Genomic DNA, 52,503 nt, shown 5'->3' with positions numbered 1-52,503 from the left:
GCTACCCACTCCAGTATTCTTGCCTAGAGAATCCCTTGGACAGAGGAGCCTGGCAAACTATGGCCCATGGGAACCCGAAGAGTCAGACAGGACTGAGTGACTAACACTTCACACATGACCTCCCAGCTCTGACATTCTAAGGAATGTCATCTTCAAGGAATGGGAGAGGATGGGTTTCGGGGAGAAGTCACTGACTTTACTGCACCAAATATGGTTTTTTAACATTAAGAGACAGAAACATAACAGAGTTTGTTCATTCAATTAAAATTTAATATATTTTGAATACCTACTACATGCCACACCATGGCATGTGCTGAGGATACAGAAATAAACTTTTAAAACATTGTCCTTTACCCTGGCATATATGTAAAGGGAAAGACAAATATGGCACCAAACTATCACAATGAGGGCAGCTGATCACTCACATGGAATCCACCCTTTGTCAGAAATTGTTCTGAACACTTGAAACTTTTAACTCATTTTAATCTTCCCAACAAACTATGAGGTATTATTTACAAGTGAGTAAACTGAGGCAAAAAGAAGGGTATGTGCTGAAGAGGTATTGTGAGTGTTAATAATGCATGAAGAGAGCTTATTTTTTTAAAGATTTATTTGATGTGGATCATTTTTAAAGACTTTATTGAATCAGTTGCAATATTGCTTCTGTTTTATGTGTTGGTTTTTTGGCTGTGAGTCATGCGGAATCTTAGCTGCCTGACCCAGGATGGAACCCCCACACCCCCAGCATTGGAAGGTGAAGTCTTAACCACTGGAGCTCCAGGGAAGTCCCAAATGGTGCTTATTTACGGGGCCTGAGATGTCAAGATGAGGATAGGCCATCATCCTGAACTGTTTTTTTTTTTTTTTTTAATTTTATTTTTCATTTATTTTTATTAGTTGGAGGCTAATTACTTTACAATATTGTAGTGGTTTTTGCCATACATTGACATGAATCAGCCATGGATTTACATGTGTTCCCCATCCTGAGCCCCCCTCCCACCTCCCTCCCCACCCCATCCCTCTGGGTCATCCCAGCACACCAGCCCTGAGCACTTGTCTCATGCATCCAACCTGGACTGGTGATCTGTTTCACACTTGATAATATACATGTTTTGATGCTATTCTCTCAGATCATCCCACCCTCGCCTTCTCCCTTTAGAGTCCAAAAGTCTGTTCTATACATCTGTGTCTCTTTTTGTGTCTTGCATATAGGGTTATCATTACCATATTTCTAAATTCCATATATATGTGTTAGTATACTGTATTGGCGTTTATCTTTCTGGCTTACTTCACTCTGTATAATGGACTCCAGTTTTATCGATCTCATTAGAACTGATACAAATGTATTCTTTTTAATGGCTGAGTAAAATTCCATTGTGTATATGTACCATAGCTTTCTTATCCATTCGTCTGCTGGTGGGCATCTAGGTTGCTTCCATGTCCTGGCTATTATAAACAGTGCTGCGATGAACATTGGGGTACAAGTGTCTCTTTCAGTTCTGGTTTCCTCGGTGTGTATGCCCAGGAGTGGGATTGCTAGGTCATATGGGCAGTTCTATTTCCAGTTTTTTAAGGAATCTCCACACTGTTCTCCATAGTGGCTGTACTAGTTTGCATTCTCACCAACAGTGCAAGAGGGTTCCCTTTTCTCCACCCCCTCTCCAGCATTTGTTGCTTGTAGACTTTTGGATAGCAGCCATTCTGACTGGCATGTAATGGTACCTCATTGTGGTTTTGATTTGCATTTCTCTGATAATGAGTGATGTTGAGCATCTTTTCATGTGTTTGTTAGCCATCTGCACGTCTTCTTTGGAGAAATGTCTATTTGGTTCTTTGGCCCATTTCTTGATTGGGTCATTTATTTTTCTGGAATTTGAGCTGCAGGAGTTGCTTGCATATTTTTGAGGTTAATCCTTTGTCTGTTGCTTTGTTTGCTATTATTTTCTCCCATTCTGAAGGCCGCCTTTTCACCTTGCTTATAGTTTCCTTTGTTATGCAAAAGCTTTTATGTTTAATTAGGTCCCATTTGTTTATTTTTGTTTTTATTTCCAATATTCTGGGAGGTGGGTCATAGAGGATCTTGCTGTGATTTATTCAGAGAGTGTTTTGCCTATGTTCTCTAGGAGTTTTATAGTTTCTCTTCTTACATTTAGATCTTTAATCCATTTTGAGTTTATTTTTGTGTATGGTGTTAGAAAGTGTTCTAGTTTCATTCTTTTACAAGTGGTTGACCAGTTTCCCCAGCACCACTTGCTAAAGAAGTTTTCTTTTTTCCATTGTATATTCTTGCCTCCTTTGTCAAAGATAAGGTGTCCATAGGTACATGGATTTATCTCTAGGCTTTCTATTTTATTCCATTGATCTATATTTCTGTCTTTGTGCCAGTCATTACCATACTGTCTTGATGACTGTGGCTTTGCAGTAGAGCCTGAAGTCAGGCAGGTTGATTCCTCCAGTTCCATTCTTCTTTCTCAACATTGCTTTGGCTATTTGAGGTTTTTTGTATTTCCATACAAATTGTGAAATTATTTGTTCTAGTTCTGTGAAGAATACCATTGGTAGCTTGATAGGGATTGCATTGAATCTATAGATTGCTTTGGGTAGTATACTCACTTTCACAAAATTGATTCTTCCAATCCATGAACACGGTATATTTCTCCATCTATTTGTGTCCTCTTTGATTTCATTCATCAGGTGTTTTATAGTTTTTGATGTATAGGTCTTTTGTTTCTTTAGGTAGATATACTCCTAAGTATTTTATTCTTTTTGTTGCAATAGTGAATGGTATTGTTTCCTTAATTTCTCTTTCTGTTTTCTCATTGTTAGTGTATAGGAATGCAAGGGATTTCTGTGTGTTAATTTTATATCCTGCAACTTTACTATATTAATTGATTAGCTCTAGTAATTCATCCTGAACTGTTAACAGCTGGTTTTGTCCCCTGAAAGTGAAAGTGATGCTCAGTCATGTCCGACTCTTTGTGACCCCATGGACTGTAGCACGCCAGGTTCCTCTGTCCATGGGATTTCCCAGGCAAGTATACTGGAGTGGGTTGCCATTTCCTTCTCCAGGGGATCTTCCTGACCCAGGGTTCAAACCCACATCTCCTGCATTGCAGGCAGATTCTTTACCATCTGAGTTACCAGGGCAGCCACTGTGGTTATTCCTTACTTGACCCTTCTGCCACTTGGGATCAGCCACACACGTCCAGCTGGAGGAAGGGATTTTCTGCAGTGAGCAGAGAAGGCTTTAGGGTTTTGAAACTCAAAATATGCAGCTGTAAAGTCACATGGAACATGGAATAAACTGGGTGAATTACAGCCAGTTTCCTGTCCACTGAGAAGGGGAGTGAGAAGAGGAAAGAGGCAAGGATGGATGCTCTGGGAAGTCGAGCACTAGCCCCTGTACCCACCTGAGCCAGACATGTGGTGGGCCCTGGGGATCAGGCCTCTCCCTAGGCCCTGACGTGGAGAGAGCAAGGGTGCCCTGCACTTGAAGGCAGTTGGAAGGAGATGGGCTCTTAGCTCCTCAAAAGCTGACCACTTGGCCAGCATGGTGCACAGAGCAGAGTGAATGTCTGTCTTCCTAGGAGAAGAATGGAAGGAATAAGAGGGTCACTGGACACAGAGCCTTCTAGAGTGGGAGCCAGAGAAAATGCTGCCCCAGGACCAAGTGAGGAATGGATGTCTTATGGCTGCTGAAGAGAGGTGGTGGGGTATAGAGGCCAGGATGGGGGCGCCTCCAGGGCAGGGGGCTCTTTTGCTTTGCTCACTGCTCCATCCCGAGGTAACAACAATCCACCAACGTTCATTAAATGAAGGACCCTAGACAGCTGCCTCTAGAATCAGGTTGTTGGGTATCATACCTCAGCTCTGTCTTTTACTCCCCTGTGTCATCCTTGCGTAAATCTCTTCCCTTCTCCGTGTCTCACCTGTAAAATGGGGATAAAAACAGTGCAGATCTATACTGATCTGAGACAAAGAGAGAGAATGCCTCTGAAGCACTGGTTGTCTGGTGCAGCACATGGGCTCAGGAGGATTTGCTCTGAGTAATAGAGGCCCCTGCCTCCATCCTTGCCCTGCACCTTATACCCCACCCCCAACCCCAACACCACCCTGAGCTTAGACACAACCTTGAAGAAAAGATGAGGACTCTGGTATTGGCTAATATCAAGTTCCAACCATCACGATACAATAGAGACTCCTAATACTCCTAAGGACATGAAGTTAAATGTTTTAATTGGAAACAGTTATTTTTCTTGCACAATGAATTTTGTAGCCTGATAATCATATTCAAGATAAATGTACCCTGTGAAGAATCATGTGTCCCTCCAAGAGCCTGGCTAGCATTTAAATTAAACTGCTTTCTTCCTTGCAGATATGTTGACTCATTGAACAACCTTTCTTGTCTTTCTAGAAAAAGCCCAGTCCTTCAGGTGAGTTATTGTTTGCAAGTGCTGCTAACAGAAACTAACTTTAAGGCAAAGAGGTCAAGTCTAGGAAAGAGAACTCTGTCCTGCCCCGCAAGAGCACTGGACTTTCCTGAAGAAATTCAGTATCAAGGGTTTTATTTCTTGTTAAGATATGTTTCCCTGAAGGTGAGTGATAAATATTATCATTAATTTTTTATTAAAAACACCTATCTGTATTTACCTGACTTCCCACTTTTCTAAAGGCCAATAAGTGGCTGTCTGTCCTATTTTCCCAGACTGTATGCATTTTTAACACTGAAAGCCTCATATCCTGGAAACCTTCTCAGTTCCAGGCAAACAAAAGTTCTCTAAATGTCCCAGATAATCCATAAACGCCAATGACAAACCAGGTAGACTTGTCAGCCCAAGGAAGCGTCTGCAGATTTTTTTGTTGTTTTTGTTAATGAGCAAGGAAATTTACTCATTTCAACTCAGAAGAGCTCACCTCAGGAAGGAAAATCAAAACTGATCCCCTGGGGGCACTTTCCACTCTGCTAACTATCTGTAAGCCTGGCCTTGGAGACCCTGAAAAGGGGGATACAGCCTGCCTGCCTCGATGATGAGGAAATGGGGTGCAGACAGAAGACTGTGTCAAATGGGGGCCACCAGACAAAGCTGCAAACCTTGGCATTCTTCCTGTCAAGTCCCTCGCTTTTGGTCAGACTCTTGACCCCTCGATGAACCCCAGCCACAGTGCAGGGCAGTTTCCATGTCTCCAAGTCACTGCCCAATCTGTCTGCCAATGCAGAGCCCTGGGGTTTGTCCACAAGCAAGAGGAACCCAGGCCCGGCGGTTCCCCTCAGGACACACAGGGTGGCTGCCCCAAGCCTCTGTGTGCGTCTCTTTCCCTCAGACCAAGTGTCTTTTGCTGTTTCCCTGGCATCCTCAGACCTGACAGAATTGGTCCACTGCTTGCAGAGCAAGTTGCTGGTCATAGAGAACACGGCATAGCCTGTTTCTGCACACCACAGGGGAGAGGGAGGACCCGTCCAGGCTGTGGGTGTTTGGCTCCTAGGTTGGATTCCTGAGGCCACAGGGCTCCTTCCATGAGTCAGGGTCTCTCGTGCAATTGCAGTCGAGATGTTGGTGGGGCTGCATCATCTGAAGGCTTGACTGGGGCTGGAGGGTCTGCTTTCAAGACAGCTCATCACACGGCTGTTGGCTGGAGGCTTCAGTTCCTCACCATAGCACCTCTTCATGGGGCTGCCTGGGGGTCTTCATGAGATGAGAGCTTTCCCCAAAGTCAGTGACCCAAGAGACAGAAAGCAAGAGGGAAGCCATGGAATGTGCCCCACCCCCCACTGCCTTTTAAAAAATATTCATTTACTTATTTGGCTTTGATGGGTCTCAGTTGCGGCATGCAGGTTTAGTTGCCCCATGGCTTGTGGAATCTTAGTTCACTGCCCAGCCATCAAAACCTACATCTCCTGCATTGCAAGGCAGATTCTGAACTGCTGGACCACCAGGGAATCCCCACAGTGCCTTTTAAGACCCAATCACGGGCTTCCCTGGTAGCTCAGTGGTAAAGAATCCACCTGCCTATGCAAGAGACATGGGTTCAATCCCTGATCCAGGAAGATCCTACATGCCGTGGAGCAACTAAACGTGTGCCCCACAATTATTGATTCTGTGTTCTAGAGCCTGAGAACTGCAACTATTGAAGCTCATGTGCTCCAGGCTCTGCAACAAGAGAAGCCACTGAAATGAGAAGCCTGCACATCGCAACTAGAGAGTAGCCCCTGCTCACAGAAACTGGGGGAAAGCCCACATAACAACGGAGACCCAGAGCAATAAAAAAAAATTAAAAAAAGACAGAATCATGCACCATCATTTCCTCCACGTTCATTTGCTAGAAGAAAGCCACCAAGTCCAGCCTCACTCAAGGGGAGGGGGAAATAGGGAGGAAAGAATATCAAAGGATTTGTGCACATAGTTAAAAATCACTGTTTCCCTAAACATTAAAGGACCATGGATGAATTCCCACAAAAGTTGGTTTTGGTAGCAACACAGAAGGAAAAGCACAGATTTCAAGTCAAATTTGGGGTTGATCCAAGACTTTGCTTCTTTTCAGTTTGTGGGATCTGGGGTAAAATGATAACCTTAGTTTCTTCATCTATAAAATGAAGATAATAGTAATTCTTTCATTGACTTACTATAATAATTAAATGAGATGACCGACCGAGGGACAGATCCAAATTGTACAGGGTACTATGCTCTTATAAATTGACATGGCCCTCTTTGAAAAAAGAGAATGCAAAGTTACAATTAGATGTTAGGTGTAAAATGAACATTTGTTTAGAATTAGAAATGATTTAAAAAAAAAAAACATTTTCAAAGGTGATAAATACTACAACCATCACAAAACCTAGAAAAATGACAATTAAAAAATTCAATGACCTCAGAATGCCTCTTTAAAATATCATCTTTCCTACATTTTGACTGCACATTTTTTGACCACTTCTCAACATGACAAAGATAATATCTTTGTAATATCTTCCATAGTCAGGAGAGACAGATAAATCAGTCTTTGATTCAGCCTTACAATTCATTATTTGTAATGTTAGGCACTTCTTCAGGGTTGTTGTCAAATGTGGAAAACTTTCATCATGTGTCTCTTACAGAGGTGCTCAGGGCACTTCAAAGCGTATTGTGTAATGAATTGATGGCACCTGTTACCCAGGACCATTAGAGGGGTCTGCACAAGGGAGGGACTTAAAGCATCAGCCTCCCTGTATATCTTCCCCTGGAAGCAGGTATGCGTGTAGCAGGGAGGCTGGCACGTACTAGGTGCTCAGGAAATGGGAAAAGCGTGGAGACAACCGTCATCCTCTTTCTTCATTGCCCCAGGCAAAGTCAGAGACTTCTGATCTTGATTTCATCTTCTTCCTTCTCCAGGAGCTCCTCCAGGGCCCTCAGAAGGCAGGGACAAAAATACAGCCCTTGTTATGATGGAGTGGAAAGAACACTGGTCTCAGAATGAAAAGACCTGGGTCTGAGTCCTGACTTTATCACTTACCAGCTGAGAAATTACCCAACCTCTCTGTGTCTCAGTTTCCTCATCTCTGGGATGAACGCTGCTATGCCAGCGGCGTGGATTGTTGCAGAAATTAATGGTAGGCTATAAGAAAAAGGACTTTGTAAATTGTAAGCAATTTTACTAAGGTAAAGTGTTTATTTTGATGTCTGGAAGTTACTGAGGAGCCAGTCTGGACACTATCCAATGTATCAGAATCTTGAATTCTTTGTTCTCTGTGGTCTCAAGGAGTTGGAAATTCAAAATGGACTTTCATCCAATTTGGCACAAAGACCAGGATAGCAAAATAGTCCACTCTTTCCATATAAAGGTACTGAGTCCCAGCTAGTGCCGTGATTTGTGCTAGAGATGAGAGTTCAAAGACAGACAAGACGTACTCCTGGGGCCCTTTGTGGATGGGTAGATGGAATCCCAGACAGACATCTGCAGGTTACAGCCTCAGCCTCGCTGAGTCTCAGAGCCTCCTTCTGCCAAGGGGTGTGGCTAAATGCGCAAACGGCGTGGTAGCTGATGGGTGGACGCTTGCAGATCGCGGAGAATCCTTGCGCAGGTGTCCGGCAGAACCATTAGCGGGCAGAACCATTAGCGAGCTGTAGGGAGGCCCTGCCGAGACTGACTGTTCTTTGGGGAATTTTCAGGAAGCTTTGAAGTGCCGCCAGGGCAAGGGAGGCTGCCCCATCCTGGAGGTGCATTCACTTGTAATTTACTCCTCCACGTGGGCTCTGGAGCTCCAGTCTCATAAATAATCACCCACGCAGCCCTGCCCTGTGTAAGGGAAGATGGACGGAGGGGCAGAGGAGGAGGAATCCCTAAATTAAGAAGGTCCCTGGGAGTCACTGGCCTACAGACACGACCAATCCCCCCCCGAGTCTCTCTCCTTGAAGCAGAAATATTTCCAACTAAGATCACAGACTCCCTTGTCATAAAATCAATGAAACCACAAGGGAAAATGACCTCTCGCTTGACTGCACCAGAGATATCTCAAACGAAGTCATTTCCCCTCCTGCAGAAGCAAGTGTGCTGGGGCTCCGAACCGGCGTCCAGGCTCTGCTATAGAGCATTTGCGGTGAAAAGGAAATCAGGTGGGTTGGGAGCTTACTTACTTGTTTTACTTGCTGTGTTTTAGGATGGTTTCTGAGCAACCCCTCCAGGGGAGACTTTTTCCTGGGGTCAGACCTGGGTCCAAGCTGCAGCTCTTCTAATTACTGGCTGTGTGTCTCTGGGCAAAGTGGAATCTCATCCCTGTTTCTTCATCTAGTAAAAAAAGAAAAAAGAAAGAGGATGATACTGTAAGGTCTGCGTGCCCTACAGGGGAGGTGACAAGGCCAAGAGGTAAGTCTAGGCAAATGCTTTTAAACCATAAAGCTCTTGATAAATAACAGGTCTTATTATTAAAAGGTAAAAGCTGGACTTCTCTGGTGGTCCAGTGGTTAGGAATCTTCCTTGTAAGGCAGGGGACACAGGTTCAATTCCTGGTCGGGGAACTAAGCCCCCACGCCGCAACTAGAGTCTGTGAGCGACAATGAAAGATCCCGCATGATGCAACGAACATCCTGCATGCTGCAACTAAGACCCAACACAGCCAAAAAAAAAAAAAAAGACAGGGCACCAAATCCTTACAGCGTCCCTGGTAGAACTTCTTACGCTGCAAGGAACAGAGAACCTATCTCAAACTGGCTCAAACCACTTGGAGCTATTTCAACTTCTGCAACTGAAAAGGGCTGAGATAGGATTGATTCAGGTGATGATTACATTCAAGGAGTGTCACAAGAGCCAGCTCTTCCTCATCCCTGCAGGGACCACAAGCCTCACGTCTTAACAGGATGCCATCCAGAGGAGGGGAGGTCCTTTGTCCACTAACTTCCATTGAAGAGAGGTGGAGAAGAAGTGAGAGGCTCTTCTCTTTCCAAACTCTGCACACGGATCAAATTTCATTGGCTCTCTTTACACTGTTGTTGTTGTTCAGTCACTAAGTCGTGTCTGACTCTTTGTGACCCCATGGACTGCAGCATGCCAGGTTTCCCTGTCCTTCACTATCTTCCAGAGTTTGCTCAAAGTCATGTCCACTGAGTCGGTGATGCCATCCAACCATATCCTCTGTCGCCCCCTTCTCCTCCACCTCAGTCTTTCCCAGCATCAGGTTTTTTCTCTTTACATAGCCAGAGGATAAGACATACCGGTTGGCTGCAGAGGATCAAGACCCATCCCTGGTTGTGGGTGGCAGGATCATGATGCCAACCAAACCACATTTGAAGGAGTTATTTTATCAGAAGTAAAGTGAGTGGATGCTGAGTTGCAAAAATAGCATCAGTCTAGTACAGTCCACACCCTTTAACTACTCAATAGCCACACTTACCTATATCCCCATAAACATATCTTCAAAAATACCCACTCTCTACATAAACACAAGCAACCTCTTTTCCTCAAAGGATGAGCCACAGTTTCACCTGGTCTGGTTCTCTGGAACAGAACCTCGAGATTGAAGCTCTTTTGGTCCTATGAGGTCTAGTGAGGCAAAGTGGTTATATTTAACCACTGTTATGCACTCCGTAAACTATAATGGAGAGAGAACAGAGTAATCACAGTAAAAAGTCCCATTTGGAAAAGAAAAGAACAAGAAGCAACTCTCAATGGTCTCAATATAACCTGTGTCATATTGCACATGGACCACATGGACGTCCTGCCCTGGCAGCAAGGATGTCTCTGCCCCAGCTCTGCCCCGTGGAAGGCTCCCCCTTGCCCTTGCCCTCTGTGGCTCCTGCTTGTCACTTTGGAAAAGTTTCTTCTGTGAATTGTTCTTCACGGACCATATGATGTGTGCATCATGAAGGATGTCCCTTTGGGGGACTGCACTGTTTTAGCAGCTCTCTTCCTGTGATGTGAATTTGGGGGCCTGGAAATCCTTCTCACAGACCATTGTGGGACAAGTTTGAGGTTTCTTTGGCAAAATGATGCCCTTAAAAAGTTAATGGTCTGAAAACTATAAGACTCTGATGAAAGAAATTGAAGATGACATAAACAGATGTATGGATGTGAGAGTTGGACCATAAAGAAAGTTGAGTGCTGAAGAATTGATGCCTTTGAACTGTGGTGTTGGAGAAGACTCTTGAGAGTCCCTTGGACTGCAAGGAGATCAAACCAGTCCATCCTAAAGGAAATCAGTCCTGAATATTCCTTGGAAGGACTGATGCTAAAGCTGAAACTCTGGTGCTTTGGCCACCTGATGCAAAGAACTGACTCATTGGAAAAGACCCTGATACTAGGAAAGATTGAAGGCAGGAGGAGAGGGGGATGACAGAAGATGAGATGGTTGGATGGCATCACCTACTCGATGGACATGAGTTTGAGCAATCTCCAGGAGTTGCTGATGGACAGGGAAGCCTGGTGTGCTGCAGTCCATGAGGTCGCAAAGAGTCGGACACGACTGGGTGAACTGAACTAACCCAAGGCAATCTATAGATTCAGTACAATATCTGTCAAGTTACCAGTGGCATATTATGTTTTATTCTAAAATATTTATCAGTATTTCTTTTACATTTAGATTTGTTAAGTCATATGAATAAATTTTTCTGTATTATATGAGGTAGGAATTTGAGATTCATTTTTTTCCATATGCATAGCCCATTGAAAATGAATTAGATTGCAAATTTGGCCTAATCCAAACTCTAACTCCTTTCTGAACAATTCTCACAGAATCCTAGTTAAAATGAACCATTAATGAGTCATTTAAAATGAATTGGAGGGATCTTTTTTTTTTTTTTTGCACATCTCATATTTGCTAGTTTAGCTAAGTTAGTAAGGGAAGACCCTTCAGAACTGACAGATTTGAGCTCGGATCTGATAAATGAAAGGATGCCAGCCATGAGCAGAGTTGGGGAAGAAAATTCCAGGAAGAAGAAGCAAGTCGGTAGGTAAAACTTGATACATGCAAGGAATGACAGGAAGGCCAGTGGGGCTGAAGTGTGATGCTGCAGAGAACTGCAGGGGCTCACTCTCTCAAATGTGAGGTCAAAGGAAAGAGCAGCAGACTGCGGTCACCCTGAGACAATGGAGTGATGCCTGAGGTTCTGAGGGAAGCTCTCTCTGTCTAGAGTGAGGGCGCAGGGACTTCCCTGGGGGTCCAGTGGCTAAGACTCCTCACTCCCGATGCAGGGTCCTGGGTTCCATTCCTGATGAGGGATCTAGATCCTACATGCCGCAACTAAGGGTTCGCAAGCTGCAGCTAAAGATCCCACGTGCTGCAACGAAGACCCAGCGCAGCCAAATAAAAAAGAAAGAAAGGAAAAACGATTGAGGGCACAATGAAAATATTTCAGGCTCACGAGAACTCAGAACTCTTACCTGTAGAGTGAGTGTTCTTGGGATCTTTATACCGCAGTCTCCTCCAACAAGGCAAAGACAAGAAGAGGACACAGGGCCGACCCGGGAAGACCATGTGGACCACACCACTGATGGCAGTGTGATTTCCCTGGAGAACACTCTGCAGGTCCCAGCTGCTTTGGAAGAGGTTGTATTTTCAGCTTCTGCCTGTCCCCCTTCCCGCCCGTGTGCCACAGTGTTGCTCAAGCAAACTTGATCGAGTTTTAACATCTATCCGTTTAAACATCCTCCAATCGTTCCCCATAAGTTTCAGAATAAAATCCAACATTCAGTGTGATAGGAAAGCCCCTTATTATTGACCCCTGCCCATCACTCATACTCTGGATGGCTGCGCATACCTTCTGCTCCAGGCATCGATCATCCACAGACTTCTTACAGCTCTCTGCCACTTTGGAGCCTTCATACCTGCTCCTCTGTCCCTGCAAGGAAACCCTTCTTCCCCTCCTTTCCCTGATAGATTCTTCCTTGTTTTTCAAACCTTTGTATCTTGGGGGGAACTTCCTTGACCACCTTGTGTTCCCCTCCTCCCACCACGGGTTCAAGCCCCCTTGGTTTTACCCCCAGGATTTCTGTGTTACTCAACCTCTAGTACCAATCTGCGTATTGAATTTTTTGTTTATTTACTCTTCTCCTCACTAGATGATAATCTCTTTGAGAGTAGGAGATTATTATAATCATTGCAGAAGTTTCTCTAATGGCTTCTCTGTAGTCAGCCTGCTTAGGTTAAAATTTCTGCTGCAAGACATCAAGAACAGACTTATGGACAGGGGTGGGGAGGAGGAAGGAGAGGGTGGGATGAATGGAGAGAGCAGCATGGAAACATATCCCTTCTCCAGGGGATCTGCCCAACCCAGGGATCGAGCCCAGGTCTCCCACATTGCAGGCAGATTCTTTACCAGCTGAGCCATAAGGGAAGCCCAAGAATACTGGAGTGGGTAGCCTATCCCTTCTCCAGCAGATCTTCTGACCCAGGAATTGAACCAGGGTCTCCTGCATTACAGGCAGATTCTTTACCAACTGAGCTATGAGGGAAGCCCCAACATATACGCTACTGTTTGTCAAATAGAGAGCCAATGGGAATTTTCAGTATGACTCCAGGAACTCAAATGAGGCTCTGTAACAACCTAGAGGGGCGAGAAGGGGTGGGAGGTGGGAGGGAGGTTCAAGAGAGAGGGGACAGATGTATGCCTACGGCTGATTCATGTTGATGTATAGCAAAAACCAACACAATACTGTAAATCGATCATCCTTCCATTAAAAATAAAGTAAAAAGATTCCTACGGCATCACTTGCTGTGTTGTCTTGGGAACTCTGAGTCTCAGTTTCCTCACTTGCCAATAGAGTGGTATCTTTATCTGTAGCACCTGGCAAACAGGAGGTGCTCAGTAGGGTGTGTGGAATGAATCCAGACAGATGGGCAGCATTCCAGGGTGGGCACCTCTCAGCAGGGAAGGAAGGGTGACTCATTCCAGTCAATCTTGATTCCTCCCCTCCCTCCCAAGGAGGAGGGCTCAGCTTCCTCTCAAGGACCGTTATGCCTTGTGAGGACTGTGAGGAAAATCTGAAAAATGCAGGCTCTGTTCTTGTTCACCCTTATCCATGAGTTGACCTAAGGAATTCAGGATATTTCAGAGAGCAGAAATTTCCCAAACGTGTCACTGACCATTCTTAAGAGGCTGTCTAGATATGGTGTTATTTTGGGATTCGAATTTCCCGAGATGTGGACGTCTTAACAAGAGGCTGCTGGGAGGAAGTGAAGGAATCATGTACCCATTCTGCAGATGGTAAAACCTCACATCGTCTTCAAACTCCTCAGAGCCCATGAGCTCACATAAGTTGTCAGGAATCTACCGAGAAGAGGTCCCTGGCCCCCAGGTGTCCCCTCTCCTCCAGCTAAATGATTCTTCTCTTTTTGTTCTTATGGTGGAGGCAGCGTCCCCATGGGGCCTTTCTACTTTGAATGAGCTTCTAGAAGCAAGAAAGAGAGTTGACCCTTCTCAGTGTAGTCACAAGATATGAAGCAGAGTCAAGAATGGAGTGCATGGACTTCCCTGCTGATCCAGTGGCTAAGACTCTGGGCTCCCAATGCAGGGGGCCTGGGTTCGATCCCTGGTTTAGGGAGCTAGACCCCACATGCTACAACTAAGAGTTCACATGCTGCAACTAAAGCTTCCACATGCCATGACTAAGGCAGCAAAAAGAAAAAAAAAGGATTGTGAATTGGTCCATGAACATTCACATGAAGATTATTCACAACAGTCCCAAAGTAGAAATCACCAGGATACCCATCAATGAATGAATGGACAGATAAATAAAAGCAGAAAAAGCAATGAAGTACTGACCCATGCTACAACATGGAGGAAGCTTGAGGGCCTCACGCTAAGTGAAAGAAACCAGACACAAAAGACTACATGTTACATGATTCCCTTCATGTGAAATGTCCAGAGTAGGTTAATTTGTAGAGACAGAAAGTAGGTTAATGATTGCTTAGGCCTGGGGGAAGGGGTGGACGTTGGGAGCAATAACAAGTGGCTGCTAATAGGTGGGGGGTTCTTTGGGAGGTGATGAAAATGTTCTAATATTGATTATAGTGATGGTCGCACAACTCTGTGAATAGACTGAAAACCATTGAATGGTACACTTTAAATATGTGAACTGTACCTTAATAAGTGAAAGTGTTAGTCACTCAGTCTTGTCTGACTCTTTGCAACTCCATGGACTGTAGCCCACCAGACTCCTCTATCCATTGAATTCTTTAGGCAAGAACACTGGAGTGGGTTGCCATTCCCTTCTCCAAGCAATCTTCCCAACCCAGAGACTGAACCCAGGTCTCCTGCACTGCAGGCAGATTCTTTACCGTCTGAGCCACCAGGAAAGTCTGTATCTCAGTAAAGCTGTTAAAAAGATGTAGATCTAGGGAAAAGAAACGAACGGCTTCTGTCACCTATGTGCTCTTCCATGTATCTACTCCTGCAAGCAGTCATCTTGTAGGGAAAGAAACAAGATCCTAACAGTGGGTTTGAGACAGATTTCTGGCCATCAGTTCTTCCTCTCCCCACTCAGCAGAGAATAGTCAAGTATCAGAGTGGGCTGCAGCTGGGTAGCCTTAACATTCACTTTTGCATTCTGAATTTCTCCATTTTCTTCCTTCTTTCCTCTTCTCTTCAGGGACCCCATTGTCATGCCAGGGGACCAGGTGGACCACAGCTTGGATTACGGAACTGGGACAGCCAGTCTGTCTGGAAAGGGCATTGAGTACAACACTGATTCAGGGAACTTCAAGGGCATATGGATTCAAGATGGTCCTTCAGCTTTTCTCTATGCAAGATGCTGTAAAGATGGTCCCCGCCTAGAGAAAGCCTGTGTTCAAGCAGGGAGATTGGCCAGTTCGTGTCAAAAAAGAGCTCAGAATGCAGGTAAAATTTCTGCTTCTTCTCGATGAAATATTAAACTTGAGGCTGCCCATGGGGGGTCAGTTATGGCCAGGAGGTACAGGACTAATCTTTTCATGTTTGTCACCAAATTTTGTTCAACATGGAAAACTTGCTTTTCTTACAAACAAATACTGGTTTCTGCCAAATTGAACACTGAGATTGTGCACCTCAAAGCTATGTTGGTCCAACTTACTTTAAAAGCTAGGAGACATAGGGGAAAGAGGCATTCAAGCCAAGGAAAGCCACAGAGTATTCCAGAAGTTTGCTTTGATTCCATACGAGGTATGACAGGGCAGGAACAGCTGAATGCATGCAGTGATGTGGGGCAAGCCAGGGAGTTGGGTTAACCATTAAGGCTTTGGACCCTGAAGACTGTGTCACACTATGGATGTTGAGATTGTGTTGTAATAATTGCTGACTTGCTTCATGTTGCTTTCATACCCCTTCAAGTATGCCAGCCAAAATTCTAGTATTTGACATAGCTGAGAGGGCCAGTGATTATTTACTTATTTCCTAAAGTCCCTTCTGATTAAGATTGCTGGGTAAAATACAGGCAGGGCTTCCCTGGTGGCTCAGACAATAAAGGATAAGCCTGCAGTGCAGGACACCTGGGTTCAATCCCTGGGTCGAGAAGATCCTCTGGAGAAAGGAATGACAACCCACTTCAATCTTCTGGCCTGAAAAACCTATGTGTGGGGTGTTTTTTGCCTTTTAAACCTGATTGTTCTTATTTTTTAACTTTTCATTTTGCACTGGAATATAGCCGAATAACAGGGCTTCCCCGGTGGCTCAAATGATAAAGAATCCACCTGGAATGCAGGAGACCTGGGTTCAGAGAAAGGAATGGCTACCCTCTTCAATATTCTTGCCTAAAAATCCCAGCCTGTGGAGTCACAAAGAGTTGACAGCTGAGCAACTAACACTTACTTAAATTAAAGGCAATCCAGTTAAATTTGAATTTCAGAGAAACAAGTAGTTTTTTAGTGTGTGTCCCATGCAATATTCGTTGATCTGAAATTCAAGTTTAACTGGGAGTCTTCTATCTGCTAAATCTGGCAACCTTACCTCTGATTCTCTTCTAGTCACCACAAAAATGATAAATGTAGCCCCACTTCAGGGCTAATATTTTGTGATGTGCACCATCTAGTGGTTACACGAACAAAGAGAAAACCAGGAGCGGTCTCTTGAGAAACAACTTGAAAACTAAGAACCAGAAAGCTGAAAAGAAACAAGTAGGCTTTAATTTTCAAAATTCTTAAAGAAGTTTTTCTTTACTTACTTCTTTGGGTGTGGTGTCTGTGATCAGGTCAACCCCTTAAAATGTCCAGCAAATGTCTGAAATCCTTTAAATTGGCCAGTGTTTAAAGAGCAACGCTTGCTGGGCTGAGGCCCTGGGCTCCTCTGTTAACACCTAAAAGCAAATACACAGCCTTGTCCTGGTCGGTTGTGGCTCCCAGCGTTCCTGGTGATGCTTTACAATAAGCATGTGGCATCCAGCCATATCCATCAAGTACAGTAAATGTCAGGCTGGTGCAATTTTATTAAACCTAACCAGGCCTGCATGAAGGCTCAAGGAAGAAACTTTTTCCTGTTTACTGTTTTACCAAGAGGGTATAGGGTAAGTGCCAAAGGGAATTAGTCCCATCTGATGGGCCTCTAGCAGCACATTGCTATCACTTGGGGTGTTTTTTTGCCTTTTAAACCTAATTTTTAAATTTTTTTTAGCTTTTTATTTTGTATTGGGATATAGCTGATTAAGAGGGCTTCCCTGGTGGCTCAGATAATAAAGAATGCAGGAGACCTGGGTTCGATACCCTGGGTTGGGAAGATCCACTGGAGAAAGGAATGGTTACCCACTCTAGTATTCACACCTCAAGAACTCCATGGACAGAGGAGCCCAGCAGGTTACAGCCCATGGGGTCACAAAGAGTTGGACATGACTGAACATGCGTGCAAGCATAGTCAATTAATAGTGTCAACTTCAGAAATAGTCACAACCTAGAAGCTAAGAGCTACATTTTATTTGGTGGGAATTTTTAGGACTTCAAGCCTGGGAGACAGCATCTCAGGTGACCCTGAGACAACTGTTCTAAGGAGGAGGCAGTGGGGAGGAGTCAGATTATATAGAAGTTTGCAGTGGGAGGGGAGGAGAGTGCTGGATAGGTGGGGAGGTGGAGGGGGTGTGGGAGGGCAGCTAGTCTGAACAGCAAAAGATTATTGTTAAGGAAAACCAGATATCTCAAGTTAAGGAATTTAGTGCTTTTCTGTGTATGGGAAGATGGCCAGAGTCTGGGCTTACTGAAATTGTGCCTTTCATATGCATCTCAGCTATCTGGGGCCAGTATCCAGCATGTTCACATCCCCTCAGCTCCTTAGTGCTCACCATAGGGAGTGGCTGCAGCTCCAAGTTGATAGCAGGCGTTGTTCTTTTTGGTTGCCCTCTGGGCTCAGAAATTCACTTTTGGAAAGCTGGAATTGCTGATGCCTGTGACATCCTTATTTATTGACTTGGCAGGAAATCCTCCATTTCTCAACAGTGTTGTGATAGTTTCAGATGGACAACTCAGCCAAAATATACATGTATCCATTCTCACCTGGTGGCCCTAGTCGATCCCTAGGGCTCGACAAGGGTCCAATCCCTGGATTGAGAAGAGCCCCTGGAGGAGGAAGTGGCAACCCACTCCAGTATTCTTGCCTGGAGAATCCCATGGACAGAAAAGCCTGGTTGGCTACAGTCCACGGGGTCACAAAGAGTCGGACATGACTGAGCGACTTAGCATTCTCGCCTGGGGTGTTTTTAAAAGTCCCAATGCCTGCGCCTTCCCCCTTCAGCCTCTGTCTTTCCCTTCTCTTCCCTTGCTCCTCCTTTTCTTCTCTTTTTCTCCTGTTTAAATCATGTGAGTTTATACATCCACGTGGGATTACTCTAAAGGCAAAGCTGACAACAGTAAGAGATGGTCAGATTTCTGAAAACTGAAATCAGATTTCACCCTAGAACTTGAGATATTTTACGGACAAAACCTCAGCATATTCACTGAGGCCCTCCCTGTGTTTCTTTGCTTTACAGACCAGGCTGAAAGGTAAAGGAGCTTCCCTGCCACCAATTCAGTGTCTGTGGTTCTGTGATTTCATCACAAATACTCCTTACGAAATGATATAGAAACTCCACTGGCAGTTTAGCCTGGGAGAAAATTCCAGATCTCAATTTGTTCTTTGAATAGGTTTTAGAATAAACTGGAGGGGGAGAAAGAATTTGGGGGATGGAAATTTAATTTCATAATGCCCTCCAAATGGACAAGGTGTCTCTATCATTATAACAATTTTAATGGTGAAAACTAACACCTGCAGTTTTTGATGGTCCCTTATTGATCAGGATGCTTTGCACACAAACTATCCTCTTTAACTCTCAGAGCAACCCTAGGTGGCTGGGGACTATATCCCCGTATTGCATGCGTGCATGCTAAGTCACTTCAGTCATGTCTGACTCTTTGTGACCCTATGGACTGTAGCCTGCCAGGCTCCTCTGTTCATGGGATTCTATAGGCAAGAATACTGGAGTGGGTTGCTGTGCCCTTCTCCAGAGGATCTTCCTGACCCAGGGATTGAACTTGCATCTCTTACGTCTCCTGCATTGATAGATGCGTTCCCCGGTAACTCAGCTGGTAAAAAAAAAAAAATCCACCTGCAATGCAGGAGACCCTGGTTCGATTCCTGGGTTGGGAAGATCTGCTGGAGAAGGGATAGGCTACCCACTCGTGTTCTTGGGCTTCCTGTATGGCTCAGCTGGTGAAGAATCTGCCTGCAATGTGGGAGACCTGGGTTAGATCCCTGGGTTGGGAAGATTCCCTGGAGAAGGGAATGGCTACCCACTCCAGTATTCTGGCCTGGAGAATTCCATGGACTGTATAATCCATGGGGTCGCAAAGAGTCGGACATGACTGAGCGACTTTCACTTTACCACTAGCGCCACCTGGGAAGCCCATATTATGCACAAGCAAACTGAGGCTCAGGATTGGTGTAAATATTTCCTGCAAGGACACAGCTCGTGAGCGGCACAGCTGTTTTTCACACCCAGTGTTCTCTGACTGCAAATCCTGGGTTCTTCCTGCTCTGATATTCTGCCAAGACTACAATGCATAGTTCTGCAGATTCCTCTGCATTTTGGCTCAGCCTTGTGATGGAGAGCTCTCTGCCAAGTCACTCACATGTCAATGACACTCCATTGCCAGCCACAGCCGCCCAGCATGTTAAGGCCCTTGAAACCAGATTTTCAAAAATATTCACTTCCTTCTGGCTGGCTCAAGGAAGTCAAAAGGCAGTTTTCAGTTTTTATGACACTTACCTTTGGGTAGCTGAGTCACCTTGGGGAGTCTTTTTGGGGGCTTTGGTGAGAATATTAAATAAAGGCTGTCTCTAAGGATCTGTGGAGCCCTCCTTGGAAAAAGCAACAGAAAACAACCATTTGTGAAAGGAATAGTGGAGATATACCAACCCAGAAACCGTGTTGCAGAATCAATTCATTCCTCCTATTTGACGGCCCCTCATGCTGAAGTGTCACCTCTGGGAAGCCCTCTGGGATCTGCCTCTGTCCCAGGCCCATGTCCTGCTCACCCCACTGCTATTGACACTGGCCTCTGCTCTCCTTCTCAGCACACAGCAATCAGAAGGGGGAGTGTGTACATATACATCTGTTTCTTTGCTGGGCTGGTCTAGACTGGTGCAGGCTTCCAGAGTGAATCCGTGGGTGTCCAGAGGAAGGGGTCCCAAGCAGTAGGTATCAGTGGTGGGCTGGAAGGAGGCACTTTTGCCAAACTTTGCTTGGTGGTTCAGGGTCACATGGATTAGTCACTGGGGAGGGTTTTGAAAATCTTTACAGTGTCCTGGTACGGGCAACCTTGTCTATGTCACAGCCTGTGGTTTTTCAGAGCACACTAGATTTTCCCAAGCACCTTTAGCCTCTCCTCTGTGATCTGTCACAGGACTTAACACACTTAATCTTTCATTCAGCAAGTATTTCTTGAAAGTTTGTTAGGGCCCAGGCACCGTGCTGGGTTCTGGGATCAGTGATAAACAGATCTGGACGTCCCCCGTGGTCCAGTGGTTAAGACTCAGCACTCTCAGTGCAGGGAGCACAGATTTGATCCCTGGTCATAGAACTAAGATCCAGCATGCCACAGGGCACAGCCAAATAATAATAATAATATAACCATCAGGGCTCCTGTCCCATGCAGCTTACTGACACGGGGCAGGCTTACAATCACACGGACTGACATGTCTCCCACAGGACACCGAGAGGTCCTTGAAGAAACAGACTAAGTTGTATCTACTTTTTAGCATTTTCATTTTATGTTTCAGTTTATTATGTAGTTCACACATCATAAAGTGTACCCTTTTACAGTGGACAGGTCAGTGGTTTTAGTATATTCACAAGGTTGTACAACCATCACCACTATCTCATAGCAGATCGTTTTCATCAGCCCCGCAATAAACCCCGTGCCCATTAGCAATCACTGGTCACCCTCCCTGCCCCCAATCTCTGGAAACCATTAATCTGCTTCCTGTCCTCTGGGTTTGCCTTTTCTAGACATTTCATGTAAATGAGATCCTGCAATAATGTGGTCTTCTGTGACTGACTTCTTTCTCTTGGTACAATATTTCCAAGGTTCATCCATGTTGCATCAGGGCTCCATTCCTTTTTATGGCCAATATTATCCCACTCTGAATATTCCACCTTCTGTTTGTGCAGCCGTTGGTGGCTCAGTTCAGTTCAGTCACTCAGTCGTGTCTGACTCTGCAACTCCAGGGACTGCAGCGTGCCAGGCTTCCCTGTCCGTCACCAATTCCCGGAGCTTGTTCAAACTCATGTCCATCGAGTTAGTGATGCCATCCAACCATCTCATCCTCAGTTGTCCCCCTCTCCTTCTGTCTTCAGTCTCCCCCAGCATCAGGGTCTTTTCCAATGAGTCAGTTCTTTGCATCAGGCGGCCAAAGTATCGGAGTTTCAGCTTTAGCATCAGTCCTTCCAATGAATATTCAGGGTTGATTTCCTTTAAGAATGACTGGTTTGATCTCGTTTTAGTCCAAGGGACTCTCAAGAGTCTTCTCCAACACCACGGTTCATGGGTGGCTAGACTATTACTTAAAAAAAAATCCATTTACATTTAATGTAATTGTTCAGAAGGTAGGATTTATGTGTGCCGATTTGCTGTTTAATTTCTATCTGTCATACCTTTTTTTGTGTCACGCTGCATGTGGGCTCTTAGTTCCCTGACCAGGGGTTGAACCCACACTCCCTGGATTGAAAATATAAAGATTAAAAAAAAAAGTAATCCATTTATTTATTTTTGGCTGTGCTGAGTCGTCACTGAGTCGTCACTGCTGTGAGTGGGAGGCTGCTCTCAAGCTGCAGTGCAGGGCTCCTCATTCTGCGGCTTCTCTTGTTGGGGAGCACGGGCTGGAAGACGCTCGGGCTTCAGTAGCTGCGGCACGTGGGCTCTGTAGTCATGATTCCCGGGCTCTAGAGCACGGACTCAACAGTTCTGGCACACGAACTTAGTTGTTCCGCCCCATGTGGGGTCTTCCCAGATCAGGAATTGAACCCATGTCTCCTGCACTGGCAGGCAGATTCTTCACCACTGAGCCACCTGGCAAGCCGCTGAAGTACAGACTCTTAACCCCTGGACTGCCGGGGAGTCCGGTGACAGTTACTTGTGAAGTCTGTGCCTTCCTGCTCCCTCTCACCCTGTCCTCTTGCCTGTCTCTCTCCTCTCTCCTTCCCTCCTTCCCTCCCTGTTCCTGTTTTCTTCTCTCAGATGCTTGTTATTCCACACACTATGAGCCCTGTGATTAAACATCTCATAAAGGTTCCAATCGGAGGGACCATTTAAAAATTTTTAAGTAAATGCTTTAAGATAGTTTTAGGTGTGTAGAAAGGCTTCGGAGATAGAGAATTCCCACACACCCATCCCCCAGTTTTCCCCACTGTTAGCATCTTACCTACTGTGGGACATTTGTTCCAACTAAGGAGTCAGCATTGTTACCTTCAGTTCAGTTCAGTTCAGTCGCTCAGTCGTGTCCGACTCTTTGTCCGACCCCATGAATCGCTGCACGCCAGGCCTCCCTGTCCATCACAAACTCCTGGAGTTTACTCAAACTCATGCCCATCGAGCCGGTGATGCCACCTAGCCTTACTATTGACTAAACTGTGCACTGTATTCAGATTTCGCTATCTTTTCCCGAATGGCCATTTCCTGTCTTAGGATCCCACCCAGGACACCTCACTGCATTTAATTATTGTTGTCTCATTAGACTCCGCTGTCTGTGACGGTATCTCAGGCTTCCCTGTTTCTGATGACCTGGATGGCTTTGAGGACTGGGACCATTCTTGGTGGAATGGCCCTACACTGGGGTTTATCAGATGTTTTTCTCATGGTTAGGTGGGGGATTATGGGTTGGGGGCAGGGGGATGACCACTGAGGTGACATAAATTGCTGAAAAGCCCTGGAACCAAGAAAGGAGACCAGATTTTTCAGAATTATTCAGAAAAATCAGGGAAACTTGACTTTGAACACCTTCATGTGGTAAAAGTGCTGTGTGGAAGGATTCCCTGATCTTTTTTCCAAAGAGAGTGATAGGCTGCCTGTCCTCAGGGTGACGAAGAAGTGGGTTTTTTATCTGACATGTAAACGCAGCATGACACATGCTCTCTCTCTCTCCGGGTGGATCTACAGTGTGACCTTAGGTGAGTTGAGCCCTCTTTCTTGGTGTCTGTAGGATTGGGAAGTTCAGACCCACGAAAACTCCAGGGCCTCTTCCCACTGCGACACTTTATACTCTGAGAGATGGCCCATCGGTCCCTGCAACATCCAAGCAATTTCCAAAATGTGGCTTCCCATTCTTTCATGTCAGTCCCAGGCGGTTGTATTCAGTTGTTCTTGTTCCCAAAGGATACTGCTGCTGCTAAGTCACTTCAGTCGTGTCCAACTCTGTGCGACCCCATAGACGGCAGCCCACCAGGCTCCCCTGTCCCTGGCCATCCCTGGGATTCTCATAAGCCCACCCCAATGCTATTTTTTTAATTTTATTTGCTGATTCCTGTATCCGTTCATTTCTGCCTGGCCACATGGGGCCTTCACTGCTGTGTTCGCTTCTCTCCGGCTGTGGCGAGCGGCAGCTCCTTTCTAGTTGCAGCGCCTGGCCTCTCCTCGCGGTGGCTTCTCTTGCTGTGGACCCCAGGCTCTAGGCACATGGGCTCAGTAAGTGTGGCTCGTGGGCTTAGCTGCTCTGTGGCATGTGGGATCCTCCCGGCCCAGGGATTGAACCCATGTCCCCTGAGCTGCAAGGCAGACCCTCAACCACTGAACGGCCAGCGAAGCCCCCAGTTCCATTTTTAAAATGTTTCTTGCAGACCAACACACTGAGAGAAACCAACCCAGCCCTTGGCCCCCAAGCCACACTGAGGGGCCCGGCGAGCGTCCTGGAGCAGCAGTGCCCGCAGGGGCCCCCAGGCCGGTCTCCCTGCTCCCCTGCTGACACAGCATGAGGCCCAGAGGAGGGTCACAGGCACGTCCACACGCCGCACGATGCTGGACGCTCTTCACCCCAAGGGGCTGTTTTGGTTCAGCAGCTCCCGGGGCTCGAATAAGTTAATCACTGATGACAGGAAATTAATTTGTAACTGCACGGCAGACAAGATAGTTCAGGCTCCGGTGGGGCGGCACTGGACTGTGACGTGGGCATGTCTCAGAAGCTTGGCATGGAGGCTGAGAACTTCGGATCCACACCGCTTCCGAGAGGCCACCCCCCATCCCTCCAAAGGGAGGGGTGATGTGCCGAAGACTCTCCCTTCCTCTCTGCGGCGTGTGCGCTGGCCTTAGAAAACCTGTCCACGCAACGGCCAGGCTCGGTAGCAAAGTTCAGCTTATTTTTTTAAGTTATTTATTTTTACAGGTATTTGATCTGTCAGTTAAATACGTCTTTATGACATTTTTTAAAAAATTTATTTATTTGGCTGTGCTGGGTGGCAGCATTGTGGTCTTCATTGTGGCCTGGGACTCTTTAGTTGATCTTCAGCTATGGTGTGTGAACCCTTTAGTTGTGGCATGTGGGATCTAGTTCCCAGAACAGGGATTGAACCTAGGGCCCCTGCATTGGGAGCAGAGAGTCTTAGCCACTGGACTACCAGGGAATCCCGAAAAGTCCAATTTGAAAAACCCAGATAATGGGGAGTGTCTGCTTACCAACCCAGCCAAGGCCTGTGGACCAAACCTTGTGGGAAGGGAGGAGCGGAGGGGATGAGTAAGGAGAGAGGAGGCAATGGAAGAATGTGGAAGGATGGATGGGACCTCTGGATGGGAGGTGGGGGGGTAATGAGAGATGTTTCCTACAGCCTGAAGCTCTAGCTTGTGGATCGCGGTCACCCCAGGAAAGCCAGGTCATTGAGGGTCTGCTCTCCCATCCCAAGAGCATCCCCTCTGTCATTCCCAACCTTAGCTCCCACCCCACCCCCCATTCTGGGCCCAGGAAAGACACGTGAGGCATGGCACGCGGGTGCCCTGGGGCCTGACACTTGTGCTCCAAACATCACTTCTATATCAAGTAAAATGACCCTTTCCTGACACCCTGGACATCCAGGGCCACAGATGTTGGCTGTGGGTGCTACTATTCGCCAGTTTGAGCCATCTCTTCTTTCTAGCCAGGACAGTTTGGAATTCTTAAGTCAAGCCTATTTATCAAGGAAGGCCCTGGCAATAGTGCTCTGATGGCCTTGGGCTCAGAAGGCTATTATTTAATGCCACAGTCTCACTAGAGAAAGAAGATAAGAAAAAGGTGAGTGAAACCCAAAGTAGGAATGGGGCCTGCATTAAAAAGGGCCTGCATTAAAAATCTCTGTGGGTTGCTGAAATGTGGGTTCCTTACCCAGAAGCTCAGTTGAATAGTGGGTGACTTGTGCTTGATTTCTCTTTTTTGGCCACCACATGGCGGGATTGTAGTTCCTTGACCAGGGCTCAAATCCAGGTCAGAGCTGTGACAGCACCCAGTCCTAACCACTGGACCTCCAGGAAATCCGCTGTGCTTGATTTTCTACCAGGAACTCGGTTCCTGTCATTTTGGTTCAATCCCATTGCCCTTGCCCACGAGTGCGCCCCATGCAGTCTCCTGTCTCTCTTCTGGTTCATGCTGTTCCTTCTACCCGTGAGGTCCTCCTCTCCTTTTCCATGTCACTCACTTTGATCAAGACCTGACTGAGGCATCGTTTCCACCAGAAAGCCTTCCTGAGCCTTCAGGATGGCCCTGAGTTCCTTCTCTGCGGTATCCAGGCTTCCTTATACCCATTACAACAACATCTGTGGGTTCTCAGCCATGATGGGTGGCTTGGAATCCCATGGGGCACCTTGCTAAACATACAAATACTAGATGCCCCGGTAAACTTGGAAAACTGTATTTTTTCTTTCTTTTTTTTAATTTTTAAAATGAATTTGGCTGTGTTGGGTCTTAGTTGCAGCCCTCGGGCTCTTTGTTGCCACGCTCGGGGTTCTCTCTAGTTGTGGTGTGTGGCTTAGATGCCCTGTGGCATGTGGGACCTTAGATCCCTGACCAGGGATCGAACCTGCGTCCCCTGCATGGGAAGGCTGATTCTTAATCACTGGACCCCAGGGAAACGCCAGGAAGCTGTATTTTTCTTAGTCTTCGTGTGTGTTTTGGATGCCAGGCCAGGGTTGGGTGTGTCTTCTCTGGTCTCTGTTCCCTGGGCCTGGGCACAGGGCTGAGGTCATGCAGACTGCATGTCCTTGTGCCCAGACAGCCTCTGTGGTTGTTGTTCAGTTGCTAAGTCATGTCTGACTCTCTGTGTCCCCATGGATTGTAGCCTGCCAGGCTCCTCTGTCCTCTACTATCTCCCAGAGGTTGCTGAAATTCATGTCTGTTGAGTTGATGATACTATCTAACCATCTCATCCTCTGCCCGCCCCCCCTCTTCTCCCTGGCAGAAAGGGCTGCAGAAATGCAAGAACCATGCCCTTTCATTCACACTCCATTCATAGTTCCTGCCCCAGATGCTGTGCTGGGGATCCGAGAGCAAAACCCAACATAGTCTGCCTCTCACAACTGATAATCTGGTCGGAGAGACAGATGAACCAAGTTACCTACACACATCTTATTGCAAAGTACAACATGAACTTTAAAGAGGGAAAGCAGAGCTGCTCTGAGAACCTATAACAGGGACTCTATCATTAGCTGGGAGGTCAGGGAAGGCGGGGTGGAGCCCTATGCGAAGGGTAGTGGGGAGCAGTCCTTCTGAGTTCTTTCCAGTGGTCTTTTGGAAATTGACTGGGAGGTATTGGGGGTCCAAGCCCCTCCAGATGCTAAGATGGTTTCCAGAAGGAGCTTCTCCCCCCATTCACCCCATGACCTTCCTTTGATTCTGCCTTTCTGCTCTCTCTTCTTGCCATGAGCTCTGGAAAATGGTGTATTTGTAAGCAGGGGTAGGCCTGTTTCTCCACGCAGGGGCTGTCTGCTAACATCTGCAATGATGTTGCTGAATTTCCAAAAGGTTCACCTCTCTTTGACCCAACGTAATCATGTCATGTACTGGACACATGGCTTGGCTAGGGAAGGACAGGCTCCCGTCCAAAGTCCCTCCCCACTCATCAGCGGAGCACCCTTGTGCAGTGAGCAACATGGGCAACCTTCCGTGGTGGGCTTGCTGTCATCTCAAGCAGGACATTCTGGCTTCTTGGCTCTCCCTTGTGGCTAGAAGATTCCCTTTATCCCAGAAAGAGATAATTACATCTCCTGTGACCATAACCCTATTTGGACATTTAGACAAAAATTTATATTTATTTTCTGGAGGACTGGGTGATTTTCTCATCTGAATTGAAAAGAGGCTTTCTTTAAATATGATCCAAGAGAGCTCTTTCATATGGTAATTCACACACACACTCTGGCAGGTAAGTCCTAGACTTGGCAGAAAGTTCAAAGCTGAAATTGTGTTCAGATGAGGCCCATGGATGTTTTTGATCTGATTTGCTTTTGCCACTGACGTTGGGATGATTCTAGCTTCTGAGTGGCAGTGGGCCTCAAAAACCTGGTAAAGGGAAATCTTTTTAAAGAAAATCTGAACCATGTAGAGTGAGTGGAGGAGTCCTTGTTACATTTGGGAGCTGGAAAAAGAAGCATTTTCTGGTGGAAGTAACTCATGTCACAAGCTGGCTAAGCTGGAGTGGCCCTAGAGAGGCAGCTCATCTAGATCCTTCCTGTTACCAGTGGGGAAACTGAGGCTCGGAGGGAGAATGTGGATTCGCTTAGGTCACCGACTGAGTGGCAGAGCCAGGCTGAGCCCTCACAGGCACTTCCTTCTGCACCCGAACTCCGTTGATGGCCAGCAGTGGCCAGTGTGAGGATGGAATGAGCTATGTAGGTGACCGTGTGTATGGGAAGGTGAGAGGGGACACATGGGCTGGAAGACAGGATGTCTCCCCAGGTCTGGTGGGACCCCTCCTCTTTCAGGTATGGGAAGCTGCTTTTCCTACCTAGGAAGGCGTAGGGATAAGCGTCACCTACAGGATGGGACGTAGGTTTCCCTAGTGGCTCAGATGGTAAAGAATCTGCCTGCAATGCAGAAGACGCAGGAGACACGTGTTCGATCCCTGAGTCAGGGAGATCCCCTGGAGAAGGGAGTGGCTCTCCACTCCTGTATTCTTGCCTGGAGAATCCCATGGACAGAGGAGCCTGGCGGGCTACAGTCCATGGGGCTGCAGAGTCGGACAGGACTGAGCAACTAACACTACTACTAGTATTGAAGGAGAGGACACTGGGAATAGAGCGGGAACTGGGAGGGAAAAGAGGAAGGGGAGTGTGTCTTAACAGGCGCCAGAGAGCGTACACGTGAGCCACGTGCCATGTGACCGGTTCCCAAATGGCTGCAACTGCTTTGAGCTGGAGGAAGATTGGATGTCATCAGAGTGATCTGCTCCCTCGGGCACCGTATCTTCCCATGCCTGACCTGGGTGAAGACACTTCTGGTTGTGCAGATAACTCAAACTCCCTGAGCACCCACTAGTTGAGCAACCTCGTGAGTGCTCAGTAGATAGTGGCATCTCTTAGTAGAGATCCTGCGAAGGAAAGGGGCAGAGGAAGGGTACGTGCTTTCTCCTTCAATTCCCTTAACGATAGCTTCAAAAGGTATGATTCTCCCGACCTACCAGGTGAGGAAACCGAGAGGCTAAGTTTCCTGCCCAAGTCACACAGCTCAACAGCTGCAAAGCCCGACTCCCGTGGTTCTGACGGTTTCCACCACTGTGCTTCCCCTCAGCTTCCGCTGAAAATGCCTTTCCTTGCTTCCAGGCCCTGCCCCCCTTCCCCAGAGGACAGGCAACAGACACGGCCACCTGAGCGCCTTTGAGCAGAGGCGGGGTGCCTCGTGCATAAGCTCTGATGTTTGAGGCATATGTTGGTGGCTCAAGCATTTGAGAATGCTGGCAGTGGGAGTCTCTCTCCCCAAAATGCAAGATCGGCAGACACTGGGGACATACCTGGTGTGTTAGTTTTTCACTCCAAGACCAGCTTGTTTGCAGCAGGCCCAAGCTCCACTGGCATGCCAGGACCCTGTTCTGATGGAGACTTAGAAAGTCAGCATACACATCTCTACTGAGGCTGTTCCTTCTTGGGCCTGAGAAATCCAGGGACCCCCTCTTTCCTGCTCTTGTCTCCTGGTTCCTCTGCTTCTGGTGACGAGGCAGGGACAGCTCGGAATGAAGGCCATCATCATTTCTGTTGTGAAATTGTCCCAAGATTTTGGCAACTGTGAAATTTTTTTAATCAATATTCATTTCTCTAGTGAATTTCAACAAGGTTAACTCTAAGAAAAATAAAATTTAACATGTCCATTCCCTGTGAAGGGTGCTGGTGAATATGGAAAGAGAAGTTCTAAAGATGAAATTGCCCACCTCTGAAGGGCGCATGCAGGAGTCCTGACCAGGGTAAGGGTGAGGAGACCCACGTTGTGGTCCTGACTCCCTCCTGCTGCCTGTGCGTCTTGGGCAAGCTGCTTGACCTGTCTGGGTCTCCGTGCTTGCTAAGGACTCTTTCGGTGCAAATATGTTATTATTATAAATAGAGAAAGAATCCTCTCAGTTATGTAGTTCCTTTGTAGTGCTGACTTTCACACATTTGCCATGGACAATGGTACTTAAATTATTTCCAACAGCGACTCTATGTCTTCGGGTTTGGTAGGTCCATCAGGCTATAGAATGTGTGTTCAGTCACTTCAGCCATGTCCGACTTTTTGCGACCCATGGACTGTAGCCCGCCAGGCTCCTCTGTCCATGGGATTCTCCAGGCAAGAATATTGGAGTGGGTTGCCCCTTCCCCTTCCAGGGAATCTTCCCGACTCAGGGAATCAAACCCGCATCTTCTGAATCGCAAGTAGATTCTTTACTCACTGAGCCACCTAGAGCCGTATGCATTTTACATTGTAAAAATACTTCCCATTTGCTTAAATTAAAATACTGGACATAAAACATGGTGCACACAATTCATGGTCTAAAGATATTGAAATCATACAGAGTCTGTTCTCTTATCATTGTGGAATTATGTTAGACATCAATATCAAAAGATTGTTTTATGTCCCTGGCTATGTTCCAGTGTCTCCTAATTTATAGTCCATGGGAACTTGAATAGAATTTATATCCTACTGTTGTGTGAAAATTGTGTACAACTTAATTATGTTGGAAAAAAATAAAATCCTAGAGGTGAAATGGTATGTCCAAATTGCTCTGAATTGTAGCCTCAAAACTAGAGAACCAGACCATGTGGCCCTCCTCAGTTTATAGGTGTGAGGGCCCAGCATCAAGGAAAGAAGAACCCCAGGACTCAGAGAATTTGAACAGAAGTAAAGCTAGAACCTGGGTACCATCATGCCCAGTCGGGGGCTTCACTTGTGTCCTCTCTGTATGCCTAAAATCAAATAAAAGCCAACTGGAAGAGTAAGGGATCAAAAATATCAGACTGTAATCTTAAGAACAACTTTAATCCAGGTAAATACAGGCCCAGAGATTTTTATTTACATTTCCAGTTTAACACGCATCAAAACACTGTCATCTTCAGACACCGCTATGGACATTCTATTTGCATTTCCTGAAGCCACCCCAGTGAGCAACTCTGAAATAAATTAAAAAGAGTGGTCAAGCCTGAATGCACACAGAGGTTTCCATGTGCTCAGCTCAGCAGATTCAGGTATGACCCCTACAGAGCTTGGACTCTGGACTGGCACTTACATTCTCTACGCTCAATGACCATTTCACACAATGAATTCATCTGTGTAATTGTGCTTAGCTGTCCCCAGATTAACTCCATGTTTGCATGAAGATCAAAATGCTTACTTTAAAAAGTTTGGTTTTCTTCCATTTCTGTCTTATCTGGGGAGGTATTCATGCTTGGAATTTCTTGGGCTTTTCTTTTTCAAATCTCTTCTAGGGATTGAGACTGTGAGGGTGTGTGTGTGTGTGTGTGTGTGTGTGTGTGTGTGTGTGTCTGTGTGTGGTAGAGGTGCTTTACCTTTTATTGTTCTTTTTTAGAACAACTGGCAATCATTCTTCACTATTTTGATGTCCTCTTGTCAAAGGCAAACCAGCACATTGGGAGCTTAAAGTGGATGGCAGCACTCTTGATTGCTTCTACTCCTAGATCCTACATTAGTTAGGATTCTAGACTTCTGCTTTATTAAACGTTTTTACCCTGGGTTACAATGTACGTAAAGAGAACGCACCAGAAGTGTGCCTTGTGGTACACTTTTATATGTGCCTGTACTTCTGCTTTGCTCATACCTTTAGTTACTGTTTGTCGCCACTCGGTAGTGAAATATCCATCCTGAGTTTTCCCAAAGACTGCCACATTGCAGGGGGTGGAGGCTGAGGTTTGGAGTTGCTGGGAGGGTGGTGGTATGATCGGAGTCAAGAGGATTTACTTACCACTGTTTCACCTCACTTGCACCCTAGGCACAAGTTCTGGGAGGAATCCTGGAAGGTGCACTGTGCTTTTTGCTCGCCATGGGGATCAACAAGGAAGAGGGAGATGTTTGAAGGGGGAGGGGTGTTGCCACTTAATCATTACCACTGCTGACATCAATGAAAAGCAGGTACTGCGGATCGTCTGCCTGAACACCTACAATGAGTAGAAAGGAGGCTGGATTCTTATTAAGTGTTAGGATGAGGTAGGGATGGGCAGAACATAAAACTGAGAAGGGGGAGCAGAGTGACCTGTATTTCAGCTTCAGTGTACGGTTGATTTTTGTGGTCAAAGGGTCCAAATTGCCTTGGTTATTTCCAAACAATATCAGGAGAGGAGCAGTTGAGTTTCTCAGCACCCCAGTGGGTGCCCAGGACACGAGGCAGCCTTGGAGATAAATATGTCCTTCCCTGAAATAGGAAGCCAACTATTTACTTATACAAATAACACTAGAAAAGGGCTTTATAAGCAGAGTTGCAGCACCTGAGCTTTGGACGAAACCCTAGATTTGTCTCAAAAGGTTCCTTCCGGAGGAAGGAAAGTCCTGAGACTCTTAGGTGGAGCACTGGCTCAAACAACAATTTAAATCAAGTATAGCCTCCACAGTCTCCAGGTTGAACCTGCCCAGACAAACACCCTCGAGACAGCTTCCGAGCAAAGATGACATTACCATTTCAACCCGAACGGGCATCAGAACCTGGTTCCAGTATTCCTTGTGTGAGATTAAAAAATCCTGTATATATCTATATAGTATAACAAATAAAATTCCCTTTTGAATCCTATGAATTTTCATCTTATTCACTTTCTCACCCCCTTCCTTTATCACACTCCTGTGGCAAAACCACAACCGTGGTTAGATCTGACTTTCTGCTCACTTAGCTCCTGACCTCTGTGTACCTGAATGAGGTTTGAAAAAAGTGCAGCAAAGCCAGGCTGGCCGCTCACACTGCGGATTCACGACCTCAAACCTCGATGGCGCGTTAGTGCTGCTAGGCAACCACACGGGGCTCCCCTAGTCAATGTATTCTGCTATATATCCCACTCAGTCCCACTGAATGAGTGGATTAAATAAATAAACTTCATTTAGGGTCCTGTTGATGCTATAGTTATGCTTGTCTGAGTTTAAAAGTGAATTTTATTTTAGAAACATTTTTTAAAAGTGAGCACTGGCCTTGGCATATCACTGGGCCAAAGAGACGTGTAGCGAAAAATGCACTAAAGCCAGAATCATGGGATAAAATTTCCATCATTTTGCCACTAGCTCTGGGTATCCATCTGGGCAAGCCCCTGATCGCTTCTGACACTTGGTTTCTTTTTCTTTCTTTTTTTAAATTGAGATGTGGTTGATTTACAACATTGTTATTCACATTGGTTTCAGATATGCAGCAAGGTGATTCAGTTATATATATATATTTATTATATATATAATTTTATATTATTTATTATATATATATAATATATATATTATTTTTTGGATTCTCTTCCATTACAGGCTATTATAAGGTATTGAATATTAAAAAAAAAAATAAAGTGAGCACTGTTCTTGTACCCAAAAGACTTACATTCCAGGCCAAGCCCTGCCACTTCCTAGCTGGATGGCCCTAAGAGAGTCATGCTTCCTCTGTGGGACTCAGTCTCCTCTATGAGTGGGGCAGCTGGACCAGGACTCTTAAAGATGGAGTCTCTCTAGGTATCAGTTGTGTGAATGAGATGAGGTCCCTACTTTCTGCCAGAGTTCACAGATCCATGATTCTGCTAGCCAGGCAAGCCCACAGCTGGGTGTCAATCAGGGGAGGGAGACAAGAGGTCACTGACATTTAAAGGAACCAAGGAGAAAAACCAGCAGGAGGACGTGTCTCATCTTTATTGGTCTCTGGTTTTGATTTCTGGTCCTGCAGCTGGAACAAGTTTCCAAAGTACACAAACCTCTCACACTAAAAGCAAACAGTGACTTTAGAGATGACATTGGACTGGGGTTCAAGGACCCAGATTCTAACCCAACTCTGTCGCTGACTCTTGGCCCCACCCTCTTCTTGGGCCTCAGTTTCTTCATCTGTATAATGAATAAGTTTGTGTACTACTGTTGTTGTTTAGCCGACAAGTTGTGTCCGACTCTTTGTGACCCCATGGACTGTAGCCCTCCAGGCTCCTCTGTCCGTGAGATTTCCCAGGCAAGAATACTGGAGTGGGTTGCCATTTTCTCCTCCAGGGGATCTTCTTGACCCAGGAAGGGGACCCACGTCTTCTGCTTAGCAGGCGGATTCTTTACCACTGAGCCAACAGGAAAGAGCCTAAGTACTCTAAGGTTTTTATAAAAAATATTTATTTATTTATATTTATTTATTTGGCTGCACCAGGTCTTAGTTGCAGCATGAAGGATTTTTGATTTTCATTGCGACAAGCAGACTCTTAGTTGCAGCATGTGGGATCTAGCTCCCAGACCAGGCATCAAACGCGTTTCCCCTGCATTGGGAGTGCAGAGTCTTAGCCACTGGACCACCCCGCCAGGGAAGTCCCCAAGTGTCCTAAGCTTTTATCTGGCCTCTGCTATTTCCCAGCACCGGTGGCATCTTTTTGCCCGTTTAAACTTGCCTGTCCTGTGTCAAATCAGAATTGGCACAGGATTAGCACATTTATGGTTTTACAAGCCCTAAAACATGCTTTGCAATTAAATGATGAAGTCATTGGAGTATTGCATGGAAACACCAAGGTCTTGATCAAGGGTAGGACTTTGGAACTGTAAGAGGAATGGAAAGGCGTTCGTGGTAGAAACACCTGTCCTTGATCTTGAAACCGGCTGGACCAGTGGCCACAGGCTGAGGGAGACCCACTGTTTTAGGAATACTGTCTGGCACTTTCCCCTAGGATGTGGTATAGGGGGCAGTTTGGGTGCTACTTGGGCAAATCACTAAAAACAAATAAAAATCTCCAGGGAAAACATCATTTCAAATATCTTTCAGTCTTCCTGATTCCTTTAAGAGGCCTGTTGTGGGGCTCAGACATTTTAATAACTCTCAAACCTTTGCTATTCTGTCTCTCGATCCTCACTTTTTACTAAACAGAGAGAAAAGAAGGGCTCAGGCTCAGAATCTTTACCAATCTAGAATTTGATAATATTGTCTTGCTTTATTGCACTTATTTTGTGGTTACTTTCCATGAATGGAAATTGGTATTATTTTTCCATATTATTTTTCCGTTTATTTTAAAAGACATATATTTAAGTTAAAAAAAAACACAAATGAGCTGATTTCTATAAAATTACTAAGGAATAGCGTGTGTTCTACACAGATACTACAACACAGGGCCGGTGGTCCCTGGGTTTGGTGCGTTACATTCCCCAGTCCAAACTGGCATCATGCAGATAGGGGAGGGTTCTCTGGACACAGGATAGTGCTTATAATGCCATTTAGATCTACTGGGTAACTCAGCTTTTGTTTTTTTTTTTTTTTTTAAATCAATGTTTACCTTTTCCTGATTAATTTGTGTAAAACCTGGAACTACACAAAAACATGTAGAATAAAAGGAGAAAATACTTTTAAAAATATATGGAATAGAATTAAAAATCATTCACTGTCTCTCTATTCAGAAATGAACACTCTGAGTACGTTGGAAAGTTTTTCTTCCTCGGAGCACCAATATAGCCATTATTATAATATATATGTTTTACTTTTGTAGCCTATTTTGCTGCCTTAACATATAACATAAATGCGACCCCACACCATTCAAGATTCTTTATAAACATCTTAAATGGCTGTAAGGTCTTTAACACAGAGAAGCCCCATAGTGGATTTAACCATTCCCCAGCTGCTGGACATCTGAGTTATGTCCAATTTTGTCTATTAAAATGTGATGGATAGTTTTATGCAAGTGTTGCCTGCATTTGTGTTTCTTAAAATTTTTTTTTTTTAGTTCTACCAACATTTTTTTATTAGAGTATAGTTGATTTACAGTATGGTGTTAAAGTGTACAGCAAAGTGAATTGGATCAGTTACATATATACATACATCCACTGTTTTTTTAGATTCTTTTCCCATGTAAGTCATTACAGAGTATTAAGTAGAGTCCCCTGTGATATACGGTAGGTGTTGCTTCCACTTTAGGTCGTTTCTTAAAAATAATTCGAGAAGTGGCATTCCTAGGTGGGAAGATTTTTAAGCCTTTTGGGATACATATTGCTAAGCTTTTTCCAAGAACGGGGAAACCTGAAGCTACTCTGATCTGAACCGATGTGATTGAACACACTCAGGTTTGTGCATGTAAGGTGGCCTTGTTATTGGAAAGAGCTAATACTGGGCCACTTCGGGCCAGTTACCGAAACTCACCACCTCCTGCTAGTGCAGGTCTGACTAGCCCCTCCCCCATCCATAATTCAAGAGCAAGTTTTATTCACAGCTAGCTCTCAAGTGTTTGTATTTTGGCTCAAAAAGTACAAGTGTCATGAACTTCACCTTATGTGATTCTTCCTTCAGGTAAAGGGATCAGCAACTGTTTTTTTCTTTTTTTTTTGGCCGTGCCAGGTCTTAGCTGTGGCACGTGGGATCCTCCATCTTCATTCTAGCACATCGGATCTAGTTCCCTGACCAGAGACGAAACGTGGGCCCCTGCATTGGAGCGTGGACTCTTAGCCCCTGGACCACCAGAGAAGTTCCAGCAACCGTCGATTTTTTTTTGAGGAAACTCCGTACTATTTTCCATAGTGGTTGCACCAATTTACACTCCCACAAACAGGGACCAAGGGTTCCCTTTTCTTCATATCCTTGCCAACACTTGTTATTTGTTTCTCTTTGATAATAGCCACTGTAAGAGGTATGAAAATGTATCTCATTGTGGTTCCAATCCCCTGATGATTAGTGATGCTGAGCATCTTATCATGTGTTTATCAGCCTTGTATATCTGTCTTGGAAAAATGTCTGTTCAGGTCCTCTACACATTTTTAAACTGGGTGAAAGTGAAAGTCACTCAGTCATGTCCAACTCTTTGTGACCCCATGGACTGTAGCCTGCCAGGCTCCTCTGTCCATGGAATTCTCCAGGCAAGAATACTGGAGTGGGTTGCCAGCCATTCCCTTCTCCAGGGGATCTTCCCAACCAGGGGTCGAACCCAGGTCTCCTGCATTGCAGGCAGATTCTTTACTGTCTGAGGCACCAGGGAAGCCCAATTCAGAGGGCCTCTGAGTTGGGCTTCAGGACCTCTGAACTGGGGTTGGGCTTCAGGTCTATTCAGGTCCTCTGCCCATTTTTAAATTCGGTAGGTGGTTTTTATGCTGTTGAATTATACGAGTTCTTTGTATATTTTGGATATTAACCCCTTGTTAAACATATTTGAAATATATCCTGTTCTCGCGAATGGACACATGCCCTCCCATTCAGGAAGACATATTTTCACTTTGTTGACAGCTTCCTTTGCTATGTAGAAGCTTTTCAGTTTGATGCAGCCCCATTTGTTTACCTTTGCTCTTTTTTCCATTGCTTGAGGAGACATATCTAAAAAAAACAAAAATACTGCCTTTGTTTTTTTCTAAAAATTTCATAGTTTCAGGTCTTACATTTGTCATTAATCTGTTTTGAGCTTATTTTTGTGCATGATGTGAGAAAGTAGTCCAAAGTGTCTATTTTGCAGGTAACTGTCCAGATTTTACTGTATCATCGGTCACCTCTGGGAGTTCATCTATCGACACCAGGTACCCCTTCTTGGGAGTCTCTGTGCCTGCCTTGGGGAGGGGTGTTTGTGCCTTGTAGGTAAGGTGGGGCACAGCAGCCTTCAAACCTAAGAATGAGATACATTTGGGATATGTTGGTCTTTTAACTTTCTTTCGTAAGTCGTAGTTCTCATTAGTTTCCTCCTCTGTGCCAAGAGAATAAAATGCAAAACCACTCGTCACTGTTAACAGAGCCCTCTCCTCTTCACCTGGCTGTGTCCTAGCCTCCCTGTGCTCTGTTCTGGAACACTTTTCCACTAAAATGAGCTCTGTGTTCTAAGAAAACGTCCTGTCCCCAAATTCCTGTCTGTCTTATCCCTTCAAGCCTTGCCCAGGCAGTCACCTCTGCCTGCTCCATGTTACTGTCCCATTTCACCCCCACGCTGCCCGACAATCTCTGCAATGCTGAGCTCAAGTCCCACCTCCTCGAAGCCAGCATCCGGCTTTGGCATTAAACAGCCTGTGTTCAAACTCCAGTTCTATCCTGGACAGGACAACTGTAAATATGTTACTCAGTCTTTCTGAGCCTCAGTTTCCTGATCTGTTAAAAAAAAAAAAATAGGAGGAAGGGGATATGTCCTTCACAGTTTTAAAGATTAAAGAAGACAACTTGAGTGAAACTGCCTGGTATGGAGGGGACAGTCCAGAACTATTTTGGCTATTGATGGAATTCCCCTCCTGGACAAGTTGGATTTACTCTCCCTTTTCTGCAGTTCCAGAGCATTCTGTACCTCACTCCTCCCCTGACGGAGAGGGTTTAGTATTTGTGATGTGGGATCGAAAGCTTATTTTACTCACCTTGGTATCTGTCCTGAGGCCTTTAGCATAATATTTGTGCTCAAAAAGTAAAATTAAATTGAACCAACTCTTCGGGTTTTGCTCTCTTTTTTTCTGTGACATTCATTCCAACAGCCTCTGAGTCTGAAGTCAGTGAAGCTGCCGTATTTTTGGGGGTTCTCCGGCCCCACCAGTCTGCTCAAGGGACGTGTCCACATAACGGCCTCACAAGCCCCCACCCGCTTCCTGTGCACACCCACCCCCCACAGTCTGGAGCGGTGGTTCTCAGCCGGGGCGCTTTTGCTCCCCAGGGGATGTTTGGCAGCGGCTGGAGGTGTTTAGGGTTGTCCCACAAGAGTGGAGGGGGCTCCTCCTGGCGCCAGTAGAGATCAGGGATGCTGCGAAACATCCCACGCCCACAGGACAGTCGCCATACGAGGAATTATCCTGCCCCGAATGTCGACAGCACTGAGGCTGAGGAGCCAGAACTGGAGGGGAGCTTGTGTAAGGTAGTGAGACCATGGGGCCCCTCTGCTCACAGCCCTCTCAAGGCTCCCATCTTCCTGGGGTAAAATCTGCAGTCCTCGCACCCCCCCTTCTCTCTCTCACAGCGTTATTGAGATCATAACCCACACAGAACCCGTCCTTCTAACGTGGAAAATCCAGTGGCTTTTAGTAGCCAGGCATGTTTCCGTCACCACTACGGATTTCATTTTTCATTGGTGTATTTATTTAAAAAAATATTCTGTTCATTTATTTTTGGCTTTGCTGGGTTTTCGTTGCTGAGCAGGCTTTTCTGCGGTTGCAGCGAGCGGGGGCTCCCCTCCAGGCGTGGTGCGCAGGCTTCTCACAGCAGTGGCCTCTCTTGTCGTGGAGCGGGGGCTCTAGGTGCACCGGCTTCAGTCGTGGTGGCTCGTGGGTTCAGCAGCTGCAGCTCCCGAGCTCTATAGCACAGGCTCAGTAGTCGGCGCATGGGCTTAGTTGCTCCCTGGCATGTGGGATCTTCCCAAATCAGGGATCGAACCCATGTCTCCTGCATTGGCAGGCAGGTTCTTTACCGCTGAGTGACCAGGGAAGCCTTCACCATGGATTTTGGAATACTCTTGATTATTCCTCCCAAGAAAACCCACCCACACCCCCCAAGCCATCAGTTTCCAGTCTCACCTTCCCCCCAAGTCCTAGGCAAGCACTGGTCTACTTTCTGTCTCTACAGAGTTGCCTGTTCTAGACATTTCATATAAGTGGAATCATACGTGTGCGTATGGTTCCTTTGTCACTGACTTCTTTCACTCAGCGTAAAGTTTTCAAGGGCCACTCATGCTATAGCATGTACTGGTGTGGCATTCTTCTTTTCATGGAGTAACACTCTATTGTAATGATTTACCACATCTTATTTATCCCTCCAATAGTCAATGGGCATTTGGATTGTTTCTACTTTTGGGCTATCCTGAAGAGTTCTGCATGAACATTTGTAGACAAGTTTTTTTTTTTTTTTTTTTTTGCAAACATGTTTTCATTTCTCTTGGGTGTGTGTCTAAGTGGTTGGGTGATCTGGGAACTCTATCTGTAACCTTTTGAGGAGTTGCCTGACTGCTTTCTCCTCCCTCTTCTCTAAGGACACACGTCTGACCAATCACTGCAGGCGCGTCTTCCTCTGTCTCCAGACTTCTCACCTGGATGGCCACAGTGCCTCCTAATGGGGACCCCTGGAGAAACAGGGACCCCAGAGCACTTACTGCACCCTCTCTGGAGGCTGGCCCGGGCATCAGCCTTTCTGATGCTCCCCAGCTGGCGTCGATGGACAGCCTAGTGGGAGAACCACAGGGCCTCCTTCTCTCTAATCCGAGATCACCCTGCCACCTGAACGCTTTTTCTAAAGTAAATCTGATTGTATCACCCACACTCGAAACCCCTCTTTGGCTCCCCCACAATAAAATCTCAACACCCTGGGATGTGCACAGGTTTTTGTGATCTCCATCTGTCCACCTCCCTTCCTTTCCCTTCCTGATTCAGGGATTGGGCACACCTGGCCATGCTGAGCCGCACACGCTTTCTTCCGTGTGCCTGCTCGCCACAAGTCTGTGCCCCTTCTCCACAGCCTTTTCCCTCTTCCCAGCCTCCTCCAGCAAGTCTTGCCTGACTGCTTCCCTGGGGACCAGGCTCAGCGCTGAGTGAGTCTCCCTTTGGGCAGCCTTCTCTCCCCACGCTGTCACGCTGTGTTCACTGGCCTCGCATCTGTCAGGGCCAGGGCTGGTATGTCATCTTTCTCTGCCCGCTCCACCTGCTGACACCCAGGTGGCGTTTGTCTGTCTGGGTTGGTGGGAAGGGTGAAGAGGTAAAAGCCTGTTTTTACCTACCCACGGGGGCAGGGACCAGGGAGGTGATCCTACCACCTGCCCAGGGGTCCACTCCCGAGACCCAACAGGAGCCCTGGGGCAGCCAGCAGACCGCTCAGCGGCCTCCCTGCCTGGGCCCGAGTCCCCATGCCGTCCACCCTGCATCCGCATCCAGCTGCATCTCCCGCCCCGAGGCCTGCGTGTTTCCCTTCTCCAGCCATGGGCCTCTGCCAGCAGGAAAGGGGGAGGGGGGCCAGGTGGGACAGTCCTTCTGCAGCTAAAGGCCAAGTACCCCAGCACAGAGATAAATCAGATGCTTCTACTTTCAAAGGGCCCCAGTGGGGTGGAACGTCCCTTCCCTCGTCTTTGGCCATAAACCTCCAGATTCAAGAAGTTAATTGCTCTCCGCTGGAGAAGCTATAAAGAGCAGGGCTCATCAACGGTCAGCCGAGAACACAGGCTGGACCGACCCCCCGGGCGTGGCCCCGGCTGCAGGCGCCCCCGCCCATTCACCCTCCCGGGCCTCCCCTCCTGGGGTGGGCTGCACTGTCTCTGGGGGAACCTGTTGGAGGCTGCAGGCCTTGACTGCTGGCGCTGGAGGCGCCGGGGAGTTTGCGCCCTGTAAATCCTGGGCTCCTTTCTGCGGCTCCGTCTACGCAGACGCTGCTTCGCTTGCTGTGACTAAGAGGAGCACCGGAAAGGTGTCTGGCTCTGCTGTCGGCCACATGACTGGGCGACTCCCTTCCCCTCTCGGGTTCGTGGTTCCCTCTGAGGTTCAGGGATGGGGTGGGGTGGACCAGGTGACCCTGAAGGCGGATGTCAACTCCAATGTCACAGATCATCCCACTTGAGCACAAAGCTGTGTAAAGTCTTCCTCTTAGGGCCTGAGTTGTTAGGAAAACTGTAGTTGGGAAGATCTGAGCCAAACACAGCAAAAAAAAAAAAATAGCAAACCTGAAAGTAACTCCTCTTTGTATTTTCATTTGTTCTACACCTGGCCTCTGCACACTCCAGGGGAGAACAGCCCTGGGCGAAGCATCTCCCGGACCTGAGTTCTGCTCCTGCTCCGACAGGCAGTGCCCTCTGGGGCCAGTCACTTTCCCCTCCGTAGGCCTCAGTTTTCTGCTTGGAAAATGGGGACATTCATATCTCTACCTGTCATTCAAGAGACACGTGCTGAGAGTCTCCTATAGGTGTGACCTAGCCCCAGATGGGGGAGGAGATGGAAGGTGGGTGGGATGCGACGCGAACTCCCAAGGAACTCCAGGTCGAGCCGGGAGACAGCCACATAAACGATTGTGGTCCATGATAGTGAGAGATGCAAGAATCGTAGTAAAAAGAATGACAAGAGCTGGCATTCAGCTAGGGCTTCTCAGCGCTGGGCTCTCTGCCAGCGGCTTGCTTGTCGCATTCAGTCCTGTATCAACCCTAGGAGCTGACACCACAAACATCCTCGTTTCACAGGTGCTCAGGAAAGGTGCCCTGGAGGAAAGGGTGCGTGTGTCTGCTGAGACCTGCGGTGTGTGCGGGAGCTTGTAATGCACAGTCTGAAGGGTGAACCAAGGCCTGGGCCCACAGGAGCCCATATGGCTGGAGCCCATGTGGGGCTGGGTGGGTTGGGGGGCTGGTGATGACAGGGAGGTGGGGGGCAGCCACGAAGGCTCTTGTAAGCCATGTGAAGGGGATGATGAAGGCCCCAGGGAACCAGCTTGGTGGCCGGTGGGTCAGAGAATAGGTTGAACAAGCTGAGAAAGGAGACTGGAGCCCCACAGACCTGCTGGTGACTGAGGGCCCTCTTGGAGAATGTTGTCATAGTTTTCAGGAAGAGGTGAGGACCTGAGCTGAGGGCTGGAGGGCAGAGGGAACTGATGGCCTAAGCAGGTGACCGTGCGTCATGCGGGCAGAGGGTGGTCAAGGCCAGTGAGGTCATGTACCAGATGGGCTCCTGGAAAGCTGGAGCCCAGGTTCCGGCGTCAGGTTCATTGCCAGAACGACCACTGGCCCACCCGCCATCTCAGCTGTCAACACGTGAGGAAGGACCCAGAGGTGGAGAAGGAACAAGTCTTCCTGGCCTGGCAAGGATTCTGCAGAACAAAGATGGCAGGAGACCAGACCTTACAGAAAAAGTACTTTATGGACATTTGTTAAACGGAAAAATAAAAAATACCTTTTCTTCCTCTTACAGCTTATGTTCATTTCCTCTTAAATACGAAGTGTTTAAAAGTCAATACTAAATGCTCAATAATGATTAGCTGCATCTGAGATTCCCAAGCAAAAGGTGGAGTCAAGAGCCCTGTCTAGTCAAGAAAGCAAGGGCAGAACCAGGCTTGTTTGGTGGGTCATCTGGCTACTGAACTTCCTACTACAAAGTCCAAGAGTTAAAGAGGGTTGGGACCAGCATGAGGATAGAGGAGCAGTGGGATGAAGACCAGGGAAGATAAGAGTGTGGTAACTGGGCAAGGAGGCACGGCAGACCCGGGCGGAAGGATGATGTGATTACTGTTTCCATACATCAGTGGTTCAGCACCCCGCTGCCTGCTTGGGAAGGCATGGAGTATGTCTCTGCCTCACACCACACATCCCCCCAAAACTCTAACATCTATGAAATTGTTGAAGTCAGGTTTTAGAAGAATATTTAGTGCTCATTGTATATTATTAAGTGACAGGCTACAAGAAAGTATACAGGTTATAACCACAATTTTGTTGACTGTTTTCCCACAATATATCTGGAAGAGTGTTTATGTGCACATACACATAAAGTGTATGTGAATCCATATGTATAGGGTATATCATACACAGACATGTACCATATGTCATGAAACATATAAAAATGGTAGTAGTGATTTTTTTAGACAATTTTTTTCAAGTCTTTATTGAATTTGCAACACTGTTTTTTTTTTTTTTTTTGGCCACAAGGCATGTGGGGTCTTAGCTTGTGGACCAGGGATCGAGCCCTGTATCAGAGGGCAAAGTCTTAACGCTGGACCACCAGGGAGGTCCTGATAACAGTGATAATTTCAAGACATTTTTACTTAGGTATTTGTTGTTGTTGTTCAGTTACCCAGTTGTGTCTAACTCTTTGCGACCCCATGGACTGCAGCAGGCCAGGCCTCCCTGCCCCTCATCATCTCCCAGAGTCTGCCCAAGTTCATGTCCATTGAATCAGTGGTGCCATCCAACCTCATCCTCTGTCACCCTCTTCTCCTTCTGCCTTCAATCCTACTTACATAGACTTACTGTTTTGTTTTTTCTTAAAGTTCCACAATGAAGATTCGCTACTTGGATAATATGGAAAATTGAGAAATGTTATTTAGAATATAAATCTAACACTAAAATGATTTAAATGCTTTGGTGAAGGAAAGTGGAAACATGTTGGCGGAGCCTCCCTCATGAAGGCTGCGCTGCAGTTGCCGGAGCAGCTCTACTTCTTCCTGATGTCCTGCGGCGGAATGCCCAAACACGGCTGTAAACTTCTGGAACCTGACACCATGTGTAGGCTGGGTTTCTCTGGTGAGGGAACCTGCTGGCCCAGTCTAGGAACCTGCTCTTGTGTGACACCAGACAGTCGAGGGGTGACCCAGCCCACCTCTCTGTTTCCAGGGGGTAAATCAAGTTCATGGTTGGCATTTTCTCAATTAAAATTGTTCTATAAAATGTTCTTAAACATTTGATGTCTGATGTTACTCTGATAAATCAGAATCCAGTTTTGAGACTGTACCAGATTTAGTCCTTTTTTTTAGCTGCACTGGGTCTTCGTTGCAAAGTTCAGGCCCTTCATTGCATTGTGGGGCCTTCTCTAGTCGTGGTGTAAGGGCTTTGTTTGTTGCAGAGCACCAGCTCTAGAGCAGATGGGCTCAATAGCTACAGTGTGCAGGCTTCTCTAGGTGGGGCTGGCGGGCTTAGCTGCCCTGCAGCATGTGGGATCTTAGCCCTCCAACCAGGGACTGAACCTGCACTGGAAGATAGATTCTTAACCACCAGACCACCAGGGAAATCCAAGATTTATTCTTGATTATATATGTAACTGTCTTAAGTTGATGGGCTTCCCTGGCAGCTCAGCTGGTAAAGAATCTGCCTGCAAGGTAGGAGACCCCAGTTTGATCCCTGGGTCTGGAAGATCCCCTGGAGAAGGGATAGGCTACCCACTCCAGTATTCGGGCCTGGAGAATCCCATGGACTATAATAAGTCACAAGGAGTTGGACATGACTGGGCAACTTTCACTTTCACTTTTTCACTAAGTTGATACATCAACATTTCAGTATGCACTGGTTCTTGAAAGAATGAAGATATAACAGCCTGGGTGTCTGTTTTTCACAAGTTCCTCTACATGATTCTGAAACATACCAGCTTGAGACCTCCTGTTGGCGTGTGTTCTAAGTAGTTGGCCTCACAGGTTGCTATAATTAGAATCATTTGTGCAATTTTAAACCTCCCCATGGCAAAAGTATACACCAGAAAATAGGGAAAAAAATGGAAACAGTGGCAGATTTTATTTTCTTGGGCTCCAAAATTACTCCAGATGGTGACCACAGCCATGAAGTTAAAAGACGCTTGCTCCTTAGAAGAAAAGCTATGAAAAATCTAGACAGCATATTAAAAAGCAGAAACATAATTTTGCCAACAAAGGTCTGTATAGTCAAAGCTATGGTTTTTCCAGTAGTCATGTATGGATGTGAGAGGTGGACCATAAAGAAGACTGAGTGCCAAAGAATTGATGCTTTCAAACTGTGGTGTTGGAGAAGACTCTTGAGAGTCCCTTGGACAGCAAGGATATCAAACCAGTCAATCCTAAAGGAAATTAACCTTGAATATTTATTGGAAGGACGGATGCTGAAGCTGAAGCTCCAATACTTTGGCCACCTGATATGAAGAGCCGACTCATTAGAAAAGACGCTGATGCTGGGAAAGACTGAGGGCAGGAGAAGAGGGTGACAAAGAATGAGATGGTTGGATGGCATCATCGACTCAATGAACATGAGTTTGAGCAAACTCCGGGAGAGAGTGGACAGGGAAGCCTGGCGTGCTATAGTCCATGGGATCACAGAGTTGGACATGGCTTAGTGACAGACAACAACAGATCACTAAACTCAGAACCGGTATTTTTTTTAAGTCCCCCAAGTAATTCCAATGTGCAGTCCAGTTTGAGAACCATTGTTATTAATGAAAGCAACCTGAAATTCAGGTGCTGTAGCCTGAGAAACAGCTTTGGTGAAAGGCCTGCGTCTGAATCATTTTGTGTCCTCTGTCTCCATCTGTTGGCCATTCTGCTACATTGCTATAGTTTACAGTTTGAGTTTCCAAGACACGCTGCTGCCTTTACTTTTAAGAATGTTTGTAGTAAGCCAGAAAGATAAACACCAATACAGTATACTAACACATATATATGGAATTTAGAAATATGGTAATGATAACCTTATATGCAAAACAGAAAAAGAGACACAGATGTATAGAACAGACTTTTGGACTCTGTGGGAGAAGGCGAGGGTGGGATGATCTGAGAGAACAGCATCGAAACATGTATATTATCAAGTGTGAAAACAGATCGCCAGTCCAGGTTGGATGCATGAGACAAGTGCTCGGGGCTGGTGCACTGGGATGACCCAGGGGGATGGGATGGGGAGGGAGGTGGGAGGGGGGTTCAGGATGGGGAACACATGTAAATCCATGGCTGATTCATGTCAATGTATGGCAAAAACCACTACAATATTGTAAAGTAATTAGCCTCCAACTAATAAAAATAAATGGAAAAAAAAAGAATGTTTGTCAACCAGTGAATATAACAAAAAAAGGAAGCAGATTCACAGATACAGAGAACAAACTAGTGGCTATCAATCCAGAAAGTGACAGGGGAGGGGCAAACTAGGAGTAGGAGATTAAGAGGTACAAACTACTATGTATAAAATAAATAAGCCACAAGGATATGTTGTATATAGCTCAGGGTATATAGCCAATATTTTATAATACCTATAAATGGAGCATAACCTTTAAAGATTATGAGTCACTATGTTGTACACCTGAAACTTATTATATGTGTATTTGTATATATAACATATATATGTATTACATATTTGTTTATTTATATATTTGTTTATTTATATATATTATCATATATAATGCTATATATCAACAATATCTCAACTTTAAAAAAAGAATATTTACTGAAAGAAATCAGAGAACCAAAAAAAGTTAAAACTTTTAAGTAACAGAAATAGATGCAAAATATATTCTTATTTATAATAGGATTATTTAAGTGTTAGAAAAAGAAGTATTGTAATGCATCTAGGATCTTTTCTGTGCTTGGCAAATAAAAAGCAACCAATGGGGTAAAGAAACCGCCTGCAATGCAGGAGATGTAGGACATGCAGTTTCAATCCCTGAGTTGGAAATATCCCCTGGAGGAGCGCATGGCAACCCATTCCAGTATCCTTGCCTGGAGAACCCCGTGAACAGGGGAGCCTGGCAGAGCTACAGTCCATGGGGTCGAAAGAATCAGACACGACTGAGTGTTATAAATTTCCATCGAAGCCTTGCTTTAACTGTACCTATGCATTTTGATATGTCATATTTTCATTTTTGTTAACTTTCAAGTATTTCCTTGTATGCTTTGAGACATCCCCCTTTGACCTATGGATTAATTAGAAGTATATTATTTAATTTCAAGTACTTAAGAGATTTCCTGGTGATTGATTTCTGGCTTAATTCCATTATGGTCAGAGATCATAGTTGGCATGATTTCTACTCTTTCAGATCTGTCCAGATCTGTTTCATGATGCGGACTATGGCCTGTTTGTTCTGTTGGTCACTGAGAAAGGCGTGAGTGCTGAAGTCGACAATGGTGATTGCTGACTAGCTGTTTCTCCTCTCAGTTCCATCAGTCTTTGTTTCATGTGTTTTGAAGTTATGTTGTTAGGTTCACAGCCATCTAGGATTGTTAGGCCTTGTCTGTGACCTGACACTGTTATCTTTATGCAATTTCTCTGTTTATTCCTGATTAGTACTAATATTTGCATGGTATAGTTTTCTTTTTTTCCTTTTAAACTTTACTAACTTTAAATGAGTTTCTTATAAATAGCATATAGTTGGATCTTGGATGGGCTTCCCAGGTGGCAGTAGTGGTAAAGAACCCACTTGCTGGTGCAGGAGACATAAGAGACGTGAGTTCGATTCCTGGGTCGGGAAGATCCCCTAGAGAAGGAAATGGCAACCCACTTCAGTATTCTTGCCTGGAAAACCATGGACAGAGGAGCCTGGCAGGCTACAGTCCACAGGATCACACAGGGTCAGACACGACTGAATCAACCTAGCCTTAGCACAAATCCTGGGTATTTTTACATTCTGACAATCTCTTTTAATTAGTATACTTAGACCTTTTAAACTTAATGTAATTGTTGATAGGCTTGCATCTACTATTTTGGGTTTTCTATTTGTCCCTTATGTTTTTCATTCCTGCCTTCTTTTGGATTATTTGAATAATTTTTAATACTCCACCTTAATCACCTAGTGAGTTTTTGAATATATCTTTTGTGTAGTGTGTGTGTGCATGTGGTTTCTCTAGCAACTACAAAATACTTAACTTTTCATAAGTTGTTTGGAATTAACATTTTATTGTTCAAGTGAAATGTAGAAATCTTAGTACCATATAGATCTCTTTACCCTTCCTCGTTAGATGGTGATTTTACGTGAATAATTGGGGCTTCTCAGGTGGCACAGTGGTAAAGAATCTGCCTGTCAACGCACTAGACACAAGAGATGAGGGTTCGATCCGTGGGTTGGGAAGATCCCCTGGAATAGGAAATGGCAACCCACTCCAGTATTCTTGCCTGGAAAATTCCATGGACAGAAAAGCCTGGTGGGCTACAGTTCAAGGGAGTCTCACATATTCAGACCCGACTGAGCACACACACACATACATACCTATATTCACTGAAGACCCCATCAGACAATATTAGAAGTTTGTACATGTTATGAAAAGCTTAAGATGAGAAAAACGGTCTATTTATCCAAATATTTCCCACATCTATTACTCTTCCTTCATTTCCAAAGTTTCAAATTTCCCTCTGGTGTCATAGTTTTATCAACAAAATATTCCCACATCAAGAGATCAAGCAAGAAAAACGCAGAGAGCAAGAGAAAGCAATGGGCTTCACTCTCTTGCTGTTGGGACCACACTTCCTCTGGTCAGAGAAGGGTTCCCCTCCCTGAAGCTCTAGGCACCTGCCTGGCTGCGACAGCCACGGCTGCATCGGGATTGCCAAGGGGCAGGGGTGGGAGGGGAGAGAAGCCACAAACAGGGGTGTCCCCCTCTCTCCCTGACCCACACAGTCCCTCATGCTCCATCCGAGGACCAGAAATAGAGCGTGTCTCTGGGAGCTCTGTCTGCGTGGTGTGCGGGTCCAGGACTCTGTCTGTCTGGGGTCCAGGCCAGGAGATGCCCGGGGGCAATAACAGCAAACTTACTGTCCGCTGGGTGGTGCTGAGTTCCCCTTTCCTTCCCTGGTTCTCCTGTTACGCTTTCCTTTTCCAGACAACAGCTGCACGCATTGAGTCCCGGCACTCTAGCCTTCAGTGGGAGGGAGAGGGTGGACTAGCACTGGAGTGAGAATGACAGATGGATTTTTATATCACAAACAGAGCCGTGGATTTACAAAGGCTGAAAAACGCGATGCACCCCTAGGGTACTCTGATTGAGGGATAAATTCTCTCCCTGCACACCCTCCCCCCTTACCCCCACCCTGCTCCACCCAGGCACGATGTGGTGGCTAAAAGTTGAATTCCTTGGTTTGAATTTTTACGTCTGTTTTTCCAGATGAAATTTAGAATCATTTTGCCATTAAAAGTATTTTTTTTAATCTTGATAGGAATTTAGCTAAATTTCTGGATTCAGAGAGACATAGTTTTTTTTTGTTTTTTTAATAATTTTGGGTCCTTCTATCTAAGAACATGGTATATCTTCTCATTTTTTAAAAAATGTCTTCTTCAATGACATTTAAAAAAATTCCAATTAAAAAATTTTTTTTCACAAAATCCTTGTGTTACAATTTGGTTAGATTACTCCTGATATTTTGTTACTACTGCGATGAGATCTTTTAAACATAAAATCTTATTGGTTATAGTTGATATATAGAAGAGCTATTGATTTTGGCCTAATCTGTAACCAGCTACCTTACAAACCTTTTGTTATTTTTGGAGTTGATTTTCTTGATTTTCTACAAATAATGATTCGTGAATTCAGTCTCTCAGACTCGTGTTTTACAAATAATGCTAATTTGGAATCTTTGAAAAACTTCTGAAAAATTCTGCTTTTGGTTTATTTAATCATATTGACCATCAAATCTTACACAATGTTAGGTAACAGTGGTGATGATAGACTTGCTTGTCTTGGTTGTGGTTTTAGCAAAGTCACTCTTCAAGACAGAAATATTTTATGACATTAATGAAATATCTTTAAATTCTCTTTTAAAGGAAATCTGATCAGAAAAGGACACTAAGTTTTATCAAATGCTCTTTCAGTATCCATAAAATGACCATGTGCATTTTCTTACTTGACCTACTAAGGTGGTAATTACTTGACCTATTAATAGAACTTCTAAATTTAAAAAAACACCTGTGTTCCTACAGTCAATCCTAGTAGGTCACAGAATAGATTGCAGAGCAATTAATTCTCAAGGGAAGGGCTTTTCCCCAACACAGGTGCTTTTCGTTGAATTATGTCGCAGAGAGGCCATACCGCCACCACCTCCCCCCTGGCTACTGTTACTGCTGGCAGTGCAAGGGTCCTTGGCAGTGTTGGGCAGAAATGGCAAATGAATGCTGGTTTGCTGAGAATTTGGCCCAATCCTAATATAATAATACTTTGGCCACCTGATGCAAAGAACTGACTCATTTGAAGAGACCCTGATGCTGGGAAAGATTGAAGGCAGGAGGAGAAGGGGATGACAGAGGATGAGATGGAATGATGGCATCACCGACTAAATGGACATGAGTTTGAGTAAACTCTGGGAGTTGGTGATGGACAGGGAGGCCTGGCGTGCTGCAGTCCACGGGGTCACAAAAAGTCAGACACGACTGAGCGACTGAACTGAACTGACTGAATATAACATCCTCACCCACTAGAGTGGAGCTTTAGTTTAGACCCGAGGACTCAAGGACTGTACTAGTAGATTAGTAGCTCCTTCCCCAAGATCCCCTCCAGAGATCTCACCCTAACGAGGAGACAGTCAAGCCCAGGGAGGAAACTAAAGAAAAGGGTAATGAGGGCAGCGTCTGCTCTGTGCCGGCTCCAGTACAATGCTTTACATGTATTATGCGACTGACTCCTGAAACTCTACAAGGTAGGTATCCCCTTTTTAACGATTAGAGGTCTAGAAACTTGCCCAAGCACATAATTACTAAGAAGAGTTGTTCTTTAAAAAACGGGTGTAATTCTGAAGTTTGTGTAAACTGGATCTGTAATTTCTCAAGACTGGCCCTCAGGGATGGGTCATGAGGCAGAACTCACTTGCAGTCCTTTCCCATGCCCATTAGGGATCTGTGGGGACCAATAGGGGGCTGTTTCTGGCTGGCCGCAGAGGTCCTGGGGGAGTGCCCATCCCACCCTGCAGGATCCAGGTTGACTACCTAGAAGTGCAGTCAGGGGATTCCAGCTGTTCAACCGGCATCATAAAAGCACATGGTGTGTTGACACTGTTTTTGCCTGGTGCTCTGAAAATTCAAGGAAAACAAATACTGGATTTTATTGAGTACCAAAAGTTGTTTTAAGAACTTTCCATGACAAACAAATTTCACTGTTATAACATCCTTATGAGGCAGGCACCATTATCCCCATGTCACAGATGAGAAAACCAGGCATGAGAAGTTAAGTAACATTCACAGATGGAGGGCAGAGCCAGGATTTAAGCCTAGGCTCTTAACCACTGCACTCTGCTAATGACATGAAGGCCGAATGAACTGGAGTAACTAGAACTCACTTAGTTGGTGAGGTCCTGTTCCTGGTCTGGATTCACGTACAAATACCAAAATCAGGGAAGTTGTTGCCCTGGTGTTCTCGACGAGGTTTCTAACCTCTCATCACCTTAGGGCACTGGCTCTACCATTAACTAAACCTGCAAGAGGTTACAGTGTGCATCTTCCTTGGGTTCCAGAAGTGGTTTATTATTAGTGAGTTTCACAGGAACAGTTGGAAGGTAAGGGATGTTTCCTAATGCTCTTAATTCAATGAATTCGCTCTAGACTTCTGTGCCAAGCTGACTCCTCCTCCAAATTCTTTCTTTTAAATATCAAGAGAAATATCAGTATCATGTATCAAAAGAAAGTTCAGAATTGAATTTGGCATTCTGAATCAGAGCCAGACTTCCTACTGTTTCTGCAGCAAATAAATCCTGCCCCTTTATTCTCTGGGTGGCTGCCTTCCATGATGGCAGCTTTACTGAGCCCTCGGCCTGGGTGTACAGCCACAAAGCCACAGGGCGAAGAGAAGTAGCATCCGATCCAGACAGAAGCCCTCAGTCTGCACTCAGGGAATTTCTGGAAGTGCTTATTAGCCTTGATTTCTCCCTGAATACAAACATTAACATCTGTTTTCAGAAACCTGGAAACCTTAAAGACAGTCAAAGGTTTAGAAAGAAAAAAATTTTATTCAAAGTAAGCAAATGGTAAGAGTGAATCAGCAAGGGAAACCATTCAAAATCATTTCACAGATGTTTTATCAAGAAACCCACCAGTGAAAGCTCAAAGAACCAGGAGTAAGTTATATACGGCATATTTTTACTTTTATGAAAACAGCAAGTAAACAAGCTGCTACTAAGAATATATTCCTTCAAGAGAAGGAAGTTCTAAGTTTCAAGACAGTGTCGGAACAGGTTCAACTCAGTTCCATGGGCTCTGTAACAATTGTTGCCCAGAATCCTCCAAAGAAAACCAAGTCTAGAGAATGTTCTATATAGTAGTTTTTACTGTGCTGGTCGTCTCAAGCTTTGAAATTGGTATTCTACCAAAAAAAAGTGAGACTTCAGCTATTTGAATACTCTGCTCCCTGGTCTCTGCCTAAACCTTTTTTTCTAAACAAACAGCAACATAGAAAGGAAAGAGTGAGGGAGAAAAAAGAAGGGACACATGGATGCTCTGAAATGTATTTTTTAAGATAAATAACTGCAGTTAAATAATATACTGCCAACTACTGTTAGTCACTCAGTCATGTCTGACTCTTTGCGACCCCAGGGACCCACCAGGCTCTTCTGTCTGTGGAGTTCTCCAGGCAATAATACTGCTGTGGGTAACCATTCTCTCCTCCAGAGGATCTTCCCAACTCAGGGATCAAACCTGGTCTCCAGGATTGCAGGTGGATTCTTTACCGTCTGAGCCATAATATTCT

General features: G+C 45.6%; 1 long non-coding RNA gene across 2 annotated transcripts; it reads right to left on the bottom strand.

Moving 5' to 3' along the window:
- Positions 1-3,154: 3,154 nt before the first annotated feature.
- LOC122449639 lies at positions 3,155-16,712 on the bottom strand. Of its 2 annotated transcripts, none has more exons than XR_006271987.1 (3): positions 16,597-16,712; positions 8,607-8,757; positions 3,155-3,929 (listed from the first exon to the last, which is right to left on the bottom strand). It is a non-coding gene; the product is annotated as an uncharacterized LOC122449639 (long non-coding RNA). The 2 variants fall into 2 exon arrangements; XR_006271988.1 differs by lacking the exon at positions 16,597-16,712 and adding an exon at positions 11,845-11,971.
- Positions 16,713-52,503: the final 35,791 nt, after the last annotated feature.

Source organism: Cervus canadensis, chromosome 1 (assembly GCF_019320065.1).
Source record: "Cervus canadensis isolate Bull #8, Minnesota chromosome 1, ASM1932006v1, whole genome shotgun sequence".
Classification (NCBI taxonomy): Eukaryota; Metazoa; Chordata; class Mammalia; order Artiodactyla; family Cervidae; genus Cervus; species Cervus canadensis.
The sequence above is the reverse complement of the archived record's forward strand: the minus strand, read 5'-3'. Positions and strand labels throughout refer to the sequence as shown.